Source organism: Trachinotus anak, unplaced genomic scaffold (genome assembly GCF_046630095.1).
Source record: "Trachinotus anak isolate AG129_WGS33_773 ecotype Australia unplaced genomic scaffold, CSIRO_AGI_Tana_v1 ptg000003l, whole genome shotgun sequence".
Lineage (NCBI taxonomy): Eukaryota > Metazoa > Chordata > Actinopteri > Carangiformes > Carangidae > Trachinotus > Trachinotus anak.
This window is the reverse complement of record NW_027273854.1, coordinates 7200020-7272108: the sequence shown is the minus strand read 5'-3', so window position 1 is coordinate 7272108 and position 72089 is coordinate 7200020. Positions and strand designations below refer to the sequence as shown.

General features: G+C 39.7%; 3 protein-coding genes across 12 annotated transcripts; 2 read left to right on the top strand and 1 right to left on the bottom strand.

Annotated features, from left to right (window-relative positions):
• Window positions 1–6216: 6216 nt before the first annotated feature.
• On the top strand, window positions 6217–10426 carry zfand2a (zinc finger, AN1-type domain 2A). Of its 3 annotated transcripts, none has more exons than XM_071470819.1 (10): window positions 6217–6371; window positions 7051–7149; window positions 7236–7330; window positions 7740–7871; window positions 7962–8113; window positions 8197–8331; window positions 8459–8534; window positions 8624–8700; window positions 9836–9966; window positions 10123–10426. In XM_071470819.1, exons 2-9 carry the CDS (start codon window positions 7095–7097, stop codon window positions 9945–9947), a joined length of 834 nt encoding a protein of 277 aa, XP_071326920.1. In that variant the 5' UTR covers window positions 6217–6371; window positions 7051–7094; the 3' UTR covers window positions 9948–9966; window positions 10123–10426. The 3 variants fall into 3 exon arrangements, with proteins under 3 accessions (XP_071326920.1, XP_071326911.1, XP_071326903.1); XM_071470810.1 differs by having other exon boundaries at window positions 9836–9970; XM_071470802.1 differs by having other exon boundaries at window positions 6218–6371; window positions 9836–9920.
• Window positions 10427–22145: 11719 nt separating this feature from the next.
• galr2b (galanin receptor 2b) lies at window positions 22146–32249 on the top strand. Of its 2 annotated transcripts, XM_071470764.1 has the most exons (3): window positions 22146–22293; window positions 25338–25723; window positions 29853–32249. In XM_071470764.1, the coding sequence occupies exons 2-3, from the start codon at window positions 25347–25349 to the stop codon at window positions 30613–30615; spliced, it is 1140 nt and encodes a 379-aa protein (XP_071326865.1). In that variant the 5' UTR covers window positions 22146–22293; window positions 25338–25346; the 3' UTR covers window positions 30616–32249. The 2 variants fall into 2 exon arrangements, with proteins under 2 accessions (XP_071326865.1, XP_071326875.1); XM_071470774.1 differs by lacking the exon at window positions 22146–22293 and having other exon boundaries at window positions 25240–25723; window positions 29853–30747.
• Window positions 32250–43870: 11621 nt separating this feature from the next.
• On the bottom strand, window positions 43871–69688 carry axin1 (axin 1). Of its 7 annotated transcripts, none has more exons than XM_071470721.1 (11): window positions 69556–69688; window positions 61741–62712; window positions 55037–55177; window positions 53890–53986; window positions 52212–52349; window positions 48750–49294; window positions 48488–48652; window positions 48044–48292; window positions 47728–47835; window positions 45126–45275; window positions 43871–44207 (listed from the first exon to the last, which is right to left on the bottom strand). In XM_071470721.1, exons 2-11 carry the CDS (start codon window positions 62619–62621, stop codon window positions 44081–44083), a joined length of 2601 nt encoding a protein of 866 aa, XP_071326822.1. In that variant the 5' UTR covers window positions 62622–62712; window positions 69556–69688; the 3' UTR covers window positions 43871–44080. The 7 variants fall into 7 exon arrangements, with proteins under 7 accessions (XP_071326822.1, XP_071326806.1, XP_071326831.1 ...); XM_071470705.1 differs by lacking the exon at window positions 69556–69688 and adding an exon at window positions 65003–65157; XM_071470730.1 differs by lacking the exon at window positions 69556–69688 and adding an exon at window positions 64839–64941.
• Window positions 69689–72089: the final 2401 nt, after the last annotated feature.

Sequence of the window (72089 nt, the reverse complement as noted above, 5' to 3'; positions counted from 1 at the left end):
TATTATCATAATACTTATTGAGTTTCCCTGTGGAGTAAACCTCACACATCTGCAGTCGTAGCAGGTTAAATACAAAACCCAACATTTATAATAATCAAGACAAAAAGTGAGGACATATGGTCTGCAGTTTAAACATTTCCTTAATTTTTTCAGTGAAGATGACTCCTTGGTTTACGGCTAATCTGAAAAAATAAATAAATAAATAAAAAGTGTTTTGTGAGCAACCCTTTCCTTCCCCTTCCCCCTTCTGTTTTTTTAATTATTCAACCCCACTACTGAGAGATTCCGTAATCCTCTAATATGACTTAATAATCTGAAATTGCATCCTTAACAACAATTAAAGAAGAGGTCTGGGTGTACAGCACGTGAGGAAGCTTCAGGGATGTGTGCGGAGGGCCAGGTGTTTTCAGAGTGGTGCCATCTGGCTGCAGCATTTGCAGCTTCTGAGGCAGCTGTTGCAGAACAGGAGAGAAATTTATGCTCTCTCTAACGGCCTCTGTCGGCTCCCAATGATGCACTCTTCCATTACATTTAACATCTCAGAGGAGGAATATGTTGTAGCCGTGTCATTTAAATCAGTTACTTTATTGATCCCTTCTTAATGATTTTGTTGCTTATGAGCAGAAATCTGCAGAAGAAGAAGAGGAGTGGCTGAATCCTCATGCTACTGATGTGCAAAAGTCTTGTAACTGTATGTGGCTTTCATGTTTGAAAGCCAATAATTAAAGATATTTCAAACAAATTTTCCACAATATAGCGATGATATATGCAGGAAAAACATGCTTTATTTGCAGTGTGTTTACTTTCATCGCTGCAACCTTTGTGATCCATCTGTATTCACAGTCCCTCCTCAGCTCACTGAGCAGTTTGTAGAAGAATCCTGCTGCCATCAACTGGTAAAACCGGCAAAGACACCACTCAGCCCAGTAATGTTAAACCAAGCAGGTCTCTGCTCTGAGAAATTAACATTTAAAGCCATCAGTTTGCAGGGGATTTAGCCTGTGTGCCATCTAAAACAATGTTGAGGTCAATTTCACCCCATTACACTCACTCATCTGAGAGTCCAAACTTAAATTCAAGAACATAATCTAAGATCTGTTCTCAGTAAATTGTCAAAAGATTGGATGATTGGACTTGAGTTTAAATAATTCATGTCAGACTGTGATGTTGGAATTATGTGGCTCTATCTCACTTTTTAATAAACCTGAGTTAAGCACATTTCATGAAAGCTGAATATTACTTTCAAAGACTCTTTTGGGGATAAATATTTCAAAAGACAAAAGTACATAACTATTTTTCTGGATGGCATGTCAAATCTTCAATGATCAGTTTATCAGAGCTGCTGTCGACCCTCTAGAGAACCTTATATTTCCAGACTTACAAGACAGAATTTATTATGAGTCCTATTAAATCTAAATCAGCCCTCAACTTAGGTAAAGATACTGGTGGGAGCATCTAAGCTAAACCTTAAGGTAAGATAAGATGACGAGACCTTATTGAGAAGGATTTTATCAACAGTGAATTCACATAAAAGAGTCTGAAAGGGTTGGAAACATAAAGACAAAGTAATAATAAATACAGCATTTAGTCAGTGGTTTGTAAATTAAACACATTAATTCAAAAGCTGTAGACACTGTACACATTACAATACTTAAGCCAAACACATGTCATTGCCTGAGCATTGTGTAGGAAGCTGTGCAAATATACTGTATATGTACAGAGGAGTCTTGTGCAACTGTGCAAGTCTCACTGAGGAAGAACTGCGACTTATTAAAGGGACTATTTGTAAGTTTTCTCTGCCGCTGAACGTGGTTTCTTACCAGGGGCAGGAGGTGATTGTCTCTTGATGAGAGCTTCAGCCATCGTTGTCTTTATAATACAAGAGATTATTATACAACCTCTGAGCAGCACTACGCCTTCAGGACAGATTGAGGGCCACGGAGAGTTGCTATGAGGAAGTGATGAGACAGGCTGATACTGTGTACGTGCTTCATACAATATAAATATAGTTATTGTAAAAGTTATTTTGACATATTAGTGAATACAAAATATATAGTTGGACTCATGCAACTGTATCATGGGAGAGATTCTAGGAGGAAGTGTAAAATAGCAGGAAGATCTTTTCACCATTTTTGTGCAGATGCCTGAAAATAATGCACCCAAAATAGGGCTGCACAATTAATTGAAATTGTATTGAAATCGCAATATGGCAAAGTGGAATATCCACATCGCAGGAGCTGCATTTTTTTGATAAAGGTAAAATGTGTCTCAACATACCACGGATGAACCATTGTGGTGCCTCAGAGATGCCCTGGCCTTCAAATCCATATTCTCCAGATGTAAGGGAACACACTTGACCCCTGCAAGAATCACATCATAGTCGTCATTTTTATATATAATCTTGATTCACATCATAATATCTGTCAAAATAATAGCAATATGATTTATTTTTTTCATATTGTTTAACCCTAAACCAAAATAAAATGGTTACTTCATCCCTTTTGATTCTAGTCCCAACTCTAGTCTCCTTTGAAAGCTGACACCTTAAATTTTACAACCAAAATGAATAGAATTAATATCAGCGATACTGAAGCAAAGATACATTGGTGTAACCATGGTAGAAATGTAAGTTTGTTTGACCTCGTCTATGCTTTTCTTTGGCATAAAAAGAGAATATCAGGTCTGCAGTTGTACCTTTTTGTGTAGAAATCACTTTGGAGTCATAGCTACAGTTCAGAAACAATTCTGTGTTAATAGCTCTTGTGGTGTGATTTGTAGATCCTAAAATGCTCAATATAGATGGAAACAGGAGTCTTAGAGCTTTCAAACAGTATATAATCTGTCAAGATTGTGTGAAGACTGAGTCCAGTACAGAAAAAAACACACTCAAAATAATGCTGCCAAGGCAAATGCATCCTGGGTGGGACAGTGTATTTTAATCTAATTAAACTAAAACCAAAAGAACTTCCCATGGCAGCTGACAATCTAACGTGGAGTATTTTGGACATCGGGTATCTAAATAGGGATCGGGGCATTATGGCTTAGGGAAGACATTTCTAGGAATTACATTTCACCCAGAATGTGTTAAACTCCAAGTCAAATACTTTCCTCATTCTATTAACTTTACTGTCGTGGACTGAGCCCAAAAGTCAAGTAATACTGCTACAATACTACGTTTTCGTACAAACAAATGCAAACAGTGCTGCACTACGGATTCACACCTGCAGATCCATGTGTAAGAAATAAATGTAAATAAATTATCTGCCTTGATTATCTGCAGACTGTCAATATTCCTGATTTACATTGAAATCAAACTAATATTCTGATACTTAAAGCTGAAAATGTAAATGCACTAGTGAAAACAAACAAAACTATCCTGACTCATCATCCTCTTGCTACTACTGACTTCTTTTGAGATGTCAAAAGCGGTTCATTTGATTGTAGGTGCATCCATTAATGAAGAACTTGTGTTACAGTTGAAAGTTCTAGAAAACTAGTGAGCAGATATGGAGTTGAGATTGTTTTTTGAAATGTATGGGAGTACAACAATCTACAACAATGATCAATAACTCAATAAAAGCATCTCTCACAGGGCAATTAGCTGGTAGAGTGGGTAAAGGACGAGGCTGGGAGCAAAAATCATGACAACTGGAGTGGTCTTGATTGCATCTCTAGTCAGAAAAAAAGGGTCATCTGCATTTAAAATGAAAATGCTGGAGAGATGTGAAGTGCTGTTTTGTTGCCCTACACTCGAGAGAAGCCCAGATGGGAGTGATTTGTTTGATTCAAACGATTATATTATATTATATGTAACCATTACAGAACAATTAACATTAATGTCCCTTATTTTGTTTCTGTTTGAAAGTACTCAACGGTGGCACTTCATGTCCGTAGTGATGTAACATTATGATGGTCATGTGATGCAGTTTCACTGTGGCCACTAGAGGGAAGCAAAATAAAGAAAAAATAAATTTTCTATTTTACTGTAATTTTTCTCCATCTAAACTACATGTGAAACATTCTATTAACTTTATCCTAAAACAAACTGACATTCTTGGTATCCATTTTTATCTGATTTCATTAATGACAATGCACATTTATATACTTACTGCAAATGCATGATTATTTATAACTGTTACTGTCACATATAGAGAATTTTCTATTGTTTGAAAAGCTATTCCAGATGGTCCGTGTCACTTCGTGAAAAATCATATTGACTATAAAGAACTAAAAACAAAAAACATTTATAGGAGGTCTGATTTACTGATTCTAAATGCAATAATAAACATTTCTGAAATGAATTATACAAGGGAAGACAGATCACTCCAAGAGAAAAGGTTTTTTGGCATCATTTAACTGAAGATATTGACTGGAATAAAACTTGGTCATTAAAATTATAAATTTTGTACAGCCACTAAAGCTATGGAAATACATTTAAAACTCCTACATAACATATACCTCCCAGTATTATTTTTGATTCAGAAAAGAAACTGAATCATCTGTTTTTCAGCTTTAACTTTATGGATAAATTATGGTCAGATTTTAGTTGTCATTTCCAAAATTATAAACATGATGTCAAACTTTTATATTGAATAATATACTTTTGAATGAATAGACCCCAGATGATGTGATGATTATAAACCATTTTATAGTCACAATGTCATTTTATTGAAGATAAGCAATATTTTCTCTTTTCCTTCACAATTTAACATATTCAATAAACTCTCTAAAATTGAATTAAAACAAACAGTATGCAGAGTTAGTTATTATCACTACATGTTTGAAAATACTCAGCATTAAATGCACCTGTATTTTATCTTATATTTATATTTTATTTTTCTTTGCCCTTTACATTTTGATTGTAATTTCCATTGACACTTGAAATAAATTGGAAAATTATTTTAATCAATAAATTCCTTTGATAACTGATCCAACTGAATATTAAAGGTTGTCACTGTATTTATTTCTGGAGATTAAGGTGGAAAGGTTTTGTCAGTGCAGCATAAATGTTTGTTTTCACCCTCAGTAACTTAGTATTTGCTTATAGCTTAACAATACACAAAGTTATCCAAAGTTTGTGCCTCTCTTCTATCAGCATAGCTACATTTCCCTAAAACATCACATACAGGCGGTGTTTAAAAGGTTTAAAAACACTCACCGTTGTTCTATTTCCAGAAATCTCAAAGACTCTTCTTATCATCTTGATGAAAAAGTATTCTGTCTGCTAATTAACAAAAAAGATTGTGTTGTGACGCTGTGGTCTATCCAGGTTTGAAATGGGCCGCCATCTTTGTTTATATCCGGAAACTTCCCCACACCAAACTCCACACCAGAAAACCGCCATTTAATAGAACTATTACCAGCACTAATGGTACTGGTGTTCTTCACCATTATCACACTAATAATGAGCTGTACAAAATACTGAAATTAAAGACTTTGTACCGATGCTAACCCTGTGCCTTAGCCACGAATTTAATAGCATTTTGCAGTTAATCCCTGTGACCACTGGGGGGCAGCGAAGACTTCCACTCACAACCATGAACTTCTCCGGTTAAACCTTTCAAAATAAAACAATCAAGGCGATAGTAGATTCTAATTTCATGTCCAGCACTAACCATTTGAATGGATGTGGACCAAACATTCATAGAGGTGGTATTTACTATATGCCTGTTTATTGGACTACATTATGTAGGTGTGAGTGTGTAGTGTATTTTGTTAATACATACACTTTTAATGCCAATATAACGTGATTAAATACTCTCGTGACCACCAATAAGAAAGTTCTATTTATTTATGTATGACTTATACATATTGAGACTTTTTGTACTTCTTAGCTTTTTGTAAAATGTACTCTAGCTAATCTGCTGGGACATGGTCTGAATACATTTCTTTAAAATACAAGAAAAAATGCTAATAAATATTCTATATAGATGATGTAAACCTAACTGAAAATTGTTTTTTTTTTTGTTTTTTTTTTAATGTAAAATAAAATAGAGAAGAAAATAAAAAAAAGGAGAAGAGGCCAGAATGATGTCGGGGTGGGGTTCAGCAAATAAAATTTTGTCTGAGGTGTCAACTTCCGGATCTTTCCAGACTCGACCCGTGCTTTCCACCGTCTTTTAAACCACACCTGCAGTGACGTCAGCTTTCCTGGCGTCGTTTACGTCGTTGACGTCATTTACGTAGGATGACCCTGCGTGACACATCAAAACTTGACAACAGCTCAGCGCGGCTAACAGACAGTGGTGCTCAGGGATCTGCGGTGAAACTACTGACAAAAGGCGCAGTAAAGTCACAGTTAACCTGGATAACTTAAGATAACTTCGTTGCTCCTGCTATAACGCAACAGACTGAAAGGAAAACGGGATTTGGTGAGTAAAAAAAAAAAACGAACTGTCAGATTTATCTTGCTAGCTTGAGTCAGTTTTGTTTAACACATAAAATCAACATATTTACGGTGTTTGCCGTGTTTATTCTAGAAGTTTGGTCAAGAGCAGAACATATGTTTGTCTTCGCGTACTTAAATAATGCTTTCTACACAAGGTAGCTTTAACTTTAACGTTGGCCTATTGTTTAGCAACACACAAGCTAACCGCTAGCATTTGTGTAGTTAATGTGTTTAAAGTGTTACTAGTGGTGATTTGAAATCATCTTGTCATTATGTGACCAGAATACAGTAACTTCTATTCGCTGTTAGACTAGTTACATGTCTGTCATACGATCGTAACCAACCTGAACTGTAGTTATGTAACCAGCATAATCGTATAAGTTAGCCTGGCCTAGCTAGCTCTCTGTGGGGGACTCATAACAATTATGTTTCCACGGGACCAAGACAACGTCTGAAAACCAGAACCAGCATCGATTCTAAGTTAACTTGAAAGTAACTTGTTTTGACGTGAGACTTGTAATAATAAACCTATGAATGAGTTGGTGAATTCCCAAGCTAACGTTAGCTAGCATGCAGTGAAACCGCCCCTCAGTGTTTACACAGTCAGCACTTCATCTGTCACAGTTCTTAGTGAAATGCTAAACCCTGTCTTACTCTTTCAGGTTGTTGAGATTTTACCACTGTCAGCTGTGGAGGTACTTCAGTGATGGAGTTTCCAGATTTAGGTGAACACTGCTCTGAAAAGACTTGCAAACGTTTAGGTGAGTACAGTTTGAAAAAGATGACTGTGTCCAGCTTGTTTATGTGAAGTTTGATTTGAAATCTAAAACCTTGCGTGATATTACAGATTTTCTTCCTATGAGATGTGACGCCTGTCAGGAGATTTTCTGCAAGGACCACATAACCTATGCAAATCACAAATGCACATCATCCTACAAAAAGGTAAAACGTCATGTTTTCAGTACAACTTCTACACAGTGTTCGAAATGTTTTACTTAGCCTCAACTCACATGTTCATTTCAGTTCTTGACTCTATAATGTAAGAATGCACACATGTCAGAATAATTCACACTTTTATTAACTTGTGTTTTTGGATCAAAGTTTGATTGTAGGTGCATATATGGGCATAAATAAATAATAATCCTAAATAAATAACCCCAAAATAGATGTCATAGCTCAGTCTTGCTTCTACTTTTTGATACCCAATTGGATTGCACATATTGTCCTTCCCGTAACGTTTGTCATCCTATGTCAAAATTCAGTTAGTCAAAAGTCAGAATTGACAACAGTGTGGTAATATATTCACCTCTTAATGATCTTGAATCCTGTGCTTAATACCTGATTTTTACAGGATGTCCAGGTCCCAGTATGTCCTTTGTGCAACACCCCCATTCCCATCAAGAGAGGAGAGATGCCCGACATTAAAGTCGGTGAACACATTGATCGGGACTGCAAATCAGACCCTGCGCAAAGAAAGAGAAAAGTATGTGTTTAATACATAAATATAAAATTAATGGGTGTTACCTTTAAAAATTCTAACAAAAATAAATGACTATTTTAACTGTTTTTTCAGATTTTCACAAATAAATGTTCTAAAGGAGGCTGTAAGCAGAAGGAAATGATGCGAGTGACCTGTGACCAGTGCCATTTAAATTACTGTCTTAAACACCGGCACCCACTAGACCATGATTGTCAGACTGATGAGAAACCTCTGTCCAAATCTGGGTGGGTACATTTATACTACACCTAAAAATAATGCTGCCCTTTCAACTGAAATGTAATTAATATATATCTTTTTAAAATCTTAGACATGCTGCTGTAATGAGGACCCAAGGTTCTTCTTCCACCTCCACTTCTGCCTCCAGCTCCAGTTCATCTGCTTCAGGAAACTCTAGACCTGTTTCGAATGGTGTGAGAGCAAGTACTAGAGGCCACAACAGTGGGTGAGCACCTCTATTCTACTGTTGATTCTAAATGTGCATAAACATGTTAATTCTACTGACTTTTTAAGTGAACACCTAAAATATAACTTCCTCCCTCCTGGTCCTATTTTTTACCCCCTATTCTCAGCACTAGCCAGCGGATCCCTACTTCGGTTTCAGCACAGAATGTCATACCACCCTCAGCTTCATTTCAGGCCGGCTTGGTATGCACATGATTTACATGACATCACCTGATTTTTAAAAATTCTCCAATGCAAGTAAAATGTAAACACAAGTGTCCTGCTCATTACAGACAGAGGAGCAGGCTTTACAAAGGGCTTTGGAGATGTCTTTGGCCGAGTCCAGGCCGACAGTTCAGCCGACCCTTAGGTGAGTAAACCTCTTCAACCTATAACGAGAGAAATATCCTATTATCAGCTTCACATCCTAAGCCACTCCTGTCAGTGTGCTGCTGTTGAGAGGGGAAGAGTGTTTTCCTCATTGACCTTCAGCTCAATGGAGGAAGAGTGTGTGACCGAAAGGGAAAAATATGAAGTGCCACTAATATTAAATGAATCTAATTAAATAACAACAACAGTGCTCTGATGCAAGCAAGGACACTGACATTTATATTATTCAGACCTATGAGACAGAAAAACATCATCTAAACTGTGGCTAAACTGTAACTATTATTTTAATTACCAACTAATCTGCTGGATGTTCTTTTGTTTGGTCTACAACTCATCAGTGAACAGGGAAAGATGTCGATCATAATGTTGAATAGTGCAACATGTAAGCAGAGTTTTGTGAGACAGGACCAGCAGTTTGGCCGGTAATGTCACTTTTACAACATTCAACTTTCATTGAAGTTAAAAGTTGCTTGAAGGCCTTTTTGTTCAGCCATAGATTGCTTCATTCGCAGTAAATATTTAATAACACTGATCTATGATCAGATCTATGTGCATTATGGGAATATCATTTGATTTAGAGAAATGCCTTAGCTGGCAGATTGCCTACAGCAGTAGGCATTTCAGAATGGACTGGTTTGATTGTAAGATTTCATGAAGGGAAGAAATGGATCTGCCACTTGATCCTGGTTGGTAGCACCCTAAATGACTTTAGAGATGGAATATACAGGCAAATATTCACTAAATTCACATCAGTAGGCAGAGCATTCACATTTCTTGTTGCGTTTTTCTTGCAAATGCAATAAGAACATTTTTGAGTGTTCATCCCACTTGTTTGTAAGGCTCACTCATTTTGGTGAACAAGTAGCTCCTATTAACTGCTGCTTCCAAGGTCAATAATGAGTTTTCAGTCTGGGAAGCTAGTTGGGTATTTTCATGTATTTCACACCATTTGTATCCAGATGTAAAGACAGTGTAATCATTTAAAAAGTACTGAATAAATTAATTGTGTTCAGTGACTAACAACAGTGAGGTAGCACCAGAAATAAATCCAGGATTCACAAGTTTTAACTTTGTTTTTGTGTTTCTTGACTAAGGTGTTTTTCTCTGTGTCTCAGCCCTCAGGAGCAGGAGGATCTGGCTCTCGCTCAGGCTCTTGCTGCCAGTGAAGAAGAATACAGACGCCAGCAGCAGAGACAACAGGTACCCGGAAAGCTTAGCCGTCAGTAGCATGCTAACAGGAGCACATGTAGGTACGCTGTTGTCATGGCAACACAACCGCAATGAACTTTTACTGGCAGAAGATGAAAGACTTATGTGCCTGTCATACATTTTTAATGAATATATGAAAAATGTGGAGCAAAATGGGGCTTTTTTTTCCTGACTGTGTCTTCTCTTTGTTTAGGGGAGAGAGTCCAAACAATCCAACTGTAGCCTTTCTTAATCACGGATCACCATTTAAACTTCAAGCTGTGCTAATTATCTACTAGAAACCGCACATCTGGGATATCAATAACCAGGATCAATGATTGTTAAATGAAGAAATCCTCTCGGAAGTTGCTGAGATATTACCGCCTTCTACAATATAAAGCACATACTTTCCCAGCATTTTTACTAATGATTTGCTCTGTACATATTTTATATGCTGATCATTATGAATCCATTATATTACCATATATGAATATTGAATAAATTATTTCAAAGCCGCACCCTGAATTTTCAGCTGCTTCATTGATTCGGATGTGATAACACACTTAACACTGAGACTGTCAGAGGTGAAGCTTGTTATGTAGGAAAATCAGCAAGTCCATTAACGTTGAGTCAAATAATTTATTCAGCCTTTCAGCAGGAGGGTTTGGGTTTGTTTACAGATTGCTGCTCAGATTTCACAGAGAGTTTTGGATAGTTTGGGGACAGCTTTATTCCCTAGAGTATTGTGGGAATATTGAATTATTTCTTATTATTTCCACAAATTGTTGATGATTTTGTTCCTCCCTTTTATTTACAGTGTTTTTGTCCTGAGACCTTGATCTGGCAAAATTCATTATAATGATGGTCTGAAGACTAAGAAGTAAAAAATGAATTCGTAAAAATGCTTTGAAGAATTTTATAGCAAATATTTTTGTTTTCCAGACTTCAAACTGAGCACTTACCAGAACTACCTTGGGTTAAGATGCACCTGTCTCAACAGATCTTAACTGAATTGGTGAATAATTCACACAAGAAACTACATGTGTTAAAGGGAGCAACACTGTCAGTTTAAGGCAGCTAAAAGTAGTTTTAGGTTTATGTATATTTATGTTTTAAAGCAAACGATCATTTACAAATGATGTAGGTGAAGCCGCCAGAACAAAAGGGTGAAGAATATATATCACCACAGATCTGTGTAAATGTTTATTTTCTCTCCTGCTGCATTTCCTTTAAAGATTTCACTTTGGGAACTTGTGATATTTTATTAACACCAGGTTAAAAAAGATTGATAGATTAATTGAAGATACATTTTAGAAAATATTTTCTTAGTTTTCAGCCGTACCTGCTACCTGCCAGCTGTAATCTTCACTTGTTTCAGCCCAAGTTCTTCAGTGTGTGAACAGCAGAGGGCAGCAAAGCTTCGTAGATGATCTTTAATCTGTCATAGCAGGATTTACGTTTACTTCACAGCTGTTTGTTAGGAAACACCTCTGCTCTCATCGGTCTTACAGAGACACCGTTCTCTTGTAAAATCAGCTGAAATCTCCTTTTGCGCTCACATTCTTTTTTGCCATTTGCAAGATGAACAGACAAAGTCCACTGAGCTCAGCTGTTTGACATGACCGGTGATGCCAGCAGCTGAAAAGGTGAGTGCTGTGGCAAGCTGCTGCTCACAGCACATCTCACAAAACAGCTAATTACCTCTATCAGATAACAGGATGTGGTTACCACTGTCATTTCACACTTTGTCACAATAGATCTGAATAGTCACCGCTGCTGCACCATCACACCTTCCTACTGAACAAAACAATGCGCTAGATCTCAACAGTTGTAGCACCTTGCTGCATAAATTTGCACACTGATGAGGAAACAATCTTTTTGTTAAGCTTCAAAATGCTTTATGCAGGATTTGGAGCTTAAACGTGTACCATCTGGTAATATGTGAATGACTTATAAGCATATGTGCTAATGTTTTTCATTAAAAAGGGATAAAAGATTTTGTATGTATTTTTTTTTTACTTAATGAGAACTGGATATTTCTTGATCATTTTGGTGTTTTTTATTATTATTATTATTATTATTGTAGATGCAGTTTTTTAAGTGTCTGCATTCACTGAGAAGAAGGGCGAAAATTAAAGTTAAATGTAGAAATCTCATGTTTGCACAACACTGTCAAACATCTTCGTGTCTCCCTGATGAGGTGCAGCCTTTTGTTGCACTGTGAATACAAGTTTCACAGTTATCAAAAGGAAGAGATCTGTCAGTAGTGTTAGAAATACAGAGAAAAACTGATTTTGCTCAGAAATTATAATTGTAACAGCCAATATGTCATGAATAGGTTTTTCATTAGCCCAATTTCAAATAGCGTAATTTTAAGCTGTTTTCGCACAAAAAAAGTAGACCAGTGCTACTGAAGCTGACTATAACTGTGTTAAAAGGGTTGATAGAGACAGAGGTTCAAAATAGAAAACTACATTCAAAAATCGGAATTTTCTTGCTGTGATTGCTGAAAAGGTCATTTCTCTGGGTGTGGACAACATTCAGCCTCTGACAAGTTTAGGACAGAGGCTTTTTACTTCTGTTGCCTCTTGTCGCTGAGGATTTTAGTCCAGGTCGTGAAGAGGATTGTTGAGGCGTAAGCTTGATGCACCTGGTCCCTGTGGCACAACAGCCTCCCTCCACTCAGCCAAACAAGTATCTTGTTCATCTTGGTGATGCACGGGTGACATGATCTCCTTTGTGTCGTCTGAATTTGTTTCAAGGTGCTTGAAGGCTTTCTGACTCTCTGCTGTTTTGTCAATTGAAGAGAAATTGACAAACTGTTTGTGAATAAAGCGCAGGGACTCGCTGTGTGGGGAGAAAATGATTCAGCCCTGCTGGCCATGAAATGTGGCCATGAATCCATTGAATATCTTCACAGTTACTAGTTCAATGTAATATCGCCTGGCAGTGGTTTGTTAGTGGTGCTGAAACTGTTCACCACATCTCTCAACAAAAAACAGCATGGATGTTCTGCCCATAAATAGAAGTCTCCAAGCATCAAAGTTTGCCTTTTTATAATTTTAGAGAAATAGATTTTTTTGGCATATCAAAAACACTGAAGCATATGCGTGCAACAGGTGTCAGTGTTACAGGTGAGGACACGCTTCCCAGCTGGAGATTTAAGACCAGAGGGCCTGAGGAGGGAAACACAGAGCTCTAACACATCTTCAATTTCCTGGTATCTCAAATGTCATTTCACAGCACAGCAGGAAAACAGGGGAGTACAACAGAATGTGTCCCCTTTGTGTCAGTGCTAATGGAAAAGTTGTGAGATGCAGGCCATGACAGCGGCAGAATCCTTCTGCTGAAAAGGTTCAGAGCAAAAACACACAAGCTGTTTTCACATCCATGGCTGAAATGCACATTTTCATAAGTAGCTTTAGAGGTTTTTTTTTTGTTTGTTTGTTTTTTTACAAAATTGATCACTATGGAAACACAGCAAAGTGCAACGTGCTCATTTGAGAAGTTACCTTCGTGCAGGTGAGGATATATGGGGTAAGTCATCAGCTCATTTTCCCAGCTACAGAAACAATGACTTTATTGCACATGTGGCCAGACCATGTCATGCACTGTACTGTATATGATGAATTTTAAACTTTTACTGCTTTCGATATTACTAAAATGGAAAAAAACATGAAAACACTGGAAGCTGCATGACTCAGTAAGAGCGGTAAAACTCAGCAGATTTTATTCTAAGTATTAAGAACACTTGACACTCATCGGGGTCTGAGAGTGGAACAGAGTGGAGCAGAGAGGACGGGAGCAGCTCTGACTGAGTGTATGGGACGGAGTAAAAACTGATTGCTGGCTCTTCTGGAAAATGTGCACATAGCGCTCAAGTAAATGGGCCTTGATTTCAATGAGATTAAACTGCTTTATTGAATGGGCCTTTTCACGCAGTGAGTAGAAGTGCACGGACGAGTAAAGGGGGCTGAGATTGATGTCGGCCTTAACTCCTGTCGCTTTCAATACAATGCAGCCTGATTTACATGAAACTACAAACTGCATAATTCCAGTTTTGATTTGTGTTGTGCTGAAGATAGAAGTTATTTTTCGCCCTACGCTGGGGTTGGTGGAAATAAATATGCAAGTATCAAGAATGGCAGTCAGCAACAATTTAAATCAAACAAGCAACAACAAAATACTGGCTATTACACAGGCAGTTTTCACTTACCTTAATGACCACTCATTAAAACCGTTTCTCCTTCTGACCCTGACAGCACTAATAAGCACCAGCCGACCATTCTTCTGAATCTGTATATACAGTCTATGATTCCAGACAGGCACACAAAACCAGGCTTCTCATCTCTAGCCAAACACCATGGCCAAGAGTTGGTGGCATTTTTATGAGCTCTTGCTGACTTGCTAATTAAGCTCATGTCAGCTCCGTGGGTTTATTACAAAAGTCAACTTCAGCGGACTTTTACTGTTCCCAGCTGACTGTTAAAACTGAGAATGTTGTGAAAGAGGTCTTAAATATGGAAGCTGCAAGTCACCTGACAGCAAAAAATACGACAACTTGTGGAAGGTAAGTGGTTCAGAATCCAAATCTATGCATAAATATGTGGCTTTATGTATTGACGTTGATTGTTTACTGAAAGCAAAAACTGTGTATTATGACAATTTGTGTATAATATACAGCAAACAGTTGTTGGAACTGGAGTCTTTGGTTAGTCTGTTTTTGTCACCCAGAAGAAAAAAAGGCACAGTTATCAACATCAGCATCTCTTAATGTAAAGAGAAGGAAATGCAGCCCAGTTGAAGAAGTCACAGCGTTTCTTTAGTTCGTTCTCTTAAAATAAATTCCGTTAAAATAGTATAGGATATATGACCCCACTCAGGTCATATAATGATCCTGGTACTTGTCAAGTCTGAGGATATGGATGAGAGTCAGTGGAAGACTGAAACTCTGTGAGGACATGTCTGAGAGCTGCCTATTTTTCTACTTCAGCTTCCATCAGTTGAATTGTCTTTCTTTTGTACTGTGGCTCTGTGCTGCTTCTGCTTGTAATCATCTCTGCTTCTCATTTAACCAACGTGCCCAAGGATGCAGGGGAGTGTCTGCTCTGACACTAATCAATGAGAAGCCAGTCAGGCTCAGTCAGGAAGTGAGCCGCTCCTGAGCCGAGTCTAGATATAATCAAATTTATATGCTGACATTCTGCGGGCATGACTAAACACATGTTTTCGGCATCATAAATAACAGATAAATCAAAAATGTGGTGTTTTTCTGTGCTATTATGCACCATTCTTCTTGTAGTCAGTCAAGTAAATATTATTGGATGTTATCAAGTGTTTTTGGAAAGTTAATGGGATAGACGCAAACATAGAAATCTGGAGAACTTGTCAGTGAACAGAGACTTGGTCAGTTGAGATCATTTCAATGCTCGAGCAGATGGAAAAGTCAGAATCAACACAATTAATTCCTAAAATTAATATTTCATTACACATTCACATTTAATTTTTTTACAGTGTTTTCTCCATCCTACACAGACTCAAATATTACAATAATTGCATTAATCAGTAACCCCCCTCTTTCCAGTGATCACACACACAAACATTAATTCTAACATCAATGCAAGCTGTATTTCTTGGCTGTGGTGTGTACAGGACAGAACATCTCCCATATGTAAACATACAGCATTATAAATCAGGTTTTTGTTACTTTCATTCTTTCTTCTGACTCCAAGGGCAGAGATGAGTGGTTTCAGAGGTGCTTGCGGGTTCACAATGTTCTCAGCTACTGCAGATATATGAAACGTTACAAGGCTGGGGAAATATGATTTATATGAAGAAGAAAAAATGTAATTAAAAAATGAAGTCAAATGTTTCAGTAAATAATGTCTATAATCTAAACAGTGTTTCATTCCCCTCCAATGATGAAGGTCACTTTAAATCCAAACAAAACAAACTCCCTTTTTCTGTCAACTTTCCTCTGTTTGTTCTCCTTTCTTCCAGTATGTTAATCGGACAGAAGCAATAACTTTGCTCAAGGCGCTGTGAGCACCATCCATCTGTTGTTCTCATGATGTTTTGTTTGAAGTGGTGTTTCAGAGGGAAATGAACGCTCCCCTCTCCCACCGATCAATTATGTCAGTCTGCTGTTTGCTGAAGGATTCTCCGTGGAGCCGAGGGTTCTTCGTTGAGTATCAGTGCAACATTATAGACAGGGGTGAAAACACACTCATTCACACTTGTATTGACAGCAGGCTTAAACAGCCCAGTTTTCTAATAAAGGTCTTTTGAAAAGGTACTGCCAAATCCATACAACCATTGCTTTAGTGTCATTACATCAAACTATGTCTACTTCAGTGTGGGGCTGGATCGCTGGATGCTTGGACTAATAACAGTAATTGTGTTTACAGCATCAGGAAAAATGCCAATATACCTATAATCCAGGCGGGCCATTGTTGCCCAGAGATCGGGTTGATAGCAGCATTTCTCCCACATTCACAGCCCAGTCTGACCCCCATGGAGCAGTCAGTTTTCACAAAGTGCCACAGCTCAAACTCTCACAAGTTTAAATATTGTTAACCTCAGGCACCTTCAAAAGCTGCACAAAAAGCATTTTGAATGAGATGCCAGCCTGCAGACACTCAGCCTTTTAAAGACACTGGCAAACGGAAAAACAAGCCCAGTGGAAGCACACCCCAAGATAAATTTGTCATACTCAGTTGTTGAGTGCAGACACGACATCATCTGCATTGGTTTCTATGACAACCAGGGGGTATGATACACACCATGTAGCTCGGACTGACCCATGGTGGCAATTTGCAGTGAAATACTGTATTATTTTCAATCTGCAATCAGGCCTTATTTTACTACTGTGATGAGTCTAAATCACTGTTTCGCCACAGATTTCTTTTCTCATCAGATGCCTGAGGGGTCTTAGAGGGGTCCCTGAGCTCATCCCAGAGCTGGCGAAACAGCTTTTAGTGTTGGTGCACCTACTGATGAGAGATTTTCTCCAAACAGCATTATCATTTATATGTGGACTGAAAACCATCCTTTTGAGGTCAGATTTCACATAAAATATTAATATAATCCGTAACCTTTGCCATCATAACAAGACCAAAAAAAGAGTACAGCCACGCCAGTGGTTCTGTGTTGCTTCAAGCTAAATGCTAACATCAGTTTGCTAACCTGCTCACAATGACAATGCTAACACTGTTGAAACATGTTGATGTGTCTGATAAGAAACCAAAGTACTGGAAAAATTAAAATGATGACCTGATGGTGGCGCTAGAGCAGAAGTCAGGGAATCTCCAAATTCAATCATATTAATCCTGGTAAATATCAAAACATCTGTACTAGATTTCATGGCAATCCATCCAATATTATTGAGATATTTCAGTCTGGACAGACAAACTGACATTGCCAGTCCAAGAGTTAATGCTGCTAGCATGGCTAAAATGATTCTTGCTAATCATTTGTTGTTGTCGTCATTTTAGTGTCTAGTAATTTTTTTTCTTACCTGTGTAACTAGCAAATGCTAAACAGCTGCCACTTAAATCAAACATTTGTCCATGTCAAACAATGTCCACCAAAAGTACTTCTTTTTTGCCACCAGACTCTATTGACAAAAACAGTCATTTTACCTCACGTTGCTGGTCTACCAAAAAATGGCAGATCCTCCATTTTTGGATGATATAATGGTTCTTAATCTCACATTTAGATCATCATTGTCATCATGTTATGGTTATGGTAATCTTAGGATTTGTGAGAGATTTTCTAACTAGTTTAGTTTATGTGTAATTGAATGTAGTGCATCCTCAGAATGAGAGATTTCATGGTTAAATTTCATTGTCCTCTGTAGAAAGAGATACAAGGGGAGATTCATTTCCAACGTCTATTCAGTCTAATTCAGAGAGGTGCTATCAAATATTATACCAAGGGTAAACCACTCAGATTGTGTGCTGGCATTGTTGTGGATAAATTAGCAGTCAATATGCCTCTTCCCTATGACGACTGACTCCCTCACTCCCACATATACTGAACATAATTGCTTGGCCTGGTGTATGTGTATTACAATAATTGTTATTTTAGCTGTACTAGCAGCTAAAAGCAAGAATAATTAACTGAAAGATGCACAAACTGAGACTGTGATATAATATGTTATTTAGCCAGCGGTGTAAGGTAGTAAGTACAATAACTCAAGTGCTTTAAGTACAATTTTGTGGTACTTGTCTTGAGTATTTCCATTTTATATTATACTTTGTGCATTTTACATCACCACAATAAAATAAGAACATAAAAAACCTCAATAAACTTTTTTGGTGTGCCTGCTTGAAAAAGCAGTGTCATTTTTCAGATGTCCATGAGTTGGTATTGCTGGTGTTCAAGGCCCAGTAGGGTAAAATGATCCGATATTTCACTCAAAAAACCTAAATTTAAGTCCAAAGAAATCAATATAAATTTGTGTAGCGGAACACTTCTTTCCCTCCCCATTAATTAGCTCACAACTCCCCTAATCTATCTTGTAACCATTTGAAGAGGTCCTAAACCCTAGGTTGGGAACTGCTGGGCTAAACTACCTAGCTGTGAATAAAGTAGTCAAAGGGGAAGCTTGTTCACAGGTCTTGATGAGTGCTAAGGCCTATGTGAAAAAAAAGTTGCAAAAGGCATATGATAATAAAACCTGTCATTTTACTTCTTGCTATATATATATATATATATATATATATATGGGTGTGGGTACATTTGAATACAACTCTGTGTACTCCTAACAATAAAACTCTGTGTACTCCTAACACCACCAGCCTCAGCAAATTGATCCATCAGCACAGTGCAGGCACTTCTCTTTTGCTTCACTCGAGCCTGTGCTCAGCAGGAGCCAGCCAATGTAAATGCCCCAGCGATCATGAGCCAAGGTGAGCATGTGAGTTTAACACTTCACCTTATAGATACACCTCTGAGGCTTTTGCTATGATTAGTCTTCTCCACTGAGAGGGGACCCTTGAAGGCAGGATCGCATGCAGCATATAAACCATCCACTCACAAGCTAATTGATTCGTACTGTAAAAACATCAACATTGATTGCTTGTTCTTACACATCAGCAGAGGAGTAATTGATATGGCGGCCTGTTCAGAGTAATTGAGTTGGGAACATGACATTTTTTCAGACACCTTGCATCTTGATGTTAATAAGTCTATCAGTATTTTTGTCACTCTTTTACTACGGGAGCTATTTGATTGCCTGTCGCACAGGGCACATGCACAATGGTTTCACATCACTCTGCTTTAATCAGATGAGAAACATTTTTCACTACATGCCACTGGCACACAGGATAACATTCCCTATACAGCATCTCCAAAGACAATGAATCCATATCGGTTGTAATAAATAAAGCATTTGTAAAACAAAAGCAAAAGAGGGATGCTGTCCCACCCCATCCTCTTTTCTTAGTATTAAAAGGAGGTTTAATTACAGACAAAACTGGCGAGTATCGTCATGTGTCTGAATTCATTAGGGGAGTCTGGATTGATTGGTTTTATTTTGGTAAATTGTTGCTGGCAAACAGAGACCATCATTAAGTCTGATGTCTGAGTTGGGAGAAGAAATAGCCTATTTTTGATAGCTATACTGTTAGCCTCAAGCTGCCTTTTAATAATTTACTTATTCACTGCCTTTCTGTGAGGGCTGCTCTGTAAAATGTCATGTGTGTTTTCTGTGTGGAAATCCATTCCGTGTTTTCACCATCCTTTCAAAGTGATCCATCTGTGGTTGCCATGGAAATGGTCACATGAAACAACACCCAGAGGTATTCCTGAATGTTAATTTGCCTTACGCCGCGGCCAGAATCCGTCATTGTCCCAACTAAACTGTTTCCTTCGGTTTCTGTTCTCGAACCATCCTTTTTAGATAAGGATGGTCCTGTTACATAAATGAGCTGGTGAAGAATCAACCTGGTGATTTTGCAATTTTTTCCTATTAATTATCACTTGCTGTATATAAATATATACTGGGGATAAGATGCATAGAAATAAAGTGTTATGGCTTTTGTTTGTGGGTTTGAGCAGTTATGAATTTCAAATTTACCATTTCACCATCAAAAAATATAAGTAGGACAACGATATTAAAACACCTGTAAGAGTGATCATAGCTGACAGCAGTATAAATCACAGTAATGTAAAGTAATAGATGTAGAAGCATGTTTTTGTTTTCCACAGGTGGTTGCTCAGTGATGCTGCGTCCTGCAGTTTCGTCTGACCTCGGTGTCGTGCGGTTTGTTGATGGATGATGGCTGACAGCAGCGCAGACAACATGTCAGAGCTTGTGTTTGACTACAGGAGGAGACAGGCACGTGTCAGACTGGAGGTTGTGAGGCCACATCTGAATGCTACTTGATTCACGATTCAGGACCGTAGCCAGCGCTGCCGCAGCAGGGAGACTAACCACTTGCTGAGACGCCTGTTGACTTGACAAATGTTTTTTTTCCTACTCACTCTGGAGCTTGCTGGAAGAGATGATGACGCCGAGGAGCTTGAGTGACTCACCTGAGTTCACAATTGAACCCGTGAGTAGCTAAATGAGATGACACTCAGTCATAGACCCAGCAGCTGGTGGTCAGCACCAACTTGTTACGGCCTCTCTGGGATCCATGCGCCTCTCCTGTGCACATGGTTAGAGGTGACAGCAAACCAGCAGGAGATGTTGTGTGCACTGTTGGCAGATTGATGGATGGGTGGTGGGTGGCTGGAGGTACAATGACTGGGTTTAAAAGAACAGGAGAGGGCATGAGGGGCACACATCTGCAACCTTGATAATGTTTTCAAAATAAAATTAAGAACATACACTGAATATACCCATGGTTTCATCCATTTGGGTCACAGTACCTCAGCAATTTATCATTAAGAGGCTTTTTATTTAGCAGATGTATTGGTCATAAGCAGATGAATCATAGCTCTGAATAAATGATACATTGGTCCTGTCTGTCTAATGTAGCATGAGTCATCCTTGCCCCGTACTTACTCTCGAATTATCTGAATAACAAAAAGTCAGCTTGACCCTTAACTTATTCTTTAACCTTTTCAATTACCTGTGACCCGATGTGATTCTGGTTCTATGGTTTATGCAAAATAATAGCTCAAGAGGACAGACACCGACAAGCTCTGAAAACAATCGATACAACATTATAACAGATTCTGAAGTCTCTTTTCAGAGGCTGTTTCTCCAATAACAACAACTGGACACACTATTTTCTCAAGCTTTCTGTCCAGGGAGTGAACTCCATTCATACTTTGTTCGTTGTAATATGAACTGCCTTTCTGACATGTGTCTAGCAAAATAGTTATATAATAATATGATAGTTCAAATTGTTATATAATTATATAACAAATAGTTATATAATTATATAATAATAAAAAAATAACAGCTGTTGTAATTTGTGATTCTAAACCCAGCGGTCTTGATGAGGTATGTGATCACAAGTAAAGATGCACCTTAAACATAAGGTTTAACACCCAAACCAGCAGCGTGCTGTTGAAATGTAGCAGGTGAATATGAAAGCATTAATTTTCTGAAGTGATTCATCTGTTCCAGCTGTTAGTTAATAGGTGAAAATGGTTCGAAATACTGCGTAATCATAATTTAAAAAAATGTTAAATGAAATGTAACTGGCTGAATGGAGATTGGTTGTTTGATTGGAAGTGATTTCGTGCGACTGAGTTGGGACTCATGGGTTTATGTGGATGTCCCAGGCATCACCTGCCTTCTTTTATTGTAAACATAACGCTGACACTGACATTACCCACTAATTAAAGATCTAACAATGTGTATGCAGACAATATTATTTTTCCTGTGGCTCCCCCACCACCACCACCACCACCACCACCACAACCACAATCACCCACCCCCACTTGCTACACAACAAGCCAGGCTAAAAATGAATGCAAGCGGTTACTGGCTGATCTGTGTGTGTGTGTGTGTGTGTGTGTGTGTGTGAAGAGTCTTCATATTGACAGTCAGTGTTGCTCTGAGGTTATCAGTCTGCGAGCCTCCTGATTATGCACTGATTGTCAATAGATTGTAAGGTGCCGCAGCCTCCCTCCATACCTCCGCTCTGCAGTGAAGTGTGAAAATTAAAGTGAATGTGGAGGAGGAGGAGGAGGAGGAGTCCTCACTAGAGAAGGAGAGGGGTGGAGGAGGAGGAGGAGGAGGAGGAGGAAAGAGTTGGAGACCAGCAACACGAGCAGACAGCGTATAGCTCACTCTGGAAGAGCAGAGGCTTCGGTGTAAAAAACGGAGCATGAGCATCTTAACAGAGCAGCTCTGCTGGGAGTGTCGTTCCTAATCTGAGCGGAGCGCTGAAGCTTTGGATACTGTCCACCCATCATCAGCCTGGTAGGTTTATCACACTGCATCTGTCTGATCTGCATGCTGATTCTGCCGTTTGTGCAGAGTAAAGATATCTGAAAGGATGGAGACAACATTTTCAATACAGATGTATGATACATAACATGCAGCCCTCTTTTAATCATTTGATTACAGGACGCAGAAATGTAATTGCTGCTCGGCTGGTGTCTAAAGTTTGGCTGTTAATCTTCACCCTGCAAAAGCCAGAGGGAGATTTTGTATCATGTGTCTTATTCTGGCTCTGCTGCTTATTGATGGTGATGCACTGTGTTGCCTTATCTCATTGGTTTTAAGGCTGAAGCCTGTCAAAATGTTTTCCCTCAGAGTCTGGTTTAGACTGTGCTACATCCCCATCACCCCCCTCCTCCTCCTCCTCCTCCTCCTCCTCCTCCTCATTTTCCTCTCTGGCACTGCTGTTTTCATTACCCATTGTTTCGTCTGCAAAAATCCTAACTGTACCCTCACATCCGTTACACATCCGAGTTCAGCAAAAGTCTGTAAATTCCACAACCTGTCGGGTCCCACACACTCCATTAGCAGCTCGTGAAGCTCCTCTTGGTCAGTCCCTGTTTTCTCTGATCTCCCCTGAGATTGCACATGCTCTGCACAGAGCTGGAGTCTTAGCCCCGATTTCCCACTGCAGTCTGAGATCTAATATCAGCGCAGATTTGTCTTCCCTGGTGGATGAAAAAGGGGGGAAATCAGCCACACTGTGAACGAGGCTGCTGAAGTCAGGGATGGAAACAAAGAGATGAGGGCAATTCCTCTGCAGCAACCACCGGATGATTCTACAGATCTGCCTCTGTGTAAGACTATAATAAAACATTCGCACGTCTATTATCTCCTCTTTACAGTGCCATTTGTTTGTCCATGACTGTGATACGGATGCCCTCTTTGTTTTGCTCTTAGTCATGATTCTGACTATGCAGCCAGAACAGCAGCAGAATTTATACTCACAGGATGTTGAAAGTTTAATACTGTTCAATAATTAATTTTAAGCTGGTTATTGCTGAGGTTTGTGGAATAGAAGCGTAAAAGCCCGAGGATGATTGAAAATAATGTATTTGTCATTTACAGCGTTTTTATAGGCTGTGGTTTAGCTTCAGAGGGAGCGCATCTCTGATTTCTTTATCATTTCTGCCAAAATAAAATCTAATCTACCCATCTACAGTTAGGTTTGTTGCAGTCTGAGCTTCTCAGTGCTGCAATGTCACTTCAGCTCATGAATTTTACAAGCACAATCACAGATATGAGGCATTCATTAATCATGCCTTTTAATATAAAATGCTGGTCCGTTAATTTAGGTAGGATAATTATAATAAGCAACCTTGATTCCTGCTTTAGGGTGATTCTGTGAAAAAGCATTTTTTTAAGCCTCAAAAAATTGTGATGGTTGTAGCTTGAGCTTGACATAGCGCTGCCATTTATTTAAGTGGGTTGAATCCTTTTTTCCAGCCACTTTCATGACTGGAAACTGCCACAACACAAATTCTGTGATGGAAATGAAGAGGATAACAGTGACAGTATGGATGAAAATGCCTGTACTGACTTGGGTTTTGTTCCCGCACAAAAAAGGTTACGACAAAAGTGCCATCTCTAAATGCAGTCCATAGATTTCATTCGATACAGGAGATTTCCATTCAGGAGACGTCAGCCGTCGATGAACGAGTGTTGCTTTGAAGTCTATGTGGCAGTAAAGTGAGGATTTCTTCATGCTGATTGAAATCAATGTGAAATGCACTTGAATCAAATATGCTGCATCTGCATCCAGCTGCCCATTATTACGTTTGGCACTTCAAAGACTGCAGTTCACCTGTGGTCTGACCTGATCGTAATATCAGATGGCTGGAAGCCTGCTCTTGACAACTTCACGAAAATTGCACTTTCGTACACTATTAAGAACAGTATTTTGAAGGATTGAAAAAGTCCTAGAAATTACATTTATATACCACCAAATGGTCTACTGTATCATGATGTGGTTAAAATCCATAGAAACCAACCAACACACTGAGACTTGGCATCCAGTCTCAGCAGGGAAAATAACCAAACTGAACCCAGAACTGAACTCTGATTGAATTGATGGATAGATGGGACATTGCGTGTGTGTGTGTGTCTTCACTGTGACTCATCCACTTCACCATCCAGTGCAGCTCTTAACTGTCAAGCCCCAATTGTCAGCAATATTACAGAAAATTGAGAGTGCACGCTGACGTCATTGGAGAGCTCATTTTGCGAAATCGCAGCTTCACTATCACATTGGCAACGGTCAGAAATAGTCAGATTAAACCATGGCTCACCATGAATGGATGATCGCTTATGATGCCTTCTGAGAGCAAAGCCCCCCCCCCCCCCAGCCGAGACGGACTGCTGCTCTTTTCATTTTCCCCCTGTGAATCGAACAACATGACAGCACTCTGACAGCTCTGTGTTTAAGAGACAATTTCTTGGATTGGAGAGGACAGAAGAGGTGCTGGTTTCCCAGAACACCTTCAAGTTTGTGTCTGAAGCCAACAATTTGCTGATCTTCACTTTGAAGGTGACCTCCTTTCTCTCTTGTGTAATATAAAGCATGGATTCAGCATTACCATTTATTTTATTCCAGTAACTTTTCCATTTAAAATTAAAATTTAAACATATGGCATTGCAGCCTCACTTGTAATTAAACCCTGATAATATTCCCAGTACACATCTGACAAAACCGCACCTCCAATTAGAAGCTGCTTCTCATTCTTGTCTCATTAGTATGCGTGACATGATTTGACTGGGGATTAATTGGATAAAGAAATCTTCCAGTGCACGAATCCTTGTCAACTTTTTCAGTATAATTAGAAAAGTTGCAAAGACAAACTTGTCATTAAACCTTCTATGAGTGAGCTCCTTTTGTCATCTTGTCAGTACAGACCACTGTCTTTCACTGAGGCGAATGACACTAGATTGGGTCACCCAGAAGACATTGCAAAGCAGTCCAATGCTCTAGGATAGTGATTATAAATTTGCTTTATACACGTGTCTTCTCTCGTCTCCCTTTCTAGACCTGCAAAATGTCTGATTTTGAGGATTTCAGCAAGCCAGGGGCAGGGCAGGCAAACGTGTCTGAAAGCTACCAGCTGAACCCCACCAGCGTCATCGTGTCGGTGGTCTTCTCCCTCATCTTCCTGCTGGGCACCATCGGCAACAGCCTGGTGCTCGCCGTGCTGCTGCGGAGCGGACAGGTCGGATACAATACAACCAACCTGTTCATACTCAACCTGAGCGTGGCCGACTTCTTCTTCATCATCTTCTGCGTCCCTTTCCAAGCCACCATCTACTCTCTGGAGGGGTGGGTGTTCGGCTCCTTCATGTGCAAAGTGGTGCACTTCTTCATCAACCTCACCATGTACGCCAGCAGCTTTACGCTCGCCGCCGTCTCTGTTGACAGGTATGGGAGTCACTATTTGTCAGCCACTACAATAAACACACTATACTATTGTATCATTTCCACCTATAGCAGGCTTATATGTGACATTTTGAAAATTACTTTGACATAGAAGCACTGTTGGTGCTTTTTTTCAAAATGAAGGACACATTTCCCATAAAGCCCAAGGTTACTACTGCTAGAGCTGCAACTAATTATCATTTCCTTTAGCAATTAATCTTTCAGTTATTTGTTGCAATAAACCAATTAATTGTGTAAGTAAGTCAAAAACCCAAAGATACAATGTATGCAGCAAATATACAGGGAAGGTGGAGCCAAAGTATGTTTGACATTTCTGCTCAATAAATGACTTTAATGATGTCTAATATCATACGGATTAATTAGTCCTTTCGTAACTTGACTTTATATTTGCTACTATCATAAATTTACAGGGTGGGGTCAAAGTCAGGAGGAGAAAGCTTTGATATTTCTGCTTTTCCCTTAAGCAGTATTTCATCCACTAACCGGGAGGTCGGCAGTTTGATTCCCGTCTCTTCCTGTCTGCAAGTCAAAGTGTCCTTGGGCAAGATACTGAACCCCAAATTGCCCTCAATCTAACACTGGTGTATGAATGTGTGTGTGTGTGTGTGTGTGTGTGTGTGTGTGTGTGTGTGTGTAGTAGAGATGAATGTGTGTGATTGGGTGATTGTGGCTTGTAGTGTAAAACGCTCGGTGGTCGATAAGACTAGAAAGGGGCATGTAAGTGCAGGCCATTTATGACTCACTAAAAGGACTAATTCATCCACCCATCTGATGAGTCAATCTAGTAATTCCCTCCCTCAAATGAATTCATTCTTTCCCCTGAAATTAATATTCATGGTACTGGATGACTAATTGCGCCCTCATTCATTCAGATTAATGGCTGTAGTAATCACCTTTACTCGTTTTGTCTTCTCTCCAGCCTCATAATGGATGTTGTTTTATTTCAACCTTTGATACATGAATGTACTTTGCACACAATATTGTATGATCTCTGACATCCAAACATATTTGTAATGGGCTGTAAAAACTTTGATGCGTTGATGTCATCTGAGTTCATAAAATTAAGCAACTTCATAAAAACACTCAGTGATTCAAGGGAACAAATTATTTATCCAAGGGAATTAATTAAAATGTTCAAGGGTATGAATCACTACAGGGAGAAAAAAAAGTCTTATAATGAGTGTGCAAACTTATAATTTGAGGGCAGAAATGCTGATCTGAAGGAGGAGTTCTGAAAGTTTTGTTTGCACTTGAGGATCCTCACTTTCCGGCTGTTTTGCACCATAAAGGAATCGAGCAGATTTTCAGCTGGAAACGTACTGTGCAGTGGCTGCTAAAACATTTCGTGTGGAACGCTTTATAACAAAGGAACAAAACATATATAGTTAAATAATGCTTAACCAGTGCATGACTCATAATGAATTAAAGCAGGATCAAGTCTCTATGAATTTATATATATATATATATATATGCCAGCAAAACAACTGGATTCCTGCTACATAGGAAAACGACATTTCAGATCTGGCTATTTGATCAGCCTCTGAGCAGAGCAGCACATTTTCTCACAGAAATATGAAGCAGGTTTTATTTCGCTTCTATCAAAGTCATCAACAAACACAAACAGCTTCATGTTTCTGCTGGACCTGGTGGTTTTTAGGCATCCTTTCCAAGCTGGGTGTGGGGGGGTGGAAGATTAGGTTTTTTAATACCAAAAACAGGTGGCACAGGTAAACTCATGTTGTGATACTCGTTTGCGGGGATTTGTAATAGCAAAACAATTATAATGATAAAAATAAATAAATAATAAAATAAAATAGAAGCCCCAGGTTCAAACTTTTGTTAGTTCACACATTTTCTGCTGTTGCCATGATTTCTTTAATTTTATAATGTATCACAGAGTTTCATGGTTAGATGCATTTACATTTATATTTCTCATCAGGAGATAAAAAGAGCAAGAGCCCAGAGGTACACATTAATGAGTCAAAGACCTGTAAGACCTCTCACAGAGGCTGAAACTGTAATTGAATATTTTATGAGAGAGTCAGGCAATATCCCCGGCTGCAAAGTCTATCACTCACAGAGAAGGCTCTAAGCCGTCATTATAGTTGTCGGGCAACATTGTCAGCTCAGTCAATATGGACAGAGTCAATGTGCAGCTGCCTTCTGTGGCAGACTCCCTCTGCTCTGTGTTTACACTTAAGAGGATTCAATAGATTTTTTTAACTCGCCAGCCGGTTGTTTCCTCCTCGGTCTGTAAAAGAGCAGGAGCATCTGAGTCGGGAGGTTAAAAGATTTCTGCTGTTCACTTCCTGAGTAACAAGCAAAAAAAAAAAAAAGCAGCATCTTACAGTTACACTTTAGACCGGGAATGCCCTGCAGGAATTAAATCACAGTTCAGCCTGAATGAACACCATACTCACACACACACACACACACACACACACACACACACACACACACACACACACACATATAAACTCCTTTAATGGAAAGTATTCGCTGCAACCCTGAGGCAGCTCATGTGTCTACTGTGATTTTATATTACAGAACTCTCCACTGTGAAAATGATTTCATACAAAACATAATAATTCAGCATTATTGCTGCTGATCATTTGCACTCGCAGTCTGAAAACAAATACTTGAGATCTGGTGAGTGCATGTAACTAAAATAACAGTACAAAGAAAAAAAACAACATAATAGATGATGCAGAGTAGTTATACACACAGTCTTACACACCTTTAAAAATAAATACATTTACATAGAGATTTTTTTAACCTGGGTTGAGGCTGCAGTCATACATAATGCATATAGCAGTTCATGTATATATTCAGGTAAAAAATCCAGTATGATCAGTGTGAGATCTATGCAGACATTGGTAAGAAAATACTAAAAAAAGCAGTCATTTCATTCAAAATACTTTTCCCAATGTGCTTGTACAGACTAATTAGTTTCTGATGCAGTGGGGGAAAAAAGTTAAACATCTTGTCAGACATTAACAGACAGTAGCTCTTGCTTTCATATGAATCTGAAAATTACAGCCCAGCATACAGAGTAATGTCTGAGTACTTGTGGTTCTCTGAGTCACCGAGCCTCCATATGTGACAAGTAGGTTCAAGATATCTGCTTTTTTCCTTTCATGTTCAGTGTTCGGTGTCTTTGGCCCCGTTTCAGTGAGGTTTCAAAGACCAGAGAGGCTGTTTTCTCTGTTTCTTGAGAGCTGGCTGAAGTGTACAGTAAATGGAGGGAGACAGGACATGGATTTTGCAGCTCTACCCAGAATCCCTGCCTTCGGCGAAAGAAGCCGCAACACCTTGAATACTCCCGATCCATCTGGGAACATTAGCCCATTAAGCAGCATGTTGAAAATGACAAATATGGCTGTGAATGTTCAAAGATGAATGAACCAAGCGTTTGTGTGAAACACAGCGTGGCATCATAATACTGAAAGAAACTGGAGCCCTAAAAACATCAGGTTCCTCCCTCATCACAGCACGTGTTGTGTGCTGGGATTTGCGCCTTCATCGCCTACCTGTTCCGCAACAAAAACAAAGACAAAAACAAAGCACAAGGCACAGTCATGTTCTGCGCTATTGTCAAGATTGGCTCCTATTGAAAAGCCTGAAAAAGAAAAAACCCTCTCTGTGGACAATGTAGCCAGTTTGACATATTTCCCTAAGATGTTTTTTATTCAATGAAACCCACAAACAGCTGCAGTGTGAATGATTATCATTCAGCGGTGTGTGCTGTGGTGCTTGTGAGTGAGGAGGTGGTTGCATCCTCAGTGGATATTCCTTTCACATAATCACTAAGTGACTACCGGTGAATCAATTTTTAGCATGTAAGGAGGAGGTTGCAAATTGCTTCATGAGTTTTAATAATTTACTGAAAACCCAAGATCTAACAGAGCCATCAACCCTTTAATTCAGATTAAATAGAGCAGAGATTTTTGGTTAAAAACCTTAATATGGACGCTTTAACGATGAACTGGTAGAATAATTCCATCCTTCATCATTATCGTACTGTATCTCACTGGCTCAGCATGTGCACTAATTATCAGATTTCATGTGGTTTGGACACATTGATGTATATTATTTCCCCCCCCCTTTCTAGGTATCTGGCCATTCGCTACCCACTCCGCTCTAGGGAGCTGCGAACCCCTTGTAATGCAGTGGTTGCCATGGTGATCATCTGGGGTCTTTCCCTGGTCTTTGCGGGTCCGTATCTCAGCTACTATGACCTGATTGATTACGACAACAGCACTGTGTGTATCCCTGGCTGGGAGGAGCAGAACCGCAAGGTGCTGGACACGTGCACCTTCCTGTTCGGCTACGTCATCCCGGTGCTGATCGTGAGCCTCTCGTACACTCGAACCATCAAGTACCTGTGGACGGCCGTCGACCCTCTGGACGGCATGTCGGAATCCAAGAGGGCCAAACGCAAGGTCACCAAAATGATCATCATTGTCACTGTGCTTTTCTGCATATGCTGGCTGCCGTACCACGTGGTGATCCTGTGCTACCTGTATGGAGACTTCCCTTTCAACCAGACCACGTACGCCTTCAGGCTTCTCTCTCACTGCATGGCCTACGCCAACTCCTGTGTCAACCCCATCGTGTACGCTCTGGTGTCCAAGCACTTTCGCAAGGGCTTCAAGAAAGTGTTCAGCTGTATCCTCAGTAAAAAAGGGAGAAATAAGGTTCACGTAGTTCACGTGGCCAACACCGTGCCTGGGTTTGAAGCGGGCTCCACGGAGGTGTCACAGATGAACGAGGAGAACATACGACAGAATGAATGCGAAATGATCAACAGGCCGATCGCAGAGCCAAGAGAAGCCACAGTGACACTGAATTTGCCCTTTCAGCGGCAGACTTGACGAGTGATTCAGCTTTGCTGACAAGGCTTAGCACAGATTGCCTTTTGTAAAAGACATTGCAGCAAATATTCTAAAAGAAATACAACCTCTAATCATGATATTCACATTTTGATGGCAAATAAATACTACTACTACCAGACCAGAAAGAAAGGTTTTACTAAAAAAGTAAAAAATTCTCAGTGTTTCCTGTTTCCACCATTTGCCTTAACCATGGCTTGCACTTTGGTAGTTATTTAAGTTTTTGCAGTAACTGAGAATCCACATTATTCAAGCACTTTCAGAGCAGCACAGAATTTGCCTCATAATGTTCCAGTATGTTTCACCTTTTCGCTTTTCAAATAGTCCCAAAGATGTTCAAAGGTTGGCAGCTGTGCAGGGAGATCAGCGCAGGTCAGCACCATTCGCCGCTCACTTGACTCGAAACAGGGTTTGATGCAGGTTGAGGGTCACTCTACAGCCTCATGTACATAAGTCAGGAGGGCTGACAGTTTCACTGCAAAGTTGTGTGCTTCTCCACTGATGAGGCCAGTCGTCACCACACCTCCTCTCCAACTCTGTTTCCACTGTCTGTGTAATGATCTGCGGCTTCAGTCTCTTGTGTGGTCTTTGCCCCACATAAGTTCAACTGCAACTTTAATCTTCAAACTCTGATCAAACCTTTATGACCAGTTTTAAACCTGCTGGTCTGTCATTAAGGTTGTTTTTCTGAGTGGATGTTTCTCTTTGTTTTGTATCTTGCATGCAGATGCTGTTCTGTCTTGTCAAGATATTACCGGTATTATTGGTATATTTGAATTGTGTCTCTTTTAACTTAAAAAAACTTTCAGAAAATAGTTTGCAAACATTATATTCAGTAATAAATCAAATTCATTTATTAACAGCATTTAAAATGTAAAAAACTGGACCAAATGCATCCTGGTGTCGAGGGTTCAGGAATCAGGGGTGAAAAAGTATGAATTTATTAAACTAAAAGTTTATTCGTTCTTGATAAATAATAAAATCAAATAGTTTTAGGTACAAGACTTGAGTTTTTTTGGACCCTACATGAAAACTGGATGCATTTTCTTGCTTTACTTGTTTTGCACTGATTGTGTTCATGGCATGTTTCTCTTTGATGTAAAATATGATATATTTAAAAGAATATGTTTATCAATGAGTGCACTTGAGCATTTAAGAGTTGTGTATTATATAAAAATATGTATTTTGTGTATTTAAATCTCTAAAAGCAGTGAAATGATTTATAGCTTCTCTCCAAATGAAAGCAGACCCTCAGTATCTCTCTCTCTCTCTGTTATGCGGTAAGCTTGTGTCCTACCTCAGAGCTGTATTTGTCATTTCTTCTGATTGCACAAGATGCAATTTTCCTTAGAGACTAATTTCCAAACAGAACATTCTTCTTCGCACTGACCAATTTCCTCCAGTGTGTTTACTGTGCCCTGTGCATCTTCACATATACCTAAGTGTCTTTCTGTCTGTTCTGTTTCATCATGTAAAGGTTTCAAATGTAACAGCCTGTAGATTTTAAGAGAAAAAATTTTTAAAAATTACATATATTTAAATAGATGTTCATCAAAAATTTTTTCAAACAATGTAATACACACTGTCATGACCAAATAAAATATTTTCTGCTGTGAGGATTCAGTGGAGGTTTTATTCAATTCACAATGTATATAAATGTGTTATTTAACCAAATAATCTATTATGAAAAAGACCTCACATTTTAACACACATCTTTGAAAAAGTGTTGACAGGGACATATGCAGTTTACCCACAGTAACAGGGATCTTGTGTCTGGGAAAACAAGAGAAGAAGCTATATGTAAGTTTTGCTGCATAGCAACCATTCTTTTGCTCACCAACAGCTGTCTCCAGTGATGAAAAGCAACACCATTGTTAACTAATTTTATGGTTAAGTCTATCACGTCTTTTCTTCTGTTGTTAGCACGCTAACCAGCTAGCTCCAGCCCATTTGTCATTTTTCAACAACGACTCAGTGTAGCCTCCGTCTGCCCTGAAGACGTAGCGCTGCTCAGATGGTGTATCACCACCACCACCCACGTTCAGTCGCAGAGAAAAAAAAAAAAAAAAAAAAAAAAAAAAAAAAAACAAACTTACAAATAGCCCCCTTTAAAATCTAACTTTTGAAAGCTGCAAACACCACAGAAATTCCACACACTTCCACTGCACTGGGATAGAGGCACAAATATCTCAGGGATGGATATCCCAAGACATGGACAAGTGTGAGTAATTACACTCATAGAAGTGTTAATTTAATTCTATGTTTCAACATTTAGGTTTTACTTAGTGGTGATGTTGTACTGAATAACCACTAACCTCATCTGCTGCTCACCAACAATGATTTAATAAACTTAAAATAATGACAGGTTTAAATTTCATATTTCATATTCCCAGCTATGGCTGGAAGTGTTTTTTTAAGGGAGCAGATGATAGGCCAATTATGCTTGTCACTCCCCAATCTCTGCTGTACTGAGATTGAGTCTTGTAGCGAGTAAATGGACTGCACTTAAATAGCACTTTTCTAGTCTTATCGTCCACTTAAAGAGCTCTACAATACTTGCCACATTCACCCAGTCACTCACACATTCATACATCACACACTCGTACACTGGATGGAACAGTAACCAGGAGGAATTTGGGGTTCTGTATCTTGCCCAAGAACACTTGACACCTGGATTGGAGAAGCCAGGGATTGAACCACCAGTTTTCTGATTAGTGGGCAACTAGCTCTACCGCCTGAGCCTCAGCCACCCCTAAGTGAGTGACTGATGAAGTCAGAGAGTCGAATACTGCAATCAAGCGTTTGCGTTAACTGGCAATGAGTCTTTTACAGCGCTGTGGAGGAATTTTGGCCCACTCATCTTTGCAGAATTGTTGTAATTCAGCCACATTGGAGGGTTTTTCGAGCATGAACCGCCTTTTTAAGGGCATGCCACAGCATCTCAATCGGATTCAGGTCGGGACTTTGACTAGGCCACTCCAAAGTCTTCATTTTGTTTTTCTTAAGCCATTCAGAGGTGGACTTGCTGGTGTGTTTTGGATCATTGTCCTGCTGCAGAACCCAAGTGCGCTTTAGCTTGAGGTCACGAACAGATGGCCGGACATTCTCCTTCAGGACTTTTTGGTAGACAGCAGAATTCATGGTTCCATTTACCACAGCAAGTCTTCCAGGTCCTGAAGCAACAAAACAGCCCCAGACCATCACACTACCACCACCACCATACTTTACTGTTGGTATGATGTTCCTTTTCTGAAATGCCGTGTCACTTTTACGCCAGATATACACCTTCCAAAAAGTTCAACTTTTGTCTCGTCAGTCCACAGAGTATTTTCCCAAAAGTCTTGGGGATCATCAAGATGTTTTCTGGCAAAACTGAGACGAGCCTTTATGTTCTTTTTGCTCAGCAGTGGTTTTCGTCTTGGAACTCTGCCATGCAGGCCATTTTTGCCCAGTCTCTTTCTTATGGCGGAGTCATGAACACTGACCTTAATTGAGGCAAGTGAGGCCTTCAGTTCTTTGGATGTTGTTCTGGGGTCTTTTGGGACCTCTTGGATGAGTCGTCGCTGCGCTCTTGGGGTGATTTTGGTTGGCCGGCCACTCCTGGGAAGGTTCACCACTGTTCCATGTTTTTGCCATTTGTGGATAATGGCTCTTACTGTGGTTCGCTAGAGTCCCAAAGCTTTAGAGATGGCTTTGTAACCTTTTCCAGATTGATAGATCTCAGTTACTTTGTTTCTCATTTGTTCCTGAATTTCTTTGGATCGCAGCATGATGTCTAGCTTTTGAGGATCTTCTGGTCTACTTCACTTTGTCAGGCAGGTCCTATTTAAGTGATTTCTTGATTGAGAACAGGTGTGGCAGTAATCAGGTCTGGGTGTGGCTAGAGAAATTGAACTCAGCTTTCCAAAGATGTGATAAACCACAGTTCATTTATGTTTTAACAGGGGGGGGCAATCACTTTTTCACACAGGGCCATGTAGGTTTGGGTTTTTTTCCCCCCTTAATAATAAAAACCTTCATTTAAAAACTGCATTTTGTGTTTCCTTGTGTTATCTTTGTCTAATATTTAAATTTGTTTGATGATCTGAAACATTTAAGTGTGACAAACATGCAAAGAAATAAGAAATCAGGAAGGGGGCAAACACTTTTTCACACAACTGTATGTTTGCTTCTTACTGCATGTACTCGCTGCCTTATATCGCTGAATTTTTCTGCTGCAGGAGTAAAAGATGATATTAATGAACACACGTAGCACAACGGAGCAAATCCCCAAGAGATGACTGCTTCTGTGGGAGGTGAGAGCAGAGCTGCAGCAACGTTACAGGCCACACTGAACTTTAGAAAAGACACTAATGAATAAATTAAATTCACTGTTATAAAGAGAAGGACAACTAAATTGATGTTTTTTCAATGGTGTTCAAACTTTTTTCAATTGGATTTCTGTCTGCAAGCCAAAAGAAAAGAAAGAAATCAATAACCTGCGATGTTGTACAAACAAATGGACAATAACCATTCCATATACCATACACAAAAAGCTAAGGTCGCAGATATGTGCTGGGTGACAAGATGTAGCTGCCTTGCAGTCCTTCATGGAAGACCAGAGAAAAGGACACTAATAATCCTTTGATCAGCTAGAAATGAAAAGCTGCCCCAGGAACAAGCATCATTCATTAGTGTAACAATCACAAGGATGTTAGGCACAGCATGAATTAATGTCTCTCACATATTTGCACCAATGTGGAGCCCGGAGTGCCCCACTGGAATAATCCTACACTACACTGTTAGCGGTTGGTTAATCAGTCAGTGAGTTGCAGTTTTTGCTCAGTTACTTAGTCTCACGAAAACATTAAGGGCAATCCTCTTCCCATTTTATACTTTCACATTATCCCTCTGTATGAGCAGTCTGTTATCCTGCTCTGATGTTTAGAAGTCATTGAAAGATATTTGAAATGCCTTCAATTTCTGTGTGAATGCAATGAGAAATATAATATATAAATATTAACATACTTTTTTTTGAGAAAATGAACTGTGTTCTGAGAATAATGATTTTCATTCAACAATTGATTTGAAGTCATACAACTGAAAAAACTGTGATGCATGTTGCTGAAATGTCTTTAAAGCTGTGGCTCTTAAACTTGGCAACTTTGCTGTCTGTGGATTTAATCTCTGTGAGCTTTCATATTTGATTTGATCTTTCACTGTGAGGCGCCGTGTGATGTCTGATCTACAAAGGCGCTACATGAATAAATTTACTTACTTATACTTACTTCTGAAAGCAGCATTAGCGCTAAAGGGGTCTAATCGAATAATCATCTCACATACAAAAGCTCCTTACAGTAAGATCTAACCGACAGCATCAAAATATATGTAAAAATAAAACTTCTGCTGAAAGGCATAGCACTTCTAGTGACCATTAGTGGAAAAAAAAATCATCTTGCATCATCTACTTTAATGAGAAATTTGAATCTGGCAGCTGTCACATTTGACACCAGCAGATTATTAACAGATGATTCACACCTTAATGGAGCTGCAACCAAATGTAAATTCAGTTTACATATATAGGCCACATACATAAGTATTCAAATATCCCTGTAAAATTCCAAAACCTGGTATAAAACCACATTAGCAAGAGAGAAAAAAAGTCCCGGGCAGAGGTTGCTGTTTGTTTTCTGATCATATGTGAGTCCCATATCAGTCATGTGTGTTTTGTATTTTTGTACACAAAAATGTTTTTGGTTAATTGCCAAAAATAGCTTTTCGACTTTTAAGCAAACATTCCCCAACGTTTCCCAAAAATGACTTTTTAGCAAACGTTCCGGCAAATTATTGTCACACAAAAGAAAGGTCGTTGTAAAGGTTCATTTGGGAACAAAATTTGATTGACAGTGATTCATGATGTCAACGTAATTATTCAGTTATTATGGCCTGTTTGGCCCTCTGTAGCTCAGACAGCAGCTGGCATGAATTTTCACTGATCCGCACTAACAACATCTCCATTATCAGAGAAGTTAGATGTGCTTCCGCTGAAGGAACAAAGCTTTTACTGAAACACACGTCTTACACTAAATTGACTTAATGTGTATCCACAAAGTGATGCTGCAGTAGGTGAAATGTTAATGCCTTATAGGACGTAACCTCAGAAATTAGGACTGTTATGTTGGAAGTGTTAATAGGAAAGGTACCCTTACATAACTGATAACCTTGGTCCGTGTTGGTGCTATGGTTGCTCTGGAAACCATGCAATTTATTGCTGCAAATTATCTTAGAGATCATAAAAGCATGAAGGTAGTTAAATGAGATATCTTTGTTTAGTTACATTCTAGCAGATATGAATCCATTTTTACTGAAATATTAATTGTGTATAGCAGTGGTGAGGATCTGATGAAAGGCCTATAGCAACAAATGATCGAAGGTCATAATGACAATGGGAGAAACCTCATAGTAACAATTCAAAGACCTTTCCAAGGATGTCTGAAGATGTAACTGGGACTGTAGATTGAAGTCAGTGGATTATAAGATACTGGAGTTGGAACTCGCGATGTTTATTAGTTTTAATTTAGAAAAAATGTCCACCAATGGCACCAAAGTATCTACATAACATAAAGGAAAATTTGGAGTTTTCCTCACATTTCAAAGCTTGTTATTTGTTTGTGCAAATATGTTTACCAAAGTATTTCTAATGTCACGCCGCAGTGAGCGGTTCAAGGTTTCAGTGTAGCGGTTCGACTGATCTTAACAGGCATATCAGATATCACAAATTTGTTTAAATTGTCAAATGAGCACAGGGGGAAATGCACACATCTTTCCGTCATGCTTTCAACAACGTGAAATAATCCTCCAGTGTCATGTTTGGATCCTTATTACTTTTCACCAGCACTGAGTGTCAATCAACTTATTACCAACAGGTGTACCACGTGGCTTCCTGGCTACCCCACACGTTCGGCCCCTCCCCAACTTTAAAAGACAAAACTATTCCTTCACAACAGATTATGAAAGCAAACATTTGTTACATATACATATGGATGACTTTTGTCCTGGGATTCTTGCTGTTAATTGGTGATTTGTATAGATTTTAGGTCATGGGCCCTGGGATAAATATGACATTCTTGACTTGCAGTACAGTTTCTGAAAGGAGAACAGCTTTTGATAAACGCCTCCTTGTTCATCAACACCAGTCTTCACAAGCTTTAGATTGTTAAAGATATTCTGGGCTCTCTTACAGGTAAATATAGATGGATTTCTAAAAACTTGACTTAAGGCATAGCTGTGGCTTTTTTCAAATAAATGACATAGTTTCAAGACATTAAAAAAAAGAAGCATTTTAGAATATAGATGAACAAATGTATTTACATTTGAGCAGAGAAAAAAACATAAAAATTAAAAAGCAGAATTACCCAATTCAAATCGACGCCCTCTTTCTCATCTCTGTGTTTGTCTGGAGGATCTGTGTTTGATGAGGCACTTTACAGCTTAGCTGCAAGAGGTGAGGACCTAATATCATGTATGTTACTGTGCTCAGTAAGAATCACTACCTGATATTTTCACCTTCTTTTAGCAACCTAACACAGATTTCATTAGCATACAGTAATAAAAAAAAGGCTTTGGACCAACTCTTTAAGTGCTTTGCATTCAGATTTAATGGTGACTTATTACAGTATAACAAGAATCCAGATTATGCACAGCAGCGTGGGTGACAATTTTAACACGTTTCACAACAGGTTTGCCAGGAATCTGACTCAGCTCATTTACATTTACTGGTTGGGCAGGCACTTTTACCCTAAGTGGCCACAAGCGAGGGACTACACTTAATACCGACATGAGAATATCTTGTCTTACTCCTCTGCATAGGTCACTGCATCAGCCTCTTGCTTCTTCTCTCATATAAACCAGTATAAATCGCACCGGTTTTTCTTTCTGCAAAGCTGTTGCCTCATGGATTGAGGCTAGAAACCTCTAGCTCTTATGACTCAAAGGACACAAATGGTGTTTACCAGCGGGTCAGCATGTGGCAGAGAGATCTTATCAACAGTAACACAAAGAAACAACAGGTAGCAGGATGAAATCGCACTGTGTCTTTGTGGGGTGTAAAAGAACTGCGTCAAAGCACTTGCAGTGCTACTACTGTACAGCTTTTTACTGCTGCAGAGACATAAGTACACAAAGATTTTAATTAAGTGTAAAAAAAAAAAAAATGAACGGGTATTTATTTGATTTAAATTCATGAGGTAGCTGTAGGCATTTACGCAACAGGGAGTTAATATCAAACTTAGTGGTTGTTTTAATTTTCTAATGTGAGCTGGGTGATCATTAGTCCAATATGAGATTCTTAGGGATATGAGCGAGCACAGCTATAAGACAGCATGACAGCAGCAGCAGTGTGGCCTTATTTGCTCCAATCATCCTTTCCAAGGTATGAAGTGTTGATTAGCTTGTGTGAGTCAAGTAGAAAGCAGTACAATTCCTGGTATTCGCTGCAGGAAACTATCATTATTTATTCCAAATCAATGTGTTAGCAGCCAGAGACGGAGAGAGCGGTGTCTGCAGCGCTCCGTTCCTCTCATCCTTTCAGATGATGGATCAATAGAGGATTTCAGTTCTCTTTACACCCAGATCTGATGTGTATTTCTGTGCAGTAAACACAATGATCCACAGTTCTTTTTAAATCTTTTTATACATCATCCGATGTGTTGGTCCAAACTGTTTTGATACACATACATTATTGTACCTATTATTACCAGGAAACTAAGAGCGCCATCTTCAGCCTGCAGCAACACTCTGCAGTTATGCTCAGCTTCAATACAAAAACATTTGTAGCTTTCTGTGATTGAACGTGTCTGTGTAACCTTTACAGTATGATATGAACAAACAACAACAAAGTCACCTGCCACATGTTGTTCTTGGGGTGTGCTGGCAATACACACCACCACCACCGCCACCACCACCACTACCGCAGGTCCCACAGACACACACACAACTCAAGCGCTGGTTTATTGCATGTATTTATTGTCCAGGTACCTTTAAACGGTAACCATGCTAGTTCGTGAACAGAAACAGGTCCAGGGGACTGAATGTGCTGACTGGGCTGCTGGTTGACGACAATTTCAATTGTACATATTTACACAGAAAAGGTGGAATATAGCGACAATCATTGAACAGGAACAACATTGCAAAAATAATAATAAAAAAGGAGGAGTCTAAAGAACGAAATTGAAATAAAGCTAGTCCGTGGCATTTATGTCCCCACATCTGTCAAACTGCAGACATCATTAGCATAGTAATAAAGGCACTCTGATGTTTATATACATTTCAATGATCTTAAATAAGGGAAGCTTGTGTTTGGGGCTTTCACAGTAAGAATCATAACATATTTTACACTCTATATTTCAAAAGAAATAAACAATGAAAATCAAGATAAGTATTTAACTTGATCATGTACTCAAAAATGGGTAATTCAACAAAGGCAAGTGCACTAAATATATTAAACTGATTTAAGTTAAAGGAGTCTCAACAACAGCATCTCAAGAAAAAACAAAAAAACAAACAAAACAAGATAAAAACATATTAATTACACTGGGTCTCTATGCGACAACTCATACAATACAGCACTCTGGATTGAAGGCCCACTCATTATTCCTTAACAAAAAAGGCTTTTATTACAGCACATTCCCCACTATGGACTCCGGCACAATGATGAGGTACAGAGAGAGAGAGAAAAAAAAAAAGGTGGCCTTGAATCTTAATATCATGTTGCTCCCCCAGCAACACTGTGCCAGTGCTTTCAGTTTCATTTAATGTGCTAGTCCAATGCAAAAGTGTTATTTATATTGTGAAATGGAGGAGGCAGTACATTTAAATTGCCTGTGACATTTATTTTTTTATTTTTTTCAGTCTTGCAATAATGAAAAGATGTGAGTGTCCTGCGAGCTTCATGAAGTGTTTCATCTGAATGTTGACGTTTTCAAAATTGTCGTCCATATCAGGACGCATCAAAACACTGCAGCAACACACACCTTGTCCACGGCGGAAAAAACATTCTGGCCTTTCATGCAAAAGCTTCAATGATTTAACATTTAAAAAAAAATAAAAATCGTAAAAAGGATACCATACAATAAGCGCTCCCACAAAATGAAGAGAAATATCCGTATGAAAGGGTAAGTTCCTTTTTACCTACCATTTACTTTTTTTTCTCTTTGGTGTAATGTGATCTATCAAAAGTAGATCATTTGCACTAAACAATTCGTTCCTGCCAGGCACCAGATGTAGCTGTGATAAGCTAGAGAAGGCTACAGATTAGAAAACCAGTTCTTGGCACAGCCCTTTCTCAACTGATCCATCAACTAAGCAGTGATTAGAGATTTAAGATGGTAAGTCTTGGGGAAGATAGCAGATTGAGTTTGTACACATCTGAAAGCTTGGGGGAAAAAAAAAAAAAAAAAAAAAAAAAAAGCAAAACTCCAACATGTTAGTGACTATTGGTTCTCTCCAGCTCCCATGGATTAAATGCAGAACCTCAGAGAAATGTATGCTAAACCCTCCTCTGCACAGTCAAAAGAGGAGAGCCTTTTTCAGAGTGTGGAAATACGCCTTTGTGTGGTCTTTGTTGCACAAACACATCGGCTTCTGATTGCGTTCTGATGACATTCACTGGCCTTCTCATTCAAACGCTGCGACCTCGGGTCCAAGGACCTCTCTGCGCGACAAGCACGACCTTGAGCGCGCACGTCTGCAGGTTTCATGAACAACACTAACCTCTGCACTTGACTTGAGCCTGATTTAGTATTTTAGTGTTAAAACTGGGAGCAAGATTTATCATGTTCCAAATTTGCATTGGCACTGACTATTTTAAAGAAGGTCAGATTAGTCATCCACAGTCAGGACTGCTGACCTCAACGCAAATGAAACTCGATAATCATTCACGCACTCTGGTAGAGGTAATATCCTGAATGTCGTTACAGTTGTTTGCAAAAGTCTGGGCAAATTCAAGAATGTGTTGATTTTTGTAGTGAAAAGAAGTAAATACAACCCCTGCAGCAAACGGACATTACAGACTGAAATATTAATGCACTGTTACTTTTTATGTCATGAACTTATAAATGGAATAAATACATAAACAGTTGCTTTTTGCGAGTTTCTCCATTCTCGATTTAGGAGTTTTCGCCCACTCTTCCTGTTTGAAGCTGTCTAATACACACACAGCATGTTTTAAGATCCACCCACAGGTTTGCAGTGGAACCACCTCACAGGTCAGGGGACTGTGGGAGCTGCTTTTTCAAGTCGTTCATAGTGGATTTTGAGGTCTGCTTTTGATCACCGCTGCTTTAGAAGTCAGATTCATTTCTCAGTGCAGGACATTTGCATGCTCAATTTGGCGGAATCATTCTTTCCTCTATCTGTGCAATGTTTCCTGTGCCGCTGGCTGCCACACAGCCCCAGAGCAGAATATTTCCACCCCCACGCTTAACACTTGACAAGGTGTTCTTTTCATCAAATGCTGCGTAGCTCTAACCCCATGCCCTACAAATGTTAAATTTAGTGACGAGGTTCCAGGGAAGGCGTCTTTCTGTAGACTCTATCTACACAAGCAGTGGAACACCACCACTGCTGGGTCAGCTACACCTTCCCGCAGCTCTTTTGCAGCCATGTGGTTTTGCTTTGCCTTTCTCCCCAGCTGTTTTCTCTCGCACTTCTCTTTGTCCTCCAGATCTTGTCTTAACTTCCACAGTTCCTCCTTCAGCTGCCATTTCTTCATGACATTTCAGACAGTGGAAGTTTCAAGGTGGAAGCGCTTTGATATCTGTTTATAGCCTCCCCGGCTTTGCAGGCATCAGTTAGCTTCACTTTGAGATGCTCAGTCAGTTGCTCAGAGGAGCCCGTGGTTGTTGTGTTACCACGAGGTTTGAAGAGTCAGAGAATCTAAAGGCTCTGGAAATATCTTCAGCTGACAAGTTTTAACAAGTTAATGAAGTTCCGAGCGTTTTACCAGGAGACAGCTGGTCAAACTTTAACACGAGCCACAATCACTGTTTCATTTTTGAAGTGCATGAAAAAATGAGCAACAGTGCATTAACCTTTGAAGAAAGATGAATTGCTTTACATTGTCTTCGCCGGAGGGATTGTAAGTAACGTTTCACTTAAAAGCAACACAACTGTATGTACAGCATCTAATTATTTTAAACATTTTTATAATGTTACTTATTATCAATGCCTAATGAAGATTTTGGATTAGGGCAATAAAATTACAAACCAACTTGCATAGATATTCATCTTACAATTTCCAATCATGTTTTTTACAGTATCATTGCATCTTCTGTCTTATTCCAAGGCAGTTTTCTTTAAACTTCAGCTGGGTTGGGTAAAAACAATGCACGTGAACACAGCCATCGGCTACATTTTCATGCAGTGTACACCAAATTACCTGAAAAATAAAACAACCTGTGCAACATGTCGTAATGCAACATGATAAAACAGCCTTGCAATAAATAATTATGATGATGCATTTACAGTGAAACTGATTCCACTCTATGGTCATTGTTTAAGGCTGAGGTTGTGGTGCAGTATCGGTTTGCATTAGACTTACGCATGTTAATTACTGTATATGTTGTGTTTTAAATCCATTACAACAGCACCACAACGTCTGTGCCTCAAAAATGACCATAAACGTCTCAAAGACACTGTTGTTGTTATTATACTGGATTGCATTAGACTGTTCGGGCGTTTCTATTTTTCTGGTCACTCAGTGTTTGGTGCTTTAGAAAATCATGTTACAGCCGAAACGGAGACATAGTCAGTAATTCATAATAAATGAAAGTGCAGCCTGATTGAATCCCACAAATTAAAGAACTGGTTAGTGAAGTATTAAAAGCACTTAGAGGAGCATAAACATTAGAGTCCAGAGAACTCTAATGAGAGATAAATGAGAAAAAAACAAAAAGAACAAAATAAAATCAGCCCTATAAAGGATTTTGATCGTCTTCAACAAGGGCGACACTTTCTGCTTCAATAGGATTGAAAATGAGCATTTTAAATACTTAAATAGATATAAAATCTTGTTATCTTTTAACACAAACTGTACACATCTGGTACCAACACATATAAAAATTACAAGTGCGATTACTTTAGAAAGGACACCCTCTGATACGTCATATCAAAAATATGTAGCTTTAGTAGCACTTTTGTTCTTCAATTATCTAGTAAACTTTACAATTCTACATTACACTCCAAAGACGTGAATGAGGTCTTTTTTTTTTCTTTTTTTTCTTGCCGCTGCAGTGGAGTTACCCAGCCTCAAAAAAGTCACAAGTCGCCCTCTGTGACCACCGCTTCGCTCTTCAACTCTTCTGCTTCTATCACCTTCTTCTCTGCTCCTCTGTTCTTCATCCCAAATCACTTCCTCTTCACCATCCAATCGCCCGCTGGCTGTTCAACCTCTTCCTCTTCAACGTGTACTTCAATCAATTTTTTCAACTTTCCCAATAATCTTCTCCTCAAAGATGGGCAAGACAGCGTCATCTTCACGCACCTCTTCGAACACCACCCCGCAGTCGAACTCGTCGCTTACCTTCTTGAAATAATACCTGAAAAGGCCAAAGAACAAAGTTCAGCTCTCCAGGTTAAAAGCGGTGACCTTCACTTCCACTGTTTCCAGCAGGCAAGACAAGTCATCGAAATGCTACAACATCAGGAGCCAGTTTGAGTTCATCAAGTTTTAAGATTTGAGATTTGCTCCCTTAGGAGGCAAATAATAAAACTATTTCTTAATCAGTAGATTGAGCACGTCATCACGTCTCTTTAACTTGTCAAAAATTGTTAAGTAAAAATTAAGCGACGCAGGAACTGCGGCCTTTCATCGTTGGAAGTTTTGAAATTGCATCTACACAGAGAAATCAAAAAAGTGCTGAAACCACCTGAGTAAAAATTCTGACCTTTAATTACAACACTGTTCCAGTTCCACGAACCACAGACCCAAACCACACCTGAGTGGATTTTGAAAGATATTTTAAGGTTTTGGTTTTAGGAACATCCAGGTCTTTACAAGCTCAGCTACACTAGTGGCCACCAAAGTATGTTTGGCAACTCATTTTAGCATTTTTTTATTTTTCTATCTGTCTGAGAGAACAACTCCATCTGTAATAGAATAACTAGTGGACAATCTCCCCTTGCTCTACTGCTCTTGTACCTGTTGCGACCCCCCACAGTCTAAACTGTCCCTGAAAATAAACTGAAAATATTTTTACACTTCTTATAATAACAAAATAAAAGATCTCTAAAGTATGCTGAGTGCAGCGCATTGATTCGCTCAGCCCCTCCTTCCGCTTTCTCTCTCTCTCTCTCACAAGCACATCACCAGACACCAGGTGATCCGAATTGTGCTCAAAGGCTCAAAGATGACGCAATCCTACTGCAGTCCTGCTCGCATTCAATTCAGTTTACTAGGTGTGATGCAGCTCGACATATAAATATCCACGGTGATCAAACAGCACCATAAATCTCACCTGTAATTTCCTTTCTTTGTTAGCAGCTCTTTGAACTGGCCCAGAGTGACGACCCTCCCTTTGACCGACGTCCTGTACGGTATCTGCTCCTCACAGAAGTAATACGCCACCACAGTGTTTTCAGACGGCTGCTTCTTACTGGCTTTGTGTCTGCAGATGGAAAAAAACACAGAACAACTTAGAAAATCGGAAACTTTCCAATATACACATAACAAAAAAAAAAAAAGGTCTAATTTGGAGATTATCATCTGGAACAAGTTCATACAGATAAGAGTTTGCTTAAGGGAATTACAGTTACTTGTATAACAGGGGAAACAATGACGGTGATGCCAAACTTCAAATCACACAGTGCTTTACAAAAAAAACTAAATCACTGGAAGCAAGTCAAAACAAATGGGAAGAGTAGAAATGTTAGAAAGAACAAGGCCTAACCTCTGTGTGTGCCTGTGATACAGTCTGTGGTAACGTGTGAACCAAGTGGATCACTTTCAAATCGTGTTTTCCAACAAGGGCCTCGATTCTGAAGCTGTTTGTGGCGACAGTGCCTCTGTCTCTTTCAGCAGTTCAACTAAATGGCTTCCTCTGGCTGGTAGAGGGACAAAACGATGGACCTGGGTTTGCCACGATGCACAATGAGATAACGTTTTCTCAAATTCGCGCTGACGTTAATAGGCGGGCAACAGGCTTGTCGGAGACTCATCAAGCCACTAAAATGATCAGATATAAATATATTTTCCCCCAGTTGTATCCAGCAGTGCAGTTGTTTGGGTTTGGCTGGGTTTAAAAGACCGCTGAGTGATTTCAATGAATGTCAATTAGTCACCATATCACACTGCAATACATCCATCTGTCCTGTAAATGAAAGATGACAACATGCAGGAGGTGGCCAATTCTGCACTGGCACGAGGGGGGGGGGGCTATCATTTTCATGACAGGATATTACAGCAGAACTTTGGATGAATGCAGCTGCTGAGATAAAATGTGTTACTTTGTTCCTTCTGTCTCCAGTTTCTAATATTGGTGCAGATGAAAGGTTTTCAAAACTCTGCAGCGGCTGTGACACACAGCTCATGGAAGCAATTCTGTTACTTTAAAACTCTCCCTTAGCGCCCAATTATAGCAATTTGTGCAAAAAAAAAAAAAAAAAGCAGTCCTCATCAGAGTCATAACTCAAGTCAAAACTGAACACACACACACACACACACACACCGCCCCTCAACAGTAAATGTCTGTAAACGCACTTTGAAAATATGAAAGATGCTCCTTATAACTGCAGAACTTGCCAGTGAATCATCGTGTTTTCGAGTTTTCTGCAGCATCCAAGTAATTTGTGATTTAGTGACGGTTGTTTGCGTGTCCCCGGGTAAACTGCAAACAGGAATTGCTGACAGCTAAATCAGCAAACTTTCTCAGTGGTATATGGACTGCACTTACATAGTGCTTTTCTAGTCTTACTGACCACTTAAAGCACCTTACACTACAAGCCGCATTCACACATTAACACGGTGCTTTGTTTCCTACACCGACAGCACACACACATTCACACACCGGTGGACAGGACTTCGACAGTGAGCCGGTAATCAAACCGCCAACCTTCTGATCAGTGGACGACACTCCCTCCTGAGCAGCCGACACCCCCCACTCTTTTCTGCAGACTATAAACACCCCTGGTGTGGATCAACACAATAAACCTTGCTTTACTATTTTTTTTTTTTTAGCTGTTATCGCTACTCAATCCAACATCCTTCATCTTATCCGAATTCCAATCTCCCAGCCATCCTTGTCAGAAATCTTTGAGAGTGGACACTGGAGGTACTCAAAGGTTCAGGCTTCTTGATCCGAGTACTGAAGGACTGAACCCCAGTCCTCACAGGTCTGACCGGAGGCTTTGCCCACTGGCAGTGCCACGTAACCTGCCTTTCATCTGGCTCTTAAACATCTCCCCTCCATCTGTTAAGTACCCATCTGAGACAGCAGTCAAACATCAAACAGAAACTGTTTCTGACAAAACATAGAAAAAAAAAAAAAACAAAAAAAAAAACACCCCGGCCTCTGTGTGAACACAGATAATATACACTTGTACTTCCTCTGTGATCATCTTTCTGGGAAATAACAAGCAAGAGATCTGATATGTTTTCTACCATCAAGTCAGATCCTCATTATTTGTACTGTTTATACCACGGACACGAAAATGACCTTTTCTCAGTGGTTGCCCAGTGTGTCAAAATCAAAGAAAACTTTCCTTTATTAAGTTGAAACCAAACTCATGTCCATTGTCTTCCTTTTTCTGGACATCTTTTTAGACATTATTGTTTGCTCAGAACCCTGCAGTGGCTTAACATGCAACATGCAGTGTAACAGCTGCCGTCTTCAGCTGAGAAAGGGTGTGTGGATGCTGGTTCCTACATTGATGAATACAGGAAAAACTTGATGAGATACCACGACAAAACAACCTCAAGGATGGGATACAGCACAAAGAGGAGGAAATTAATGTCTCTTTTGGCAGCTCAACAAACACACATGGTCCTGGGTGACTAAACTACCAGTGATGGGGAATTTGGAGATAGTGGGAGAAGTTACTGGTAAGACACAGTGGACATACTCGGGCTCGGAGAGCTCGCTGTCAGAAACGGCGGGCACCACGCTGAGCGGAGGGAACAGTGCAGGCCTGACTGCGGTGCGACCCCTCTGGATCACCTCCATCACATACCTGAGAGACCGAACAACCCCAGCAGTTAGACACAGGCTGGCGCTAAGGAGCACACAGGCTAGAGAGCAAAAGGGCAACTGTTTCATTTAGACAGAATGACTAGGAGGACAGGTCCTCCTTCTTCCCCTGCAGATCAACTTAAATAGATTCTGTTAAAAACTGCACTGATTATCTGGAGAGGTAACCGTGGTAATGTCTGTCTACTTACCTTTGTTTAGGTTGTAAAGTTCCTGACTTAATCTTCTCCTCTTCAAGCCGCCGGCAAACCTCCTCCAGCTGGATGAGGGGGCTGGGAGCTGGGTTGGGGGGCATGGTGGGATCCTGGATGAAAGGGTGAGACGGTTGCACGTTGTTCCGCAGGTGGGCGCTGACACACGGGTACACCGGGCCTGACCTCTCCACCGAGCTGAGACGGGATCCCTCATGGCCTGTGGCCCTCTTGGACCCAGTGGTACTCCTGAAATGTGACAGAAACACACTCATGGGTGTGTGGAAGTCTTTTCTTACATCAACTGGGGAAAAAACAGACAAACTAAACTGTTGCAATGGAGAAGGAAAGCTTTCCTCCAAGGTAACTCAACCAGTAATGTCTCAGACCAAGCACAGAAGATGACAAAAACGCACTGACATAAAGTGAACTGTCACCACTGACCCGTACGGGCTCCTCTTATGTTGAACCATTTCTTTCTGTCCTTCCATCAGCCACAAAAGGATCTTCTGGTTTTTCTCCATCTCCTCTCCAGACCCCAGCGTGTCGTAAGGCCGCACGTCCTCACCTTTCTTGTACACTCTTTTGCACTGTGCGCTACCTTTGCTGCTGCGCAACAGAAGAAAACAACTGGTAAGAGGTAAAGAAAAAAGGCAATGTGGGTGCATTAATGCCACAACAGCAATGAGTGCTTAATGTGTCGTACCTATACCCTGTGTGCTCCATGGGGTTGGATCCCATGCCGTCAGCGTAGCTACGGGACTTTGATCCATAATGACTGGTCTCCACGCCCCAGGGAAAGCTGCCGTGCATACGCATGGCTGCCTCAGCCTCCACCTGCTCTTTGGGCTTCCCGACGCCTGTGTGGTGGAGGTGGTGCACGTGTTTGTGGTGGTACAGGTGGCTGGTCTCTCCCTTGACACCGTGCCGGGATGTGTGTTTAACCTGGCCTGACGACAGCGGCATTCCAAGTCCCATCCCTTTGCCCGCTGGGAAACTGTCTGGTGAGCGCGACTTGGGAGAATGGCGCCCTGTCCCTGGTGACTGGCAGCCGGGAGTCTTCATGACCCGCTGGACGTGATCGTCCAGGATGCTCTCAGGGTTCTCCTCGTGTGCATCTCTCAGAAAAGGAGCACTGTAGGTGATGTCGGCATAGCGGGGGTTGTAATTCTGTGGATAAGCACCAGGGGGGAGTCTGTGACCGGCTAATGATGTGGCTGTGGACATCATGACTTCATCCCCATCCTCTTCCTTTAGTGCAGAAACACACACAAAACAGAAATCAAATCATCATAAATCAAAAAACATAAATCATCATATAAACAAAAATCTGGAACAATAAAATCAATTTTCAGGGATCAGGCATGAATACTGGAGGCATATCTATAAATAATCCATACAACATGTAAATAAAACTAAGCCTTTATAATATATCTACATGCATTTTATTTTTTTAACAATTTATTTCAAAAAACATTTGACAAAACTGTATTTTTTTTTTTTCACAAGGGTGCATGATGTACTCATTTCAACCTGCAGATGGCAGATTTTCACCATGTGCCCTCGCTCTCACTGCAGAGGTTTGGAGACAAATCAACAATACAGCACTATCAGTTCGATTCAGGGCAGTGTGCACGCACACAGCACTATTTTTTTTGTTCATGTAATGACAAGTGCAACCCATCCAGCCTCCGCTCTGACAGAATCTGCCCTGGGGGAGGGAATCATGGGCTCTGCTGCTGCAGGCATTCAGAATGGGTTTTGATAAGCAGGCCCTGGAGGGAGTGGAGGACGTGTGGTGATGAAATAAAACACAACAGTGGATGGAGAAATTCGGTCCTATAAAACTGCTCAGGTTAGGGTTTACTGCAAAAAAATGATGATAAAATGAAATTCTGAACCAAACATTTTATTCTAAGCTCGATGTTTCCTATCGGTATTAGATACAGCTGGAGTAGTGAGCACCATACGGCCGAGCTTTTATCTGAACTGCGTCCTGTGTAAAGTTAGACACGCTTTGGCAGAGAGAGAAGGAAGGGGAGAGAACAAAGAGGTACAGTGGAAAGACAACAGTAGGTAGGGGTTTCACTTTTATTTTCTAGCCAGCTCACGAACAAACTTTTTATGTCAGTGATGTTAATAATTAAATAAACCTTGACTTGTGAATGTGCCAAAGAAGCTGAGTTTGTTATTGCCCTGTGCTCTCCATCCATTTGCTTTAAAACACATCAAAGACTGCACAGAGGGATTCTCAGCCTGTTCCTACATAATCTGAACTTCCCTGTTCCCCACTGCTTTCTTAAATTCAAGCAAGGCTCTGAAAGACACTGCACGCAGCCAAATATGTTTTTGGCATGTTTTGAATAACTCATGCGTCTTTGTGTCTCTGCGGCAGATCCAGATATCTGCGTTAGCTGAGCCCACTGCAAGTTATTCGTGGAACTGTGACATCTTCATTTCAGCACATTTTTTTTTCCCACTGGCTCCCTCCTTTTCCAAAAGAAAAAAAAAAAAAAATCTTCGGCAAATAACAGCAGATATTTGATGCTCTACAAGTTAGCTTAGGTGGTTCCTGGTGGTTTACAGATGATATGCTATCTCTTTTATACAATACCACACCTCTCATTATGATGAGTAATAGTGCACATGCTTGCACGCTCCGTTAACTTGTAAACACTAAGTAAAAAAATTCAGACAAAGCGATGAACAGCCCGCTCACATGATCTTTCAGCCATTCATTCATTTATGTGAGCAGCACGCTGCTGCTGTTGTATGTGAATTATCCAGTGCTGAGCTGAACTACAGGGCCCCTTGTTCCAAAGAATTATGTTAGGCGAAGCTGGAATTTCATTCTTAGCGGACTGTGTGACAGAGCTGTGAGAAAGAGCTCCTCGCCACGTCGTGATCTTTTTCCAACCTTAAAACGACACCATCAATTTTATACTGCAGAGATTTCTTCATGCATTATAACTACGTCATTTTAATACTGCTGCTGTTCTGGTGAAAAAGCTGAGCCCAAAGTCCACATCCTTCTCCAGATGTACAGAGTATCACTTGATGAAGGCAGTCATTTCCTGCCTCCAGGTTTAATAAAGCAAACCTCTAACTGTGCGATGGCAGCTTCCCTCCTTTCGGGGCCAAACCCGCACGAATCATCTGCCTTGAGACTTAATACTTGGCTCTGTGTACTGACGGGAGATTGCATTTGTGGTTGCAGCGAACATTTCATCACCGTTCAAGTGACATCAAACAGGCGGCACATTGTTCCAGGCTTACAAGTGGGCGAGTGTGCAGGTGCTCCATCCGTCTGATGGACAAAGCCAGATCGCTGACAGGCCAAGGACAGCATCCTCCAAATGATTCATGTGTTTTTACTCCCCATTCAAATGGCTGGCCTCATTAATTTCATTAAGGCCAGACGGATTTAAGTCTCCTTTGTTAGTGGAAACTCTAAGCCCAGCGGCCAGGCACACGTCTCACTTTCTCGCTTAAAAACAGGCTTTGGTGGAACCTACTGATACTCCTCAACCAACAGTCTGCTATGCAACTATCTATGGTCATTATTTATTCAGTGAATGTTAAAGAAAGACTTTTGACCAGAACCTTTACACATATTTTGTCATATCTGTTCTAGAGCCAAGTTTATTCACTTGCCAGAAATGATTCTGTAGCAGTTTTAATGATCAGTTATTGTTTTGGTCAATTATCCAAAAAAAATTGGTCATATATGTAGAATTAGAAATCTAACGACGGCACCATGAGCTCTGGGAAATTAGAATGTTTTCACTACTTTCCACCATTTTATTGACAATGCAATCGATTTATTGGGCAAAAGTGATGAAACTGCTTCTACTTAAAGGATTCACACTTCAATTTTCTTCCCCCCTCCAGCTACTAACATTACTCAGCTGGTGTCACCAGACTGAACACGGTGGCAGTAACATTCAAAACCCTACCTTGACTTGAATGTAAAACTTTACTGAGCAAAAGACGAGAAAATCCGAGAGCATTAGCATACATGTGCCTTCCTGTTCCCTGAGAGGAGGCCACTCCACTGTCAAACACTGCTGCCACTCCCGTGTCCACACCTTAACCCAAATGAACACAACAGCGGCCCTGGTTGTGCCTCAAACGGTCCACACCGGTGCAGAAAACGAAGCTAACATACCAGTCGAACTCTCTTCAGTCGCTCCTCCAGTTTCTCTTGAGCCTCCCTCTCCCGCAGCACGCCCTCCAGTCTGCTGATCAGCTCTGCAGCAAACCTCTCTGGCTCCACATGAATGTCTTTTGGAATCCGGTTTGTGCGCTGTGGGAAGAAATGCCATACTGTAAGTGTGTTTTTTGCAACCGCTGCATTACCGTCGCTGCCATATGGGCAGTTTTACCACGCTGACTCTTCCCGTACCCTCTGCCTGTGACTTTGAGCAAGAGGTTGGAGCTGAACTTCCCACCGAAGCCATAACAGAACCACAGCGGAAACTGCTTATAGATTATTTATGACCAACATTTTTTTCTTTATTTCTTTTATTTCTTTATTTATAAAATAAAATAAACTGAAAGCATTACACTCCACTCACGTAGCCACACCTGCTGCTGTGAGAGAGCGGGGACGACAATTACACGCTGTAAAAGTCCCAAAACGCCAGCAGAGGAGGAACAGGAGGGCAAATAAGTCACTGAGCCACAGCGGTGAAGATATCACATGGTGTGCAAGTGTGCACAACAAGCGCACCCGCACCCGCACCCACACACACACACACACACACACACACACACACACACACAGGCACAGATTGTGGTTATACATTAGCAGTCCAAACACCTTGTACAAATAATTTAGAAGCGAGCCTTAGCATGTGACAGCTGGCAGAAGTACGCAGTTTTTTTTTATCATACATTGTCATAGGTGAAAAAACCACAAACAAACATTGTGATCAGACTATCTGATTAATGGCAGTGAATTATTTTAACAACACTTGTATAGGAACGAGCTTTTGGATCCATATAAGCAGCTGATCAGTGTAACCGTGACCACCATGAGCCGTTTCCACTGTGTATCCATTTGATACGGATGTCTACTGCAAAAAGAATTCAACCTAGATTTGACACTGACCCTTCTGTTCTAAAGACGGGAGGATAATAAATGAAGCAGAATTTTAAACGACGCATAATCTCATTATTAAGAGCACGAGTGACACTTATTTCCTCTCCTGATAGCACGAGTTACTGCACTGCACTGGCAATTCAAAGCTGTTAACCCTTGATTTGGAACCAGTTTATGATTTAAAAAAGAAAAAGGAAAGGGTTGAAAAACAAAGTGACGTTTAAAAAAAAAAAAAAAAAACAACCCAAAAGCCCCGTCAATCTTCTTATTGCCACTGAAGTGCAGTCATGATTAATTTGTTGGGGCAGGGAAACGTGAGAGTTATGCTTTGGGGATTTGTACTCTACTATACAGCCAATTCATGCATCCTAATAGGATGCTACGTGTGGAGTTTTAATTTGACTCCTTACTCCACGGCCTAATTAGGGCCGGGGTTTTCCTACCAAGAGACAGCCTAAGCTGCAAAGGGAGGCATCAGGCTGTCACAGGGGAGGATTCATGTCTGCTAGGCTTCAGCACACACAGCTTATGAAAGCATCAAGCTGCATTTAGACAGCCTTCTCTTTCACCATCAGCTATTCTTATATTCCATCACAGACCCTGCGACAGAGCAGAGCTTAAATATGCACATCTCCGGTGGTGGAAGCGGAGGAAAATAAGGCAGAGACAGACAGTTAAAGAGCGAGAGAGGTGTAGAGGCAGACAGAGAGAGGAAGAGGGAAATAACCCATGAATAACTCACTGGAATATGAGGTAGTGGCACTCGCCCATTTGCTTTGGCGCTTTCGTGCATCTCCCGGCGATGCTGTTTGCGGTATCTGTGGAGTGGTACCCCATCTCTAGAATTAACAACAAAGACATTTTCATAAAACATCCCCATGAATAAACAACACAGGCAGCTTTGAAGTTGAGAGCTTTTCGCTGCATTTCTGCCTAAAAACGAACACCTAGTAAGTCTTGATTAATCAGTGCAGGACAGGTATTCTCACAGGCTTACTGTGTCCCTCCTACACCACAAGTGGTCTGGCAGATTACAGTTACATGTTCACACGTCCGTGAGTCTGTAATTCCATGTGGCATTGGCCATGCTGGGTTTTTACACTCTCCTGTGCTGGAAGCTCTGGACCAATTAGCTGATAACAGCCTCTAATCCATTCGGCTTCAAACACATTTTAGTCCAGTTGTGCGAGCTTTGAAGTTTCTGTGGCTTAATTTGCCTGTGCCATCTCTGTACCTTTAAAACAGGTTGTTTTTTTTTTTTTCAAATCTTCTTTTCACCAGCACATGCCTGGTTTCACGCCTGGCAACTGGAAAACAAGTCCTGCTTCAAGTGATCCCATATGGTAGGGTACGTTGCCTTTGGCTCTCCTGCTTGTGGACTGACAAAAGTTGTTGAAAAAAACATTCACTTCGTTCGCTGCAAATGAAGAACCGCGACTATAAAGAATCATTATGGAAACATCTAAAATCTGCCTCATGTTTTTAAAAGAGGTCAGTAGGTTATGATTTCCATTTAGATACATTCTATCAGACATGGCTTTCTGTCTGCTACCACAGTGTTTGTAGGATTCCTAATTAGCATTAGAGATCAATTCTAACAGCTTTTACTGGTTTGGCTAATGAGCAGATGGGACTTTAGTTGCTGCACATGTTGTAAAGTTTGAGCACAGGGTAAATGGGCAAGAAGTGGAATTTTGAAGCCAATTAAACCTTTATTTCTGTCTTCTAGCAATGCAAACTTGTAGGACATGCTTTCCTTTTAAATTACAACTGGGAATACTTAGCAGAGACTTGGGTCCTGTCTGTCAAGTCCTGTCAAGTGTGTTGTATATATGTGAGTGCATGTATGTGTGTGTGTGTGTGTGTGTGTGAGATGAGGAAATACATACACACTGCTGTCGGTGAGGGAAATTGTGTCTGCGTCGCTGGACATACTCTGCTGCTCACTATCGTTGGCGCTGGTGGCAGGAGCCATAGCGTAACCAGTGTTGACATAGTACGGGTTGATGGGCTCCCGACATGGTGCATGCCTGGAAAAGAGGAAGAAATGCAGGAAGTGCTGAGAAGTGCTGATGAAGTCATTTACTGAAACACACCATGACGTGATAGACGATAGACGTGCTTGTGAGAACACAATTACAAAGACAGTGTAAAGCTCTGAGGTATAATCCTGACATATAATATTGTTTCATGATGAATAGTTGGATATTGCAATAAAAAAATCTGAGCAGAAGCCAAATGTTTGTCTGTCACAGTTAATATGTTCAGCACTGTGCCAGAGGATTATTCACTCTTTTTTTTTTTTTTTACGAGTGTCTTTTCTACAGGACATCAAAAAATAGTAATACCTTTATAATTTATCACATCGCAAAGTGCTGTCTTCAAAAATGTCTTGTTTTGTTGCTCCAAAACCCAAAGATTTTATTTTTATTTGTGAGAAAGAAAAGCATAAAATCTTCATATTTAAGAGCTGGAACCAAATTCATTTTCGGTGAATCGGCTTCTTTAAAGCCAAGAAAACTACAACACTTGGCCTGTAACATTCATGCTTCGCTAAGAGCTTGCAATGAAAATCACCAATATTCTTGGAGGCTGTTAGGAATTAGGCTGCATGTTCTGATGAACATCTTTCCACAGCCCCCCCCGCTGCCCCAGCATTCCCTCTCCTGCAGCTGGTCAGCCTCGGTGGCAAGCAGCACCAAATTCAATACCAGAGTATTGAAAAGCAGAGTATAACTGCCAGCTTCATCCTCCAGAGAACATGCACAGAATTATGGGGAAACTTCATTTGACACCATTTATATTCTCAGTCATTGACTTTGCTGAACACATTTCTTACAGGGCTTTGCACACATGAATTATAGATGTTAGGCATCATCTCTCACTCTCTCTCTTTTTTTTTTTTTTCCTTAATTCAAATTGGAATTCCCTGAAGCATTTATCCCAAGCGTTCTCCCTGTTTGGAATGCAGAAGCACACAGAGTTCAAAATGAAACCTTTGTGACCGACTGATTTTCATTAGCATCTACATGCAACAACAATGAATAATTTCTGTGGAGGGTTGGTGAAGAGTTGGAACAAATATAAGAAAAAAAAAAAAAAAAAGAAAGTGCTAGGGTCTACGGCAAAATGATTTTTCAAGTTGTGATTGTACGTGGCAGCATTTCTGATAATGAGAAATGAGAGGAAATGACAAGGGGAAGAATGAAAAGTCGCTCTGAGGCAATCTGTTATTTGGTGCCCGACACATGGGATGATTCCTGGAGCAGTGCCGTCCTGCTACACTGCACACAGTTCCTCCACAATTAATGACGACAATAACTTCTCGTAACCATAAATAACAGCAGCTCAGCACAGTTTCAGTAGTCGTGTGAAATCATTCCACCTTCACTTGGTTCAATACTGGATTTCTTTCTGATCCAGTTCTACATCACTGTATGTTGCTGTTTCACACATATCTCTGTTGCATTATATCCCACTATTAAATATTTATATGTTCGTTACACTAAAACCACCAACTGATTAAAAATTCCAGGTTACACATAATTAAGACAGCATAAGTATATTTGCTTTCAAGGAAAGGCCATAGAGTATTAGTCAAAACTCCATATACACTCTCCATTTATTATTTTTTGTTTTGATAAAATGCTCCCAAGATCTACATGAGTAAATCCACAACAACAGCTACTTCCTATTGTTTTGTATTCACATGCATTGCAGCAGCAGCGAGTTTCTCTGTCTCATAATTCTCATGACCGACTACAATAAATGCACCGTCAGGGGTCGGGCTTAGTATCAGTTTGAATACAGCATATCTTCGTATGAGAAGGTTCATGCAAGATATCCACAGAACATCCACATGGACACCTGATTATTGTTTTAAGACCAACTTGAACCTGGCCTTAAATAATTCTTTTAGGACATATTTAACACCGTCAGTGTACTCACACTGTATTCTGTTGACCACAGTGTGGGTTTCATTTGTTCAACTTACAACAAAAAGGGTTTCAGTTGTTTAAGATATCGCTGGGTTTGCAAATGCCCAAAAAATCTTATAAAAAAGGAAAATGTATTATTTCCTTTTCTCAAACAAACATTCTGACTCCAAACTCAACATTATCAATGATCAAGCTTTGACTCCAAAAACTGAGTCCGGAGCTTTTCTTCTAGACGTGACATAAGAATGTAAACTGTCAGTTGAGCAGTAACACAATTGTTTATCTGTACTGTTTTTCTAACATGCAAGTCCTCATCAGATCAGATCACTCACAGGCAACAACAACTTTTACTAAAGTTACAAAGCCAATGAAGTCTTGCTTTTGAAGTACACATCGCACTTTAATGAGAACAAAACAGACATGTTCACATTTCAAAAATCTCGCTCACATTAATACATGTACAGGTCATTCTCTTTCAAGTCATTTGATTTTTTTTAAAAGCTGATCTGAAAGACTGTTTAATGTCTTTTGTTGCCTGTCTCTGCAGAGATCAGACACAACTGATGTAAAATTTAGTTTGATAAAAACCCAAAGGCTGTGGCTGGAAAGCTGTTTAAAAAATTAAGTGTTTCTTTCTGTAATTCCAGCAAAACGCTTGATTGCTGAAATAATGATGAGAAAATAAAACTCAAATGGCTGAAATGCCTGTGGTGCTTAGTTTGTCTTTTTTCTCGTACGTTTTCGTGGAGATTCCACGCAAACGTTGAACGCCAACAAAACTGCCTTTGGTTAGATTGATTTATATTTTACTTTTTAAATAAATCTTGTATAAACGTGTATTTGAGTCATCGTGTGTTTTGTGAATATTAACCAGAAAAGTTGCATGCAAACGCTGGAGAATGTATTGAGACACAACAAGACTAGACCATAGAAAGAAAGGATGGAGAAGGTATCAGACATCTGCAGCAGGTCTGATGATACTTTCACTGGTCAAACAGTAATCAGGATTTTTCTGTCTCCACTGCCCGTACAGCACTGGAATATTGTCTGCCTGTTGGCTTGAGTGAATCCCTGTCCATCCTCTGGTGCCGCAGCAGTAGAGGTTCAAATATTGTGTTTACAATCCTTCTGTTGTGGATCATTGCTATAAACTAAACAATATCCGTGATGATGTTGGCGGGTCCTGAATTTTCCTTGCTGGATTGACTATTCAAAATGAACCAGTCACCTCTGAAAGCTGAGTCGTTATTGGATGTTTTTTTTACTGCAGGCAATCTTAATTCTGAGTAGGAGATATAACGTCATTAGATATAACAAGCTCTACAAGTTTGAATCAGAAGTGATATAACTTAAGTTGTGGCAGTGAGCAGTTACTTATGATTTCTTTTGATCTTTCATTATAGCAAGTTCCTAATGCCTCTTTTCATTTAACATCATTACAGTTTGTTATGCTGGAGGATCACGTGTGTGTAGAGTAAACAAGCGTGCACAGTCTGCTCAGGCTGATTACTCAGAGCCCTATAGAATTAAACACTGTCTGGTTTTTTTCTGTCATTCTGCTGGCTGTTGTGTATTAGACAGATTCCAAGCACATAATATCATTCAAATGGCCAAATAACAGTCCCATTTGCTAACCAGTAGATTCAGCAGCACATTTACCACTTCCACCAGGTCCCGTTTTCCCTAATGGAATCTCAATAATAATGTCTTTCCTTTTTGCAAGACTAAATCTATAAATTATTTCCACTTCATTATATGTGAAGCTGCCCTGACGTTAAGGAAAACCAGCAACCTTTGTTATCAAAGGTCAACTCAAACAAAAATAAAGTGCTGTTTTGTTTTTTTTTTCCCCAAGAGAAATTTGCCATGAACAACCTGCGTGACTCACACAGGTGTTTCTAATCACATTGACGAGGGCTCTGGTACACCCAAGGTCAGTGTGACAGTGAGGCAGCCTTGCACAAAACCAGGACCATGAACTAAAGCAGCCTGAAGGAACTAATTGCAAGTTTTCTCTGCTGCCTGACGTGGTTTCCTGCCGGGAGCAAGGGTTGGTGATTGTCGCTTGAAAAGAGCTTATAATGTGTTATGATACGCCCTCTGAACGGCGCTACGTCTTCAGGGCAGATTGGAGGCTAACGTGAGTCGCTATCGGAAAAAGACGTGACAGGCTGGGGCTAGCTGATTAGCTAACTTGCTAACTTCAGTAGGAAATAAAGACATGACAGAGAGAAGAGTTAACATTAGCGTTGCTTTCCACTGCCGGAGACAGCTCTCGGCAAGTAAAGGAATGAAGTCTGATGCTGAGCTCGCAACGTTTCTTCTAGACTGGTAAGTAAACGGCTGCTAATGCTAACGCTGGCTATGTAGCGATAGCAAAACTTACAAATAGCTCCTACAAGATAATTCAATATTTGCTACTTTTATTATTTACACCTGTGTCAAAATGTCTTCCATGAAAAAAAAAATGCTGTAGACACTTTCTTTTCCACTTTGCATCTCACTATGTTTCTATCATCTCTATTTTTGTCACATGGTGCAAGCTGCGCATTGGTTAAACATCACTTTACATGCAACCTACAGGATAAAGTTACCTTAGGAAAGACAAGAAAGGCCAAATTAAAACTAGCAGGTCTGTTCGACTGGTCCGACTGGTTAAAAACACCTAGAGTTATTTCTTATCTTGAGGAGATCAACATGGCCGACTCCTTCTGTTTGAGTTTCAGTTCCACATTTAAAAAAAATACATTAACATAAAAAAGTAAATATATAAAATTAAGTAGGTGTTGTTCTTCTTAACGACCTGTCCCACTGAGACATTCAAATCTATTCTAGGTGCATGATAACATGTAGCTGCACTGATGAATCAACTGCCTCAGAGTGAAAAGAAGGGCATGTTTAGACAAAATGATGGTTAATCATCTCAAAGTCAAAGGTGTAAATTATGCAAAGCACCAATGTCGGGTTAAAACCATTCACTCTTTTTTTTTTTTTTACGAGTGTCTTTTCTACAGGACATCAAAAAATAGTAACACCTTTATAATTTATCTTAAAAATGTCTTGTTTTGTTGCTCCAAAACCCAAAGATTTTATTTTTATTTGTGAGAAAGAAAAGCATAAAATCTTCATATTTAAGAGCTGGAACCAAATTCATTTTCGGTGAATCGGCTTCTTTAAAGCCAAGAAAACTACAACACCTGGCATGTAACATTCATGCTTCGCTAAGAGCTTGCAATGAAAATCACCAATATTCTTGGAGGCTGTTAGGAATTAGGCTGCATGTTCTGATGAACATCTTTCCACAGCCCCCCCAGCATTCCCTCTCCTGCAGCTGGTCAGCCTCGGTGGCGAGCAGCATCAAATTCAATACCTCCATGACACCTGTCAACATGTTGACATTCTGACTCGAGTGCTCAGTAGTCATTACAAGATTATTACTACATTATTACATAAGTACTCAGTATTCGGTCGGCCCACACCCACCACACCCATCTTTGAAGTCGACATTCAGTTGGATCTCAATTACACACCTGTAAACTTTCGTGACTATATCTTGAAAGGCTGTGACGCTATTGTGGTGATAAAAAAAAAAAAAATCCACCCACAGACATATTAACACCTGCCAGAGAAAGCAAAACTGACTCTGTTGGAGTTCCTGCTGTACCACACATACATTTTGCCATAATGAAACACACGCACTTTAAAAGGTGTAAGCAATACCAGCCACGATTAACTTCTTCTGCCAGAATCATAAAGTGCCAAAAAAATGCAGACGACTCAGTCATCACAGGAGGACAAACAGTCAGGGACCAGCAGATTGAGCACTGCAGAGATTATAACAGCATCTGGTTAAGTCTACTTTGACGGAACAAAATGAAAAGCATTTCAAAGCATGGATACCACAGATTGAACACAGTCAACCACCGCACTGCAGCAAACAGTCCAAAGTAATCACAAACTTTCTAAACTATCAGAGTTGTAGCCAGTATTTGTCAGTTGAGTGTCTTACATCAATTTAGTGAAGATAAAACATTGCTTTCATATTGATTCTGATGCATAAGAGCATAAAAGATAGTATGTTTCTGCCTTTAAAGTGCACAGGGCTTTTTATTTTACATGGTGCAATAAGAAGTTCACAGCAGAGGTGCATATTAATGTATCATAGTGTGGCTTAAAAATCCAGAATCAGAGAAACAGCTCTTAAATCTGACTAGTCAGCAATATAAAAAAATGAGCTGGTCATTTCATTACAGAAAAAAGAAATAGTTTTTCCCATAAATAAAGACTTCACATTAAGAAGAAGAGGAGGGCAAAGACTACAGTGATTTCAGAAAGTTCCTCTTTAAACAAAATAGTGTTGAGCTGTTTCACTACAGAACCCAGTCCAATGGGAGAACACATTATTTCCTAAACAAAACAAAACAAAGAAAACACCTCCTCAGCCTTCTAATGGTGAGTTAACTTAGATTCACCTCACGCACCATCTTCCTCTTATCTCAGCTGTCTCCTGTGCTACACTCTGATTTCTTTTCAAACTGGAGGCAGTGCTCATGGTGGTGTGGGGTTTCAGGTTTATTTCTAGTTCAGCAGTTTGCAGTGAAAAGCTGTGTAGTTAGAGCTGAAGTGAAGCTTTCTAGATTACTGGGAGGATTTACCTGTACTCGTGACTGTCCTGGAATCTCGCACTGTTGGCAACTCGCTGTGGTGCCGTCTCCATTAGCAGCTTCTGAGTAAGCCGGTTGCTCGGTGTGGGGTCACACTCTGGCCGCTCCTCTGACTCATGGTCACATCTCCATTCCTCATCTTCGTTTAAAGTCGGTAAATAACCCGACAGTCCTTTTCCATTCCCAGAAACAGAGTTCTGATCACTGTACAGCTTAGGGCTCTCTCCTCCTGTCTGCGTATATTCCAAATAAATGTCAGACTTGAGGAATAAAGGGTAGGTGTTTTCCTCCATCATAGTCTGTATCTCAGTCTGAGCCTGGTCAAACATTGCAGGATCAATGTGAAGCTTCATCACACAGTCTTTGATGAAGGACTTAGTAGCCGGTTTGATCTGCCTGGAAACAATCCCATTGTTGTCCAAGATGTATTTCTTATAGATAGCTTTCGCAAGTTTAACTTTCTTCTCCTCGTTACCTTCGTTGGCTTCAAGTTTGCGGAAGCCGCTGCATGCAAACCAGAAGTCCAACATGTCTGCACACTCCTCCTGCTTCAGGAACGTCCTGAACAGATGGATGCCATCCTGGTCATCCAGGAGGGAGTGAAGAGATTCTGCCCACTTTAGGTAGGGTGGTGTCGGAGAGGCACTGCCCTCCGGCTCATAACCCAGGTCCAAGTCGGGTCGCCTGGGTGTAGCCACAGATGCCTCACATTTGAGGCTCTCGCTCTTTGAGGAGAAGCCAAGGTTGCCGCATTGGCGTCCATCACTGCACACCAGCTCACCTTCTTCCCCTGGGACTGGAGGTCTGGGAGCATCCTCAGTGAAGCTGCCTCCCAGGTCTGCTAGGTAGCCCCTTTTGTCGCTTATGCTCATAGTCCCAGCATCCAAAAACCACGTCCCAGTAGAGCCCACACTGCACAACTATTAGATCCAGACCTCTGCTTATGCCACAGCAAAAACACTCCTGCAAGGAGGAAAAATATATAATGAGACGCAGTTTCATCACATCACTGACAGGCAGACTATTGATTGTCTTGACAGGGAACTACTATTATAAGATATTTTAATACTCATTCTGAACTGAATGGCAAAAAAAGTCTATGCAGCAAAATACCAAGTGCATGCGAATTCAACTGAACATCTAGTGCTGACAAAAAGTTTATCGATTATGTGCCATAGACCCTGTTAGCAGAGGACCGGTACCTTGTGGGGAATTTTTGGGGAATTCTGTGCAGTTTGCATTTTTATCAAGTTTCCAGCTAAACATTAAAATTAATGCAAATTCTGCAGAAATCCAGAGGATTTGAAAATGTGAGACAGGTTACTGTAACAGTCTAAATCCATAATGTAGATTCTGGTTCACTTTTAGATGTAGCATGTTCTGCACGGTAGGCTGGTAATGTCAGCTGTGTTATTACATTCTCATAATAACACAACAATAACGCAAGAGACAACACAAGAATGAACTGAAGACATGTTCATGCACTTGGCACCTTTGACCACAGATTCTGCACAGCATCTGCAAAACTGCGCAAAAATGTAAAACTGACAACATTAGGCTTTTAATGTGGCTTGATAGTCTGGAGGCAGCTTTCTGCTAGGGAGTAGGATGAATATGGTGCAGTGTTAATGGAGTATCCAGTAATATCCTACTGATTTATATGCATAAGCATATCATTACTTTACACAGCTACTCCAGTTACATTCAGATTAGCATTAGCGCATCATCACAGTGGTAAATTCACTTGAGGTTTAGAAACCCAATAAGGAAGGAGCCTTCGTGTCTCCACTATTAGCTGATATGAGCGGTACTGCAAATAATACTTTATTGATCCTTGTGTCATATCCTCCTCTCATTTCCTTCCTCTGCTACCACAGTGAAAGGTCGGCTGCAGAATAGCATATGCAATGATTTTAGGGATTGAATGTCTTGTTCAAGGACACGTCCTAGTCCTTATGTATTGTCCCTGTGCTGTCTTGCTGAGCAAAGTCACAGCAGTCCAACTCTACTGACTGCACATACTGCTTATATTTGAGCTTCCCAGGAGAGTTTCTAACCATTTTAGTGCCAATTGCTTTCTTGATAGCTGTGGACAGGGCGAAATCATGGTGAGTGCTGACCAATAACAACAAGACGTCATAGTAAATGGGGAATTAAAAGAAATTTTACATACATTTCACTCACTTCAGTCTGAATTACTATCCTATTCATAGCTCTGTGCACAGTTGACTTTAATTATTTGGAGATTAGAAATAAGTCTTTAAAAAAATAATTAATAATTTCAAAAAAGGCTGGCTTTAGCTATCTGTGATTTCACAAGAAATATTTTTTAATAGTTACCATCACATCATTCCCTTTAGGGCACACCCACTCTCTGTCTTGTCCAATGCACATACTAATGATTTTACTGATTGCACAAAGACAGCGTAGACAAAACTGCCAACAGTGTTATTTTCTGCACAGTCCTAAAGTGTGAACAGCATGTGCACTGTGCATAAGGCCCAGGTATGCGGGGCTGAAAATAATCATGAGGGAAATGTTAATACAGACAAATGTCACATTTAATTTAACAACGCTGGAGTTAAAACGCTAAGGCATTAATCATCCGGTCAAAACAGCTCCTCTCTGCCTATAATCAATGATGATGCATCGGTATGAGATGTTCGGTTGGCGCATTAATATTTAGATGGACGGTGCTGCGGTCACAGGTGTGTGGCCTGACAGGAATATTCAGAGGTCCAGGCCTGATTTCCGCCGAGCTCAGGAAACGTCCTTTTTTTTTTTTTTATTAATGAAACTCTATCAGTTTGTTCCTTTTGAAGTGACCCTCTCATCACATTCATGTCTTGGCCTCTCCAGAATGAGCAGAACAGCAGCGGCGAGTGGGGGAGGGGAGCCCGAAACAAACTCCGTACACACACACACACACACTCACACACACACATAGAGAGAGAGCCAGGCCTTTCTGCAGCCGACCGACAAGTGCACAACTTTGTCACACTATTCACCTTTTTCTGAAATGTGTGCAGTATCCGCTTACAGCCGCTAAACTAAACGAGTAACATGACGACCGCCAACCTTTCCCCTACCGTCAGAGGACACACAGGGGATCCCACATCAATTTCCGAATAGACTTAGAACCAGCAAAGCGATGGCACATATCTCCCGACTACCGCAATCCCAATCTCTGAGCTGAGGGGAGGAGGAGAAAAAAAAAAAAAAAAAAAAAAAAAAAAAGTGACATATACTTAACCGGTGAAAATCTTCTTGCAGCTTTCGAGTGCATCGGGTATTTGGACCGGCACAAGTCACCGCGAACTGTGTCATAGTTGCGAACCGCAAGACTTTAAAAATAACAAAGAAAACAGTCCGCTCTCCACCTCTCCATGGCTGTCTCTCAGTGTCTGTGCGGAGCCCAGGCTGCACAGCAGATGAGGCAGGCACAGCGCCTCGCCCGTTCACTACACAAATTACCAGTGTTTAGTTTTGGTACATGTGGTACACTGATTTTTTTTTTTTTTTTCTTCTTCTCAAGTGTTAAAATGAAGATCTTGAAAAAGAGGTTGCCGTTCCCTTCCATGCTTTTTTGAATTTACAATGCACAGAAATATGGTCAGACATATGGACATTCAAAATCATTTGATTCCTCACGACTAAAAAACAAATAAATTAAAAAAAAAATAACCTCATTCGAACCAATAACCTCGATTGGGCGAAGAAATAATCACTTTTTTCAATACTTCAAAGTAAGTACAGACATTCTTGTATGTGTTTTGTATATATGCTCTGTATAAATGATAAAAAAAATGGCTGTGTTAATGCAAATTAGTTTATTGATCATGTCTGATTTACAGCCTACATAAGTTTAAAGGTGTACTCCAGCTATTTGGTATTGTATTTCCATTAACTTGGTAGACTTGCAGGACAAAATTGAAGCAGCAGAGAATTAGTCATGTTTGTTTTTTAATCTATAGTAAGGATCAAGTTTAAAAAAAATGATCCTGTATCCTACATTCCCCATAATGCAACTCATTAACATCTTTCCTTAGACTTCCCCTGCCTGGTGAATATTCATGGATTTCAAAAGCCATTCCCCAGTTTTTGATGCAAGTTTTTCATTATAAATTTATTGTCTAAAATAAGTTTGTTTTCTTTTGGTTTTTTTTACTTACTAAGTAGTACACATCATAATGGGTAGACTGAACTTCATGAGTAGAATTGGTGGAGTGCCCCTTTAAAGGTCCTATATGTCTTGGGAAAGCTTTGACCACATCTTATATTTACATTAACAGTGTAACCAACAATGATGGAATATAACCTAATACATACACTATTCTGTACTTAAGTACAGTTTGAGGTACTTATACTTTATTTGAGTATTTCCATTTTATGCTACTTTATACTTCTACTCCACTGCATTTCATTGCATCCTGACAAAGTTAATGTCAGCAAAAAATGCTTACATTGACCTAAATTTCAGTAGATTTTTCATTGTGTTATTGCTATTTTTATTTAAGTAAAAGGTATTAGTACTTTTTCCACCACTGACAAGCAGCTAGGAGTACCCCATATACATCATATAAAGTGCACATCTACCATTTCACTGTTACAAGTGCAACACCATTTCAAGGTGGAAAGTGTTTATAGAGCAGGTTGGACAACAATGTGCTTTGGAGGCTGAAAGTCTGCACGTTTCATTCCAACCAAAGACTGCTCGAGATGACTTCACTGATTACTTTGCTGAAGGTGCTTTGATCAGTTAAATCAGCTTACCATGGCACAAGTTGTACTCTGCCTGGTAGATGGTGCATGCAGGCAAGCCTTTATCATAAATTTTACCACCAGGAAGTTTCACTAGAACAGCTGACAAGCAGTAAATACCTGCACAAAACTTAGGGAAACTCCATAAGTTAATGAGTTATGATATTTTTCTTCAACACAAAATGAATAACTGACCAGCAGTGGCAGTACACCAGCTTAATTCACACAACATAGATCATTCTGTTGTAATTTCCAGGCTGATAAAAATGTGCAGTGGATTTTATGTCTGGTTTATATATATATATATATATATATATATATATATATATATATATATAATCAATACAATATATGATACATATATGATGAAAACCAAGCTATGAGTGACATACCTCTACTGTATATGCATTATAATGTTAGAAACAGCCATTATGCCATCATCATGCCATCTTGCAAAATTAGAAAAAATAAATCTTTATTTTGATGGCTCAGCTGAGAAGAAGTCACAAAATGGTTACACAGGACAACAATAATTAGCCTTTATATGCTGTTGCAACTAGTACTGATGCTTTGAAGGAGTGAATTTCATGCGGTAATGTTTCAGTTCAACTGAACATTATTACTTTATGACTTCACAGTACAAAGACTACGGGACAGACCAAATACAGAAACACGGGCTGTTGTCAGTTTCTGTGCTTTCATACCAGGCAATCACTGAGCAGTCACGCGCTTTTACTGAGTCCAAGATGAAAGGCCGGTGGAACATCATAAAAACATAAACACATTTGATCATGTAATTACACCAAACCATTTAAGAGCCTCAGACTGAACAGGAATATACATTTCACACTCTGTCTCATCATATCACCTGAATTGCCAGCTCACATCTAGAAACCTGTTAAAGTGTGAAATGTACACAGGGCTTACAATATTCATGCCAGCAACATTAAAGATGGAGAAGACCCAACACACTTCAGCTTCCTCAGGGCAAAATTGATTTTGGGCAGCAAAAATGTAAGCATCCTGATACTCAAACACTCACAGTTTTTCTTTAGAGCATCAATTATTTCTCTCTGTATCTACCATGTTTCTATTATTCTTCAATATTATTGTAATTTTCTATAGCATTTCAGTGTTCTCACAACACAGATGTCAAAAGTCAGGATTTCTTCTATGTGTCTGCCCTTTAAAACATATCACAGCATCATTCATGACGTCATTCATGATACTGATTTGTTTACAACCCCCTGCTGTGTTTCATTATACTTACACACTATACAAGTGACTAGAGCTGCAACAATTATTCAGTTTATTTATTAGTCAATTGAAAGAAAGTTTATTTGCAACTATTTTGATAATTGATAAATTGTTTTAAATTTTTTTTTTGATAAAGATTGCCAAAATTCTCTGGTTCCAGCTTCTTACATGTGTATATTTTCTGGTGCTCTGAGTGTTTTATCAAATATCTTTGGGTTTTGGACTGTTGGTCGGACAAAACTAAACATATGAAGACATCACAATTGTTGATGGCCATTTTTCACTATTTTCTGACATTTTATAGACAAACAACTGATTGATTAATTGAGAAAATAATCCACAGATTAATTGGTAATGAAAATAATCGTTAGTTTCAGCCCTACAAATAACCCTGAAAAGTTAAACTATGAAAAAATAGACTTAGAACTAAGGATGTGACCGTTCCCTCTGTTTACAGTTTGCAGATCAACTCATTCTGTTGTTTTAACATACGTGAACATGTAAACCCATATTTAACTGAAAACAGAACATATCATAAATAAATGCTGAAATGCTGAAATGTTATGTTATGAAAAATATATTCTCAATTAGAATTTAGTGCCAGTAACAAGTCTCAAAAAAGTTTGGACAGGGGCATGTTTACCACTGTGTTGCATCACCTCTTCTTTTAACAACACTCTGTAAACATTTGGGAACTGAGGAGATCAGTTGCTGGAGTTTTGAAAGTTAAAAGTCCCATTCTTGCCTGATATAGGATTTCAACTGCTCAACAGTTCGGAGTCTCCTTTGTTGAATTTTTTTGTTTCATATTGTGCAAAATGTTTTCAATGAGTGACAGGTCTAGACTGCAGGCAGGCCAGTTTAGCATTTGGAATCTTCTACTCCAGAGCCATGCTGTTGTAATACGCGCAGAACGTGGTTTGGCATTGTCTTGCTGAAATATGCAAGGCCTTCGCTGAGAAAGATGTTGTCTGGATGGCAGCATATGTTGCTCAAAAACCTGAATATACTGTTCAGCATTAATGGTGTCTTCTCAGATGTGCAAGCTACCCAAGCCATGGGCACTAATGCCCCCCCATGCCATCTCGTATGCAGGCTTTTGAACTGTGCGCTGATAACAAGCTGGATGGTCCCTCTCCTCTGTAGCCCGGAGAACCCAGCGTCCATGACTTCCAAAAAGAATTTGAAATTTTGATTTGTGAGACCACAGGACAGTTTTCCATTTCGCCTCAGACCATCTTAAATGAGCTTGGCCCCAGTGACATTTGCGTATCATGTTTAGATATGGTTTCTTCTTTGTATGATAGAGTTTTAACCTGTATTTGTGGATGCAGCGATGAACTCCCGAGCCCATGCACTGATTTTTTTACTGTAGAATCGTGTGTGTTTTTAATGCAGTGCTGCCTGAAAACCTGAAGATCACGGCCATCCAATACTGGTTTTCGGCCTTGTCTATTGAATACACCTACTGACCTGTTCCCTATTAACCTGATTAGTTGTGAGATATTCAATCAGCTGGGTTTTTTTTTAGCATTACACAACTTTTCCACTCTTTTGTTCCCCCTTTTTTGAAACATGTTGCTGGCATCAAATTCAAACAGAGCATATATTTTTCATAAAACAACAACATTTCAGAATTTCAATATTTGATATGTTGTCTTTGTTCTATTTTCAATCAAATATGGGTTTACATGATTTGCTAATTATCACATTCTGTTTTTATTTACAACTTTTTTGGAAACCGGGTTGAAGAACATGCTCATTCACATACAAATGAACAAATTTTACCTTGAGTCTGATTGTCTTCCTCACGCATCCTCCAGCAGTACATCCAGTCATTGAGGATTCCATTGTGCAGTTATCAAACACAGCAGTCTGCAGTAATGGTAACATCCCTGTCTTCTCCATGAAAGGGAAATGCCTGGCCAAAGCAGAATGTCGCCATAATACTTTGTCTTTGCCATCCATTTGTTCCTGAAAAAAAAAATTCTTAACTTTACACACAGCAGAGGAAGAGCTACTACTACTGTATGATTTTATTTAAAAAGAAACGTACACTCTATATTCTTTAATAAAAACACATTTTAAAAACCTTTCTTTATAATTCACGGGTACATTTTCATCTTGAGAGCAATCACACAGGTCCCAAACCTCTAATGCCATAAACTGATACTGCAGCATGGTGCTCTCTACTGAAACAAAGTTTTCCCAATAGTAGCCTCCTGTAAATGACAATTAAGTGCATTGAAAACATCTTGTGACACTGTTGCTGTTAGAAAAACACATAAATCTACACAAAAAAAACAGCACCCAAGATGACTGACTTTCATAAGAGAACATTTTCTGTTTTATAACTAATACAAAAGACTAGTACTACAAGTGGAGACAAATACTGCTTAATACCAGTGCTGTAGACTTTACATCTGATAAGACATAACAATTAAAATCTTGCAGTTAGGGCCTTGAGAGAAGAATTCATTCACTCATTACTTGCAGGTGTCTGGGCCCATAGTGAATCAGCAGGCAAACTCAATATGATGAGGCTAATTAAAGAGCTGAAACGGTTTTCACCCAAGTGAGAACTGTTACAATGAGAAATGAATGAAAACGTCACCCGACCAGCAGTTACAGTTTCTCAGCCAATCAAAAAAGGAGTAACAGCCTCAAAACTGATGTGGCTCAACAGGACTGATGTGACTGCACAACTCCAACCAAAAGTTTGTACGACAAGTCAAATCAGCGTCTGATATCAAGAGACGCCTAACAAGGATCAAAGGTTACATCACTGAACTTATACACTCATATACATCTCTTCTGTGGCTTACCAGGTATTAACTGAACTCTACTAATGCAGTACCTTAAAATACTACTCATGAGCTTAACCGTGGAAGGAATGATATCCATACATGTCCCTGACAGTCTCTAACCACAGATATTGTGGTTCTTGTATATTGCATACATTTTACACACCAATCTACCAGGATTATTAACTGTTATTTCACAGAAAAGGCTCTGACTACACAGACCTGACTACCAAGTAAAAATCTGATAGTCAGCATGTATATAATATATATGACTGTAAAAAAAGGTATAATTATAATAATGTAAGAACAATAAGAGCTGTAATCAAATAATTCAAGCTCATTTTCGAAAGTACATTATTCCCTTCTATTCACTAATATAATTTAACATAACTGACCACTCAATATTTCAACACAGACATTTTTAGAATTATTTTATCCAGTATCACAATATCAAATGATAATGGCATCCTATTTAAAAACTACTTTCACAACTAATTTGAGGTTTCAGCAGGGCCAGGTTTCAGAAATGCAAGAGCAAGATGGCCTGTGCCAGAAGGTTGGTAATTTCAATCCCTTGAACAGCTAGAAATGTCTGAGTGTAGAAAGCGAATGAAAAATATTCTCCCCTTCCTCAAAAACTACAAACAAGAAGCCCTTAAGCAGCTAACCCAGTGGAGCTGCTCAGCAGACAGAGGAACAATGGAAGACGTTTCTCTGTTCAGCTCGGAGGTGTAACTGTATGAACTGATTATTTGTGAAAAGTTAATGTAAAAGCTGCTTTCCCTAACAGAATAGTTAAATAAGCCTTCAATGAGAGATGTGACCATTTATTTTTAATTCCTCTGTGTTTTCAGTCATCATTTATACTAATTTCTTATTATAAAGAAATGCAAAGTCACCATTTTTTTTGCTTTCCAGAAAAAGTTATTATAATCATGGCTCCTAAAGATGGATGAACTCAAATGTGTGAATGATTTCAAAGCAGCCTTTTGAAGTTTTTAAAATACTTTCAAATTCTTGAACATCCTACTGCAGTTAAGTGTTACCAGAGGACAACTTTATGTTTCCCAATTCAGTCCTTTCAGTAGTCTTTTGTTCCACCTGTCAGTGTGGATTTAGATTCCCTTGTAGGCCTTGGCTGAAATAGGCTTATCTCTGCTGAAGACTCTCTGATGAACAAAAGCCCATTAAGACGTTTAAATGAATGCTCCCATTCTGAGTCCACACAATAGAGATTTCTATTTTTTTTTTTTTTTTTTAATTGCCTGTCTTCAAAGAATTCACTAAAAGTTGAAAAAGAACAAAAGCAACAATGAACAAGACAAGACATCTTTCAAAGCCCCCAAAACTAGAAATGGAAATCATATATAGGGCTTATAGACTAAATCAGAACTATTGATATGATTAACTAAGTTATTTAGATATCAGGTTTTTAATAAAAGAGTGACAGGAATATAAAAGCTGTTCAATGTTTGTTTTAAGTTCTGAAAATCATCTGAAGAGTAATATCAAAAGACT

What these genes read in the sequence shown, in the direction of transcription:
- galr2b (XM_071470764.1), top strand. Translation starts at nt 25,347, where the DNA reads ATGTCTGATTTTGAGGATTTCAGCAAGCCAGGGGCAGGGCAGGCAAAC. An exon ending in GCCGCCGTCTCTGTTGACAG is followed by an intron (nt 25,724 to 29,852) that starts GTATGGGAGTCA and finishes CCCCCTTTCTAG; the next exon opens with GTATCTGGCCATTCGCTACC.
- axin1 (XM_071470721.1), bottom strand. Translation starts at nt 62,621, where the DNA reads ATGAGCATAAGCGACAAAAGGGGCTACCTAGCAGACCTGGGAGGCAGC. An exon ending in TGCCACTACCTCATATTCCA is followed by an intron (nt 52,350 to 53,889) that starts GTGAGTTATTCA and finishes TTCTTCCCACAG; the next exon opens with CGCACAAACCGGATTCCAAA. An exon ending in AGCGAGCTCTCCGAGCCCGA is followed by an intron (nt 45,276 to 47,727) that starts GTATGTCCACTG and finishes TTCCATCTGCAG; the next exon opens with ACACAAAGCCAGTAAGAAGC.
- zfand2a (XM_071470802.1), top strand. Translation starts at nt 7,095, where the DNA reads ATGGAGTTTCCAGATTTAGGTGAACACTGCTCTGAAAAGACTTGCAAA. An exon ending in AAACCTCTGTCCAAATCTGG is followed by an intron (nt 8,114 to 8,196) that starts GTGGGTACATTT and finishes TTAAAATCTTAG; the next exon opens with ACATGCTGCTGTAATGAGGA. An exon ending in CTTCATTTCAGGCCGGCTTG is followed by an intron (nt 8,535 to 8,623) that starts GTATGCACATGA and finishes TGCTCATTACAG; the next exon opens with ACAGAGGAGCAGGCTTTACA.